The sequence below is a fragment of the Rattus norvegicus genome, chromosome 4 (genome assembly GCF_036323735.1).
Source record: "Rattus norvegicus strain BN/NHsdMcwi chromosome 4, GRCr8, whole genome shotgun sequence".
Taxonomy (NCBI): domain Eukaryota; kingdom Metazoa; phylum Chordata; class Mammalia; order Rodentia; family Muridae; genus Rattus; species Rattus norvegicus.
This window is the reverse complement of record NC_086022.1, coordinates 85,050,459-85,122,547: the sequence shown is the minus strand read 5'-3', so window position 1 is coordinate 85,122,547 and position 72,089 is coordinate 85,050,459. Positions and strand designations below refer to the sequence as shown.

Here is a 72,089-nt window from a genome sequence, read left to right as displayed (position 1 = left end):
ACAATCTTTCCACCCCTTTTTCCAAGTTCCCTGAGCCCTAGGTGCAGGCGTTCTGTTGTGGGTTTACCAAGTCGGGCTGGGCGCCCAAGGATCAGCTGTTCTCTGCATTTTGACCACTTGTGGTTTTCTGTAATGGGTTCAATCTTCTGTAAAGATAAGCTTCTTTGAAAGAATGAGAACAGGATTTATCTGTGGGTGTAAAGATGAGTATTTAGAATGCAGTTGGGAATTACTCTTCTAAAATCCATGACTTCTCTAGCCTCCAGGAGTGGGCTAGGCTTCCAGTACAAGGCATGGTTTCCCTCCTGTTGAGCAGGCCTAAGTCCAATTAGCCAGCTGTTGGTAACTGCCGAGATGTGAGAGCCACTACTGCACCGTTGGGATATCTGGTTATGGTTGTGGTTCAAAGTCCACTTTAAATCTCATTCATTCACTCTTATGCAAGAGAAAGAAAACTGTTGGTGATCATAAGAGATCCTATGGCCTTTCTTAGCAGTTACGGTCAAACACACCTAGCACGGTTTGATGGATGTTATGTGACACGCATCACTCTCTTCTACAGCATTTTAATTAGCTTAAGTGAAATATCCATTTCATTAGCCATCTCCCATACTACTCTCCTCACTCCCAAAAAGCCCCAATGTGCTTTCAGTTTCTATGGATTAACCTATAAATACCTCATAGAAATGGAATCATGCAACATGTGGCCTCTCACCTCTGGCCTCTTCCATGTACAATGTCTTAGCTCCATCAGTGGCATCAGCGTTCCATTGCTTCTTATGGCGGAATACTTTGTTGTCACACAGAAACACCACATTCTCTTTATCTGCTCATCGAGTGACAGGCTCTTGTGATGTTTTAGTCTTAGCAGTTGTCAATGTGTGTGTGTGTGTGTGTGTGTGTGTGTGTGGGAGAGAGAGAGAGAGAGAGAGAGAGAGAGAGAGAGAGAGAGAGAGAGAGAGAGAGCTTTCCTGTGACTGTTGTTTTCAGTTTTGGGGGGTCTACACCCAGGAGTGGAACCCCTGGACTGTATAGTGAGTCTATGTTTAACACATGGGGGAGTTGCCCAACCGCTTTACTCTAACTGCTGTGCAATTTACACTTTTACTAACACACACAAAGGTCCTGTTTCTCCATCAGTACCTTCGCTTACCATCACCTGGCCTTCCCCCTGTAATTACCGCCATCAAAGTGACTATGAAGAGCTATCTTATTGTGGTTTTAACTCCCACTTCCCTAATGACTAGGTTCTTGGCTTTCTGTGGTCACAGAAGACTAATCCCATAAGATGGATTTTATTTTAGAGACCTGCTACTCTCCAGAGACCAGTGGTTCTCAACCTTCCTAACACTGCCACCCTTTAATACAGTTCCTCATGTTGTGGTGATCCCTAACCATAAAATTATTCTCCTTGTTATCTCATAACTATTATTTATGAATTGTAATGTAAATATCTGCGTTTCCCCATGGTCTTAGGTGACCCCTGTGAAAGGGTCAATTAACCCCCCGAAAGAGTTGTGAATCACAGATTGAGACTTGCTGCAGCAGATGACTGGTCATTACCCATTGGCAGTCTCTCTACCAAGACAGCATGCACTTTGCATATCAGCTGAGGGCCCAAGTCAGTAATATTTGGCCTGGGAAGTCAGGAGATGAGTGTTCATGAACACATTCTAGAGGCTAAGACATTATGCTGGCAAGCTAGTAAACTTACAGTGGGACGCAGGGCTCCCTACTCCATTATCCTAAATGGTAGCTGAAGTTCAGTTATAGCTAACAGACACCAGCTACCGTTTTCATCTTCATTTTCACTCTTAATAAAGTGCGCCTTGGCAAAAAGCTCTCAAGGAAAATGGGTCCCCACTTCCTAAGAGGTTTTTGTTGGATTAATGTGAGCAAAGCACTCTGTGATGATAAGCCTGTTACTGTAATGGAAGGGTGAGACGCTCTTATTAATACGTCTTCCAGGGTGAGGATTCACTGTGTGGGATCCTGCCCCAAGCAAGTTATTAGTAGCTGAGAATGCACAGCTCACAGACATTATATCATTCTTAATAACACCCCTTTCCTCCGCAGGAAGCTGGTTCTGTCTAGGTTAAGACCCAAGCCCTGCCACTTGTGGCTAGCCTCTACCAACACCAACTTCCCCATCTATCAATATGGAAACTAAAGTGCCCACCCCTTAGGGTCGTTTTCAGGATGTGTAAAGATAACCCACCAGACTTCCTTCAGTGCCTGATCATGGACAAAAGACAATCCTTCTCTGTTACCTTTGCCTTCCCTCAAAACAGGGATCGATAGATACTATCTGTTGACTTTGTGGCTTGGGAAAAAAGACAGACACCATTCCCATAGAGGCCATCATTTTGGGGTCTGCCTTCCTAGCTCACAACATTTTCCAGTTCCTGATAACCATGTGCTGATCCAAAGTGGTGGCCAAAGCGGCCACATCAGGACCCTCAGGCCACTTTGGACTGAACACAGCCATTGTTGTCTGAGGCTTTGGGACTGAGATCCTAAAACTGATGATGGTTGGAGTTTATGTAGCCAGTACCACAGCACATGACTCACAACTGCTGCCCCTGGGTCCTAGCTTACGGTGGGACACTTGGACAGTGCACGCGCAGAAAGAGCAGAGGGAAGCAGACAAGCACCAGGAGTAACAGTGAGAGGAAAGCCCCGCATTCCCCCTCCCTGTTTCTGGAGCTGGCCCTTCCTGAGGCAGCCCTGTTCTTCTCTTACATCTTGAGGTACCACAGAGGTAGCCAGCCTCAGTGCCTATGGACTGCAACAATAACCAATATGGCGAACTATCCTATTGTGTATAGAATAAATCTTCAGAATCTCACGTGGACTGGGCGTGGTGGCGAAAACCTGCAGTCCCAGAACCCAGAACTTGAGACTCGGACACAGGATGATCAGGAGTTTAAGACCATCCTCAACGACATTCTAAGTTCAAGGCCAGCTTTGGGAATGAGAATGCACATATAATAATAACAGAAGACTCTCACTTGAGACTAAGTTTGAATGTCAGGAACCCAACTGTGGCTGCTGCTTCTTCCTCTTCCTCTTCCTCTTCCTCCTCTTCCTCTTCCTCTTCTTCCTCTCCCTCTTCTTTCTCCTTCCTTTCCTCCTCCTTCTCCTTGTCTTCAGTTATTTATAGAATAAACTGGTATTTCAGGGATATTAGCTTGGGTATTTCTATTTTAGATATGTTTATTTTGGTTTTTTTTGGTTGTTGTTGTTTTGTTTTTTGTTTTGTTTTGGAGCTGAGGACCGAACCCAGGGTCTTGCACTTGCTAGGCAAGCGCTCTACCACTGAGCTAAATTCCCAACCTTCTTTTTTAGATATGTAAGTGGTAGGTATAGAATAGTATATCTGCAGAATAGCCAAATACATGCTGGAAGCCCCCCATTTATCTTTTTCTCCTGTATGTCTATCTGTCTGTCTGTCTGTCTGTCTACCTTGTGTGTTTATGAGGGGTACATGAGAAAATTTCCTGAACAAAACACCAATGGCTCATGCTCTAAGATCAAGAATCAACAAATGGGACCTCATAAAGCTACAAAGCTTCTGTAAGGCAAAGGAGCTGGGGTTGGTTAAAAAGCGCTGTGATTTCTAAAGGGCTATACCCACACTGGAATATCAGAAAGCAACCGCTAACTAAGAGAGACAGGAAACAATGTATATGCCTCTTAGTGGAGAAGTGAGATCACATGAAAAACAAGTTCTTTTAGTTGGTTTTCTCCATGAATGAAACTTCAAGTCTTCAGGCAGCCCAGGACAAGGAAATGGGGGTTCCCTAGGTAAGGAACCAAAGAAGTGGTCCAGGAACCAAGACAATGAGTGCTCCCTGAGTGCTCCCTGAGATCATCAGCAGTCAAAGAAGTCGTCCAAGTGTAGAGATTTTTCTGTGGCAAATGCAGAAGAGCTCTTGAGGGACACATCTACTGTGCAAGCCACAGGAAGGTCTCATTGAAAAAACACGTTTGCTAAAGATGAGCTCACAAACGAAAACAATGAAATGCTGGAAGACTCCTTCAGAAGAGTTAACAGACATACAGCTCAGTGCTAGGAGATCCTGAGAATTTCATATGCTAAGGTTTGTAAGAGAGGCAACCACGTTTCAGTTTATTAGCCCCTAGAAGATAGAATTAAACACCAGCAAAGGACAAATTGGACGAAAGGTGCTTTCACATGGCAGCTATAAGCGAAGAACACAGACCAGTCGCTGTGTTTGAAAGCCAACACTACATCCTGTGTGCGCAGCTTCGGGACACTCGCCTCAGAGTTCTGTGCCTAGGTTCCTCATCTGTCAGGTGTGGCTACTAATGGCCCCCCACAGTGGTGGACTGTGAGGATTAAATACCTCCCCTCCCTAAACTGCTTAGAAAATTGCAAATACGCATGGAATGAGAGATTTCTGTAGTTTGAATGCTAAATGTTCAAAGTTTGGTCCTCAGAGCTGTGCTGCTGAGAAGTTCTGGGCCTGTGAAGAGGCAGGTCTTTATGGAGGTCTTCAGGTCTTTGGAACTATGTCTTTAAAAGAGATTGTGGGGTCCCAACCTCCCTGTTTATGTTTCTTTTGGACTTATGGACAGTTTTGCCTCACTATCTTTCCTCTGTGCTATAGAAGGCCGATTAATCATGGACTGGAACCTCCTGGGAGCTAAAATACTATTTGTCTTTATTGCTTTTAGATATTTTGTTATAGCGACAGAAACTTATTATTATAAAAATAATAATGTTGCTATTATTATGAAAAAAGGAGGTGAGATTCTGAAAAGAAACAATGTCTAGAAATGACACTAGATTCATTGAATTTTTTCATTTATCTCTTTATTCTGGTAATCAAACTCGGGGTCTCACACATGCTAGGTAAGCGCTCTACTACTGAATCATAGCCCAAGATACTGAAATTATAGGTGAGTGGATGGAAGAGAACTGAAAGAAAGAATTAATAAATTAGAAGGATCATTTGAAGAAATTGCACAATATGTAGCAAGAGGGTAAAGAGACAGAAAATGTAAAGAGTTTGAAAGACACAGAATAAGATGGTTCAGTCCATACCTCGGAGGCAATCACAGCTAGGGAGACGTGTGTGGGGAGTCAGACTACAGAGGGCTGGGAGTGAGACTTCCAGGACTGAAGGAAGAAAAGAATGCTTAGCATGAAGGCACACTGTGAAATAACTCTAGCCTAGACACTGTGTGGGAGAATCCCAGAACACACAACAGAGGTTGTAGGTATGACCAGAGCCAAAAGACTGCAACTATGTACCAATCGGAGCTGACAACCGGTTACTCTCAAGCTACAGCAAAGGCAGGGAGACAATGGAAACCCTTTAAAATGTAGAGGAAAATAATGCCACAATGTAGAATTTTGTAACTAGCTAAACCAAAAGCTAGTGAAGAAGAGAAAGATTTTATTTATTTATTTATTTATTTATTTATTTATTTTATGGTAAATTCAGTGGGAGCCAATCATTCATAGACTCTCATGGAAAATATTACTGTGGGTAAATTTCAGGGAAGCAGACACCAAAGCCAGAGGGAAATGGAAGAGAAAAATTTGATCTACAAGGATGCACAAGCAGGCAGGTAAAGCTGATCCAGGAGTGTCTGAGCCGCTACTCCTGGTGGGAACAATAACTAGCTTACAAAGTCTAGAACCAAGGAGGAGCACAGCTGTTATAGGAAAAGCAAGAGGTCTTCATGGAGAAAGACATAGATATTGATATACTTTCGACTGTTAGGTAATACATGCTAAAAATTTAAGGGAAACCAATGAAAGACAAGACATTTATTATCTCCAAACCAAAAATAAAAGGGGAAATGGACTTCAACCCAGTGCAGGGCAGAGGCAGAAAAGGAAGCGGAGGGGCACACGGTAAACAGAAGCTCTTGCTGGTGTTGTAAGTGAACCAAACTATATGAGTAATTCATATATACAGACATGTATGCACACACAGCACACACATGGTATATGTACATATGTTTAATATATCCACAAACATAAAAATAGATTTTAGATATGAGAAACAAAAAACCCAACAATAGCCTATTCATATTGGGTGCATTCAAAAATGCAACAATCTAAAAAGACTGAAAATACTGAAGTCCCACAATAATTACACCAGTGAGGGCATCACTGAGTGGCCACCACAGAAGCCATAAGATAGTGGAATTGTGTTGGTGTTAGACAAAGGAGACTTTTTAAACAGGGATAAAAACAGTCTATACCAAGGGGGACTCTTAAGGAATGAGAACATGCTTAGCCCTAAAGGTGGCAACAGCACCCACTAAAGCTTGAGGTATGTGGCTGCTGTAACACTGGAGTAACATGGCTTCAGTAACACAGGAGTCCTCTACGGCCTTTGGGCTGTGTGTCAGAAAAGAAAAGCCACAAAGATACTGAGAATAATGCCCGTTTTATAGTTGTGAGAATGAATACACAAACCCAGGAATCTAGGAGGTAGGAAATAGTTGAACAAGAATGAGAATTGATGGGGAATTAGAGAAAGTATTGAAAGAGTTGAAGAGCTCTCAGGGAACCCCATAGGAACAACAGTGTCAACCAACCAGAGCTTCCAGGGACTAAACCACTACCGAAAGCTATACATGGACTGACCCAGGGCTCCAACTGCATAGGTAGCAGACAATAGCCTTGTTGGGGCACCAGGGGAAGGGGAAGCCCTTGGTCTTGCCAAGGTTGGACCCCCAGTGCAGGGGAAAATGGGGGGCAGTAAGGGGAATGGATTGGGGGGATACCCGTATTGGGGAGGGAGAGGGAAGAGAATGGGGGCTTATGGACAGGAAACTGGGAAGGGGAATAACATTTGAAATGTAAGTAATGTATCTAATAAAAAATTAAAAAAAAAGAACGAGAATTGATGAAAGAGAAAACTGAGAAATAAGAAATGAAAATTACAAGCCTGTAACTTTAATTTTTTTCAAAGTCTATTTTTAACGGTGGTTCTTATATGCTTTAACCTCCCTGTAGTCCACCACCAACCAGAGGTAGTGAGAAAGAAAAGGTAACAGGGGAAGTGGACCTGAATAGAATTGGTTCTTTGGAGCAACCCCCTTCTGTGTTGTCTGGAAATCGGCAGTTCAGTTCCCAGGTCAGCAGCGGCAGCTCGATCACTCACAAACGCTTCAGGGATACACCAGCAGTCTAGTTCAGTAGGGTCAGGACAGCAAACACGAATTAGCAGAGGTAGCACTACCTAGCAGGACAGCCAGGCCTCAGCCTCTGTGCGGTCAGCAAGAGGGACCAAGACCAACAGAAACACCAGGAGAAGTTCTCAGCTGTGCCTCTCTCAGGGAATAGATCAGTGAGGACTCTCAGCCCACAAGTGTTGCACAGTCAGCCTAGCTCAGCCTCTGTCACTGTCTGTCGAGTCCTCCAAACATCACGTGTCCTCCATGGGTCTTGCCTCAGCACATGGGTCTGTCTCAGCTGACGTCACTCTGCCGATCAGCCCAAATCCGAGGAAGCCGCAAGAAACTGCAGCAGAACATGGGAAGTTCTGTGGTGTGTTTGTCTCTATGGAGTCCTGACTGATGCAGTGCAACTACACAACACATGCGTTAGCGAAGACTCCTTCATCACGTGACCTTTCACGTGTTTGCCTTAGCAGAACATCCTCTCTCCTGTGTGCACTTCAGGAAAACATTTCTGCATGTGTTTGCCCCAATAAAACAACAACCCTACACATCTTACTCTCCGAGAACCCTCACGTTTCCGCTTCAGGAGCCTAAGTAATTAATAAAGAAGTGAGCAAGATGGCGCGTACCATCAAAGCAGCGCAGAAAAACAACCAGGTTGGGGGGACTTAAACCTCCCCCCCTTTCAAAACTGACCACCTTGTCGCAGAGACCAAGGCAGTGTGACATATAAACCATTCTATTAAGGATCAATCAGACACACTGAGGCGGTCAATGGGGGAAAAGGACTTTTTTTTTTTTTTTTTTTTTTTTTTTGCAAATGGAACCAGAACTTTGCATCACATACAGAAGTGAGCCATAAATCTGAAACTGTAAAAGCTGTGAAGCAGACACGGGGAGAATCTTCATGACCTTGGCTAAAACAATGACTTCTTTTTAAACACAATACAAGCACACGGGTGAGAACACAGAATGGCCTTAATATTAGAACATGCTTTAAAGAGTGCATCAAAGAGCGCTGGCTGAGAATATGTTTAAAGTTCATATAAAATTCTTGCAACTCAAAAACAACACCAGAAACAGCTCAGAAGTTTGGGCAAAAGATTTGAATAAAACTTTCTCTAAGTAGATGTACAAAGAGCTAAGAAGCAGAAAAAGATATTCAAATGTCCTTAGTCACTGGAGAAACGTAAGTCAAAATCACGAGGGGATTCCACTCCATACTCACTAGAATGGTTGTAATTGGAAATACAACAAAAGATGCATAGTAACAAGTGTCGGATAACGGCGTGGGGAAGGCAGAACCATTGTGCATCGCCAATGGACCGTTAAGTGGTGCAGGAACATCCGGAGTTGACGGTTTCAGAAATGTTAAATACGAACTTATCATATATGACCAAGGAATTCTGTGTTTAGTATACACGACAGAAATAAAGACATACATCTACACAAAAGTACACAGATATCCAGAGCAGTATCATTAATAACCAAAACTCGGAAAAGGTCCAAGTTCTCATTAATTGGGAAAAGGTAAACAAGAATGGTATCCATACAATGAAATAATGCACAGCAGTAAAAGGAATCAAATATCAATTACAATAAGAATGAACTTTGAAAAAACATGCTAACTGAAGGAAATTAGTCATAAATCACCACATGCCGCACACCAGCATATTTACATTAAAGGCCTCGGAGAGTTAACACTATGGAGGAAGGACACAGATTATCAAGTCTCTGCGGCTCGAGAGGGAAGAGTGCATGAGGACTGTATATCAGTTACTGTTTTTGCTGTTGTGACAAAACACCAGGCAAAAGGCAACTTAGCAAGGGCTTATTTTGCTCCCTAGTTTAAACGGATACGGCCCATCACAGTGAGGGAGGCACAGGCGTCTAAACCAGGAGCATGGGGTGATCACAGAGCAAGCTCAAAGACTCACTGCTTACAGACATTCCCAGATGCCCTTGGCCACAGCAGGTAGATTATGGGCGTGGGGATTCCCTTAAGGTTAATGAAGGCAGTCCGAAATTACAGTACAGGGAGGGTGTGTGACCTTGGGAGTGTGATAAAAACCACCAAACCACACATTTCCAATGAGCAGGTTCACAGCATACAATTTCTTAAACGTGGGATTAGGGAAGCAAGGCGCAGGCTACACATGGATTCTGCAATATTTTTGCGACTCTTCAAAAAAATCTCAAAGCACTCTAAACTAAAAGTAACCAGTAACCACCACAAGCCCTTGGTGCACTTTGTTAAGAGCGTGACCACACACTTGGATGTGACAAAGGTAAACTATAAACAAGGTAGTGAAGTCATGTGGAACCACAGTGCCACGGGCAATTCTGTGCCAGGCTGTACAGGCCTGACATTACTACCGCCTGTCAGGTTTCTGGCTCAAGATGAATCCCACAGTGTTTCACGGGTCGAGATAACAAACTGGCTGTGTTGGAGAAAAATCTACAACCCAGGGGAGGTGTGTCAGGGCAGGGAGACAAGGTGTGTGCTCTGAGCTCCTCCAAGCAAGGGGGCTCAAGGGTACACGTGAGACTTGCATTCATGGAGCCACTTTTAGCTGTTGTCATATTTTTTCCGTCTAATTTTTAAATAAATTTTGACAGGTGTGTATGTATAAATGATAAAAATGTTGCATATATTGGGCTGGAGAGGTGGCTCAGCGGTTAAGAACACCGACTGCTCTTCTAGAGGTCCTGAGTTCAATTCCCAGCAACCACATGGTGGCTCACAACCATCTGAAATTGGATCTGATGCCCTCTTCTGGTGCATCTGAGGACAGCTACAGTGTACTCATATACATTAAATAAATCTTTAAAAAAAAATGTTGCATATAGAGGATTTGGTGATATGTACAATCTTGGGTCTCTGTTGGGGGGCTTTATTTTATATTTACATATCCCTAAAACTACTGAATTGCGTTATTAATTTCATAAATTATGGTAAAGCATACACACACTGGCAGTTGGCCATTGCAGGCGAGCAGATCAGGGAATCAAGTGCATCAGTGATACCACAGGAGCATTGCCAATGCCGAGTTCTAGAACATTCTTACCATTCCAAACAGAAGCTCTGCAACTTTACATAATTAACTCCCTGGTCCTCCCCCCTCCAGTCCCTGCCTAACTCTGGCTTCTTACTTTCTGTCCTTTTGAACTTGGCTACTCGAGCTCTTTCATGTAAGGCGATTCGTTTCATATAAATGTCCTCTGCATTTGAGACAGTTTTAAGGCTTACATTATCGTACGCAGTACAACATTATTCTGCTCATGATAAAGTAACACCCCATTGCTTTAGGGCCTATTTTCTTCGTGTCTATCTGCTGAGTCACAACTTCTCTGCCCAGTGATTTCACTCGAGCAGGGGAAGAGTCGGCATCACACTTCCCGAGTCACAGCAGCACAAAGCAAATGTGCTTTCTGTTCTGTGGACAGACTGTAGTGATCAGGTGCGAAGCCTGCACTTGCAGGCTCCCTGCACCAGGATGGGTTCCAGATGGCTTCTCCAGACTATGGCATTCGTTCAGGTGGACTGGGAAACTCTGTTTCACTGTGAGTTCAGTTTTTCCCTTAAGACTGGAAAAAAGTTACAACACTCCTGAGTTACATAAAACAGGCTATTTGGATGACTAATATCTCCTTGTGGGCAAAGGAATAGCAAGGTAGGAAAGAAACTTGGAGAGGAAATGAAGTGGTTGACAGTAACATGGTAATTTTTACAGCGTCAGTTTTCAGGCACTGTGACTTATCTGAGATTTATGTTAGTTTCAGATTTAGTTTTAGCTCATGGTTTCAAGAGGCTCCCATCTGTGGTAATATGGTCTATGGAACACAGCGGAAGGGAGCAGTGCTGCTCATTTCCTGGTGACTGGGAAGAAGGTCAGGAAGGAACAGTGACCTAACTTCCTTCATCCAAGCCCTCCCACCCCCAGGAACATGAGGCCAGTGACCAAGTTGCCAACACAGGCTATGGAGGACATTTAGGACGTAAGTGATACTGGAAAGCCATCGTCATTATGAGGAACAGCTGGCATGACACCATCCATGCTTTCAAACCTTATTTTTAGAGCAATAGCTCCCATCTTCTTTTCTTTTTGCATGTTGGGGAGGTACTGGGGGAGCCTTGTGCACCCCCTGAGCTGTACCCCAGCCCTCCAGTTAAAAGTAAACATCATGGTTTTCAAACAAAAGCAAAGAAACATACAAAGTAAAAAGAAGCGTATAAAACCAAATCAAAACCACCTTCTCTACCTCATAGGAATATTGGCTCTAATTTATCTCTCCTCAGACACGGAGAGATGGGTACTGTTTTTATAAACATCAATTTCTCACATTGGTTTCTAATTATATTTACCTTTGAGTAGAAAAGATCCAGTCCGCTTGCAAGGAAATATTTACAGATGAGAAAGTGAACTGAAGCAGCCATGGAACTTTAAATATCCCTCTGAGATGGGCATTATCTCTCTGTAGGGATGAGGGCCCAGATAGATTATAAACTAGTCACATAGTCCAAGGCCAAGAGAGGAAAGAAACTTCATCTATGCTTACAGATGAACTAAGATGGGTTGGTGAGTGGACGAGGGTGACCATGACTTCTTGAGACCACTTTCCCAACTACAATGCATGTTTATGACTCTGGTTGGACCCAGAGAGCAGGCCAAAGAAAAGGAGACCCTTACTTCCTTCCCACAGTACCGTTTTCCTATTCATCCCTACCCCCAAGACAACTGTCCTCCATGTAGTCCCTCCTCCATCTTGCCGCCTGTTTTCCTGACACATACATTCTACTTCTCTCTCTTGCTTTACCTCTCCCTTCTTTCTCACGAGCCCTTTTCAGTCTGGTTTATTTTACCTAATACTATGAGCTCCACGTTCATCTTGTAAATGTCATAATTGCATTCTTTACAGCTGAGCACATTTTCTCCCTCTATTGGTCTACTGATGGGCACGTGGGCTGGTTCTGTATCTTCCCATTGTGACCAGTGCAGTGCTAAGCACGGATGTGCAGCTAGCTCTGTGATGTGCTCACGTAGAATTCCTTGGTATCATGATCCCAGGAAGGATATAGCTGGATCATGTGGTAGGTCTGGCTTCAGTTTTTTGACGAGGCGCCATACTGATTTCCACAGTAGCTGCATCAGTTTTCACTCCCACTAGCAGTGTATAAGAAGAGAGTGCTTTAACATGAAGATTCATGCCTTAATTGCAGGGAAAATTGTCTGTATTATGCCTCTAAATTAAGTTTTTTTCCCCTTGGCCAACTGTGAGGCAGGAAAGCTATGTGACTGGAGGAGGCAGTCTGAAGCAAGGGTAAGGTCAAGACATGTCCAAACCCCCCAAATCTCATCTTGAGGCTGGCAGGAGTTAGGACTGTTGCCTCCTTGCTCTGGGTATGCATGTCCCAGCGCACTTAGCCTGTATGATCCCCCACCTTTGCCACCCTTGAGGTAGTCATGTAGTCTGGTGGCCACATAGCAGGTTTAACTTCCTCTTTCCGTATGAGGTCATATCCGGCCAGCATCTGGACTTCCTCTTCATGCAAATGAGGAGTACCTAGTACCTCAGCTCCAGCCAATAGTATGTACTCACCTTGAAAATCCCTACCCACTCCCCAAGGTTTAGACAGCTCTAATTCACCCCCGAAAAGGGAGAGCCGTTTTACTCAAAACCATCTCAGAGAAGCCGTTTCTCCCCGCACTCGCCGCACAAGGACCAAGGTCCTGTGGAGCCCACCCAGCTGGCTGAGGTTCAGTCCTTCAAGTCCTGCCTTAGGAGCAACAGTGCCTGGACACCTGAGGCCAGAAGCAGACCCAGGCCAGCGGTCAATTCCTTTTGAAAAACTCTTTACTTTTGCTAACCTAAGTGCCTTCTCCTGAGTTACCAATTTAACCTTCAAATATGTTAATATGCTTATCTTCTTGTTTTGGACAGGATTTCACTATGTGGCTATCTTAGGGTTTCTATGGCTGTGATGAAACACCATGTCCAAAGGAACTTGGGGAGGGAGAGGTTTATTTGGTTTGTGTTTTCACATTATAGTTCATCATCAAAAGAAATCAGGATGGGAGCTCGTGGGAGGGACCTGATGCAGGAGCAGGAACTGATGCAGAGGCCATGGAGGAATGTTGTCTACTGGCTTGCTCCTCTTGGTTCGTTCAATCTGTTTTTTGTTTTTTGTTTTTTGTTTTGGTTCTTTTTTCAGAGCTGGGGATAGAACCCAGGGCCTTGCGCTTCCTAGGCAAGCGCTCTACTCAATCTGCTTTTTAATAGCACCCAGAACCCTAGCCCAGCTGTTGCCTCACCCACAATGGGCTGGTCCCTCAACCATCAATCAGTAGTTAAGAAAATGCCCTCCTGGTTTGCCTACAACTCAATCTTATGGGGGCATTTTCTTAATTGAGGCTCCGTCCTCTCTGATTACTGCAGCTTATGTCAAGTTGTCATAAAACAAGCTAGTACAGCCTCATACTGGCTTCAAATGTAGGATCCTCTGCCTCTATCTGCGAGGTACAAGGTTCATCAGAGGTGTGTGCCACCATATCCAGGTCCTGCTAGGCCACTTCTTTCTTTTTATGATATTCTCTGGTCACACAGTTTATTTCTGCAGCCAGTCTTCCTCTCTCCTGTTACTCCGTCTGGACATGTCTGAATGCATTGCTAAGTTCCTTGAGAGCACGGTATAGCTGCAGGGACTTCTGTCTTTTGCATGAGCTTTTCCTCTAAGTTGGTTCTACTTGTTCCCTGCATAGTCCCCTCTTCTGACCATAGAGCACTTAGAGAGTTGCCAGATCATTTTATTGAAGATTGCTTACATCTGTGGGGGGCACTCCGTTTAGGCTGCTTGTTGGTTTTGTACAGTGTTGGTGCATTTGCCTTGATATATTTCCTATCTTGCCCAGCAACCATTTCTCTTCCCTTATTATGCTCTATGTGTTTTCCTGAACAGGTTAAAATCACACATACTGACCAATCAGAACAGATGCTGGCCATAGCTCTTGCTAGGTCAGAGGCTCCCTGCAAGGTCTGATGTTACTCCTGAAAGATGCTGGTCTGTGGGATAGCCAGACAGTATGAGATGTTCAGTTTACTTACCTGAAAATATTTTGATGCCATAATGACCAACACAACCTATACTGTGGTTTCAGCCAAACACAAGCCGTTCCTGGCAGGGTCTTCTGTCTATACAGAAAGGATGGAGGAGTGTGATGTATATAGGTGTACTAATGAGCTGTCACTGTAATGAAATACCCACGTGTCTTTGTTACTGTTCTATTGCTGGGAAGAGACACAATGACTAAGGCAACTCTTAAAGAAAGCATTTAATTTGGGCTTGCCTACAGTTTGAGAGGCTTGGTCCATGATCATCATGTCAGGAAGCAGGCAGGCATGGTACTGGCACAATAGCTCAGAGCTTTACATTCTGACCCTCAGGCAGCAGGCAGAGAGAGACTGGGCCTAGTGTGGGTGTTTGAAACCTCAACGCCCATCTCCAGTGACACACCTCTTTCAACAAGCCACGCCTCCTAATCCTTCCTAAACAGTTCCAGCAACTGGGGGCCAAGCATTCAAACACATGAGCCTATGGGGGCTATGCTCATTCAAACTACCACACAGAACTCAGTGATGCAGTTATTTCCGGACACTCATGCTCCTCTAGGTACTCCTTACCTACAATCCACACTACTGTAAGGAACCCCTCACACATGCTACCTTAAGTAACTCTCACCCATGCTCCTGAAAGGCAAGCCCAATAAATTAACTCATTAATTCACCAAGCTGAACTTATGTAAAACCCTTTCTTTGGCCTGTTGTTAATCTACCTGGTGACAGACATTTCATCATATTTTCCCAGGAAAAGTAATGCATTGAGAGAAGACACACTGGCTGCATGCCTTGTGGCTTTTTCTCTCAGCTGAGGGATGGGCTACCTCCGATTCTTTGTCTCACTCCTACAACTACATTGCCATCCCCCTGCCCCCACAATCACTCTGCTCAGAGTAGGACATAAGGATGCCATTGCACCAAAAGAATTTTGTCAACTCTTTGTTCCATAGAGAATAAGACCAAGTGTAACATATACCAGATTGGAGTGACTGTGGCCTGGGAACACAGATTTTAGTTTCCCTGAATGACACATTCCGCTGTGGAAGCAGTAACAATAGACAAATCGAGTATTTTCCAAATGTATTATTAGTGGGGATACTGGATAGGTGGCTGACAATTAAGTGGAGAAATCCCTGTTTTGTGTTTCCAATGCTGTTGGATGACATCCTTAGCTTTGGGAAGATTGGTGGAAATTAGGGGTTAGCTTATAATTTATGATACATTATGACTTATGATTCATTCTAAAGGTTTTCCCTGATGGAAGCATGTCCAGTCAGGTACATAGCTGGGTAAGAACCGGTGAGGGGACCAAGGGCAGCACAAGATCATTTTGGCTCTTCATCTGCAATATTCCAACTCTCCCAGGCCACGTAAGTCCTAACCAGTCTGTAGAACTGATGTGGGTAAGGCTTTCCCAGGGGACTTCAGTTAACAGTGCTAATCAGCTCCTTTCTAAGTGAGACTTAAATAAGACTCTGGACACATTGCCTCAGTGGCAATGTATTAGAAGCTATTCTTCCTGACAGGAAATCTAGGCATTTTCTTCAGCTATCTCTGAAGTTCAAGGCACACAGGAAAATCTCAGTTCCCCCTACTGCTTGATGGCTGGCAACTTTAAAGTTTAGTTTTTAAAAATTTATTTATTTTCATAGCCACTTTGTTAGATCCTAAGAAGGAACTTCTAGTCTAGACTTATCCTGAAAGGCCACAGCTTGGAGAAATTCAATCAGTGCTGTATGTCAGAATCTCTGGGAAGAGTTCAACAGTATCAGAAAAGGGCCACATTCCCCAGACTGATGCATGTGGAGTGGCCCAGACAACAGTGTTTTAAAAAACTGCTTGTGTTTAGACTTTTTCCACCAAGTGTATAGATCTGAGAACCCAGAACTGGATTTAATCCTACTGATTCATAACTTGACACATAAAAATACCATTGATATCAACATTTTAGGAGTATTAACAAAGACATACACACACACACACACAACCAGTCACACTCAGGGACACAGAGAAACAGCCATGCATAGCAACACAGAGAAACACAAAGTCAGCCCTCCCCTCCATATTTCTCCTCTCCCTCCCTCCTGCCCCCTCTTTCCCTTCCACCCCACAGCAGCCAGCCTCTCTAAGTACTGGTATATAACCAGGGCAGCCGAGGGGAGCTGGACTGTGTGGCACTGACTCTCATGTACTTTCATCTAGCTGGGTAACAGAAAGAATTCATCTGAAAGAATCAGGGAGCACCATTTGAGGTGGCATCTATTTTGTAAAATGGTTTTAAAATCCTTGCAAAGCCAGAGAGATCACCATCAGGGGCAGAGTACACCACTCTCAGAGTCAGTGACAGCCACACCAAATAACTAGACAGGACATCAACGAATTAACCCAGTCACCTTGGAGTCATGCCTCCTGCACCCAAGTCCTACTTGATCATTTAGACATGCAGGAGCAATGGAAGGGAACTGATGGCTATGATCTGAGAGATTTGGAAGCATCTTGCTGGAATGGAAAAGGGATGTGGCTTTCCAAGTTCGTGAAAGGGCTTAAGTCATGACATGGAGTTAAGGGAACATCTGCAGGTGTGGAAGACACGTCAGCCAGGGTGAAAGGGCAGAGGACTGAGAGATAGAGAACATTGCAGGTTAGGGAGTGTGGAGGACAAGGGAGACCTTGAAGACAAAGCAGAGGGAGAAAGGAGTAGAGGCTATGTCTTTCTCCAGAGACCAGAGTAATGGTGACACCACTGACTTGGCTGAAAAAGTTGAAGCAGCAGCCAGACTTGGCCTGGGGTCTCAGGTATAGGAAGGACTACTAAAAGATGATCAGGAGATAGGCGGGTCTGGGACAGGGGTTCCACAGCCCGGATGAAAGGACTGCACTTCGAGTGTAATTTAAAGACTGTCTGCAGGGTGTCTGGTCTCTAGGACTGTGAAGTTTACAAGGTGGATAGGTGAGAACAGGTCTAGAGCAAAAGCTGGGTGGAGGGATTATCATTCTATTTTCCCCAGTGACTGAGGAAACCTGGGGCACATGCTGGGGGTGGGCAATGAAGCTCAATGGTCAGAGGATGGAGAGGGTTGAGGGCCCCGCATCTAAGATAATTGATCTACAAAGGACTTTGAACATTAACAAAATTAAAACGACAAACAGTACCCTACAACTGGCCACACAGCAAAGACTCAGGCAGCATCTTGGCTCTGTTCTCTAAGACAGTTTCACACAGCAGCCTCAGCCATCCAAGCCAATGTGAACATTATGGCTCCACATGCTCCCTTTCTGCACCTCTGGAATGAGGACAGTGGCAGACCTTGGTTAAACACACAGCTGTGTGTGTGGTTCTACCCTCAGTCTAAGGGTATGTCTTCCACTGTGCTCGAATGAACTCTCAACCCCTCTCCCTTACATCTGAAGTGTGTACTATCTCCTCTCTCTGCTTGAACAACACTAAATTTGCCTGCCATGAATTCTAAGACTCTTCGGAGGCAGGGAAGGACGTGGCTTTGCTGGAGTAGAGGTAGACTGTCACTGCTGCTCCCACCTTGGAAAACAAAGGAGAGAATACTTCTGAAAAGGGCTGGTCTGTCTAGAGTGCCCAGATCATCACAGATGTCACTACACTGGCTGATGCTGGAAGCCTTGAGAGCTTTGTGAAGCTCCTAGAGCTGGGAGAGCCGGTGGTAGCCTGTCTCCAGTCCTCACCAGCTGTGCCTCAGTTCTCCTCACTGTAACTGGAGGGTAACTATAGCACCTGCCTTATAGTTGGCAGGAGGATCCGTGTCAACACTCTGTGTCAAGGACTTAGAATGATCACTGGCACAGTGCGGACATTCCATAAATAATACATATTATTGGCACATACAATTAAGCAAAACCCAAACAAAACCCTTTGAAGAACATTTAATAAAATACTCTAAAAATATGTTTATTGTAACTAATGAATATAAAAATCTGACAGATGTTTTCAAACATTCTCCAAAGAAAGTAAAACCCTTACCCCTGCCCCACTGTTCATGAAATACAGGAATAACAACTTGGACAGAAAAGCAGACACGTTTGCACACAAGATTTTCACTCAACAATTGGTCCTAAAAGGCTCCAATACATTTCTAAGTAAAGGTCCATTAAATTAAGAAGCCACAAGTTGTTTGACACTTTCGTAGTTTAACTTAGTTCCTATCAGCATTATGATGTTCATTCAAAATACTGAGGGACAAGAGGTGATTCTGTGACAGATACCCAAAGCACATGGCTCTACAAAGCTACAAATGTTCATGAGGATACAGACTGAGGAATTAAACATTAACATAGAAATGGATCTGAGAGAATTTATGTATAGTTTAGCCTTTGGCATCTGGTATAACATGTTTCTTCTTCATAGAGACACTGCACTATTCAACTTATTAACCAGAATAAGTTTCTCCAAACACATTTCTCATCAAACACAGATTGTCCACAGCCAATTTCACTTGAGGTAGTTGGGCTGTTTAATGACATTCTAGTGAAGTTCTCATGCACACAGGAATCATCCGGTACCCCATGCCATGAGGCTGGCTCATCAGCCATCTAGATCACCCTTCTCTTCACCAACTCCACCTACACATCTGAATGGACACTTGGGGCTCTCTGGGAATGAGACCAGTTGTGTAATGAAGCCACCCGTCCTAAGGCTGATGGAACCACCCACCTCAGGGTGAGGGGACCACCTTGCCCAAGGCTATGTGTAAAGGGAAGATACTGACCATACTGTAAATATATAAGACATTTAAAACAAGCAGGATGTCCCCACACAGCTTGACTAGAAACACTTTGTACCCTGAAGAAGTGACTCAAGGGTTCACAATTTACAAGAATTCTGAAAACTGCAATGCAGGGTAGTGGCATTTTTTCCTTTCCATTAAAGGCCATATATAGACAATGGAGAAGAGGATCAATGCATGCGACCTCTGTACCAGAGGCATTACCAGTGACTGGGTGGTCATGCCCTAGAGTTCCCAAATGCAGCTGTACAGCAAGAAATCATGCAAATGGTCTGCAGCAGAGTCTAGACAGGGTTGGACTGGGAGAATTCACAGGGAAGGACCAGTGTGCAGTGAAGGACCCTCAACTAATGTAATGCCACTATAACCTTGTCATGGATAAAGTCTTCAAATGCCACTCGACAGCTGGCGGATATTTATGTCATTGTGTAACTCCTGAGTAAGCTACTGCAGGCTACAAAGGGACACATGGAAGTAGAACACATATGTCATATCACTTCATGTGCACATCACAGGATGGGTCTGATGCACATGACCATGTAGTCTGCACAGTGTCACAAAGCATCCCATGTCTGGCTTTCTCTGCCCAAATGCATTAGATGTCAGAGTAATGGCCCAACACGTATTCCAGTTACTCAGAACTCTTCTATCCAGACACCTTAGAATTTAAAAATGATTGGTAGTGAAATGAAACATGAGGGTAGGGATTTGAACCGTTGTAAACCTGTGACTAAAATCAGAAGCAGTGGTTTGAATTGATGATTCAGAAACACAACATGACATAGCTCCATGCCTGAAGGACATAGTGGTCTAGTAGGAAACACATTTAAAAAATTCTTTTAAATGTCCCCAAAATGCCTTATATCTTGTATTGCTCACAACCCTCTGACTTCTGTTGCTTTGTCTGAAATCTCTCCCTGTAAAATGACTGTTACAGTCGGACTAGTTAAGAGTTCTTCAGCTCTTCTCACTTCAAGTTTAACCAAGTGTCCCGTGTTTGTGGACCGCATCAGACGCTTCCTGCACCTGGAAATACTCCACAGACAGAAGCGGACTGCACTAACTGTCCATGGAGCAATCAAAGCCGAGGGTGCGTTTTCCTGTGGCACTCAGCTCTCCCATGCTGACTTTCCCTTACCTTACAGCTAAATGTGAACATGGCGTCTGCCCTAAGCGCTGGCATTTTGGCTAGGTGTATAACAGATCCTGGACCAGGTGGGCTGCTGCTGCCGCTGAAGAAGGGGAAACAAGAGCTGGGAGAGCAAACCACTGTGGCAAGCTGATGGGGGGTGGTACAGGGGGTCCACTGCTAGCAATGCTCAGTAGCAGAGAAAAGCTGCAAGGCTGAGAAGAGGAGCTCAGATGTTACCCACTGTGGTAAGTGACTCTACGGGTGCGTTCATGCTTATAATGACTTGGACATAGCAACAAGCCATTATGTGCTTACGGTACCCTTCCAGCCTGGGTCAAGAGCTGTCAACTCTGCCTCAATTATAAGATGGTTTCTACCCTTAAAGATATTCCTCCAAGGCAGCATCTGTCAGTAGGTTTTAGTTATAATCAGATCTATTTTTAAAAGACTAAGGCTTATCACAATTAAAAAGCCTTTGTTCAGTTCAACACATACTGATGTCAGCCCACGTGGAGCCAAGCGTCATGGGGTGAGGGTGAAGGGCAAACCATGGGATGGTGTTGGGGCTGAGCTCCGTAAGCCCTCAGCCAGTGCCGCTCATTCAATTCTGCTGCTCTCTAGGAAGACATTTCCCTAGTCTCAAGATTATGCTAGGAAAACATCCAAAAACTTTTAGCAATGAAGATAAGGTAAACATTCTGTCAACAAACCAACCAGTCCTTCATCTGTCAGGGTGAGGGTGGCTCAGGGATACTGGGGCTCTTGTGGGGGAGGCAGCTCCAGGGAGCACTTTCAGGTTCTTCTTTTCATTTCTTAGAAAGTAACTGAATCAGATGAAATAAATTAGCTTTAACTAAAATGAGAAACCAAGAACTGCTAATTCAGGTGGGATGAACTTACAAACCCAGACTGCCCTGCAAGTCAGCTCTCCTTACACGTGCACTCAGGGCCTTAGTGAGGACCTGGACTAAAATGCTCTCAGAGTGCCAGTCCCAGACTAGAGATCCAGAGGAACCTACGGCTCTGCTCACAGCCATTCTTAATGCCGACTTCCTGGTAGCAGAGACAAGCAGGTTGGCTACTTTTCCTTTCCTGTCCTAGGCTGTGTGGAGGACAGGAGGTCTAAGCTATGCCCTGGCCCTGTCCCCCATTTCCATTAGCCAGAGAAGAGGATCCATATGAAACTCCTGCAAGAGCAAAGTAGCACACTGTTAAGTCCAGCCCAGTCCTCCCTTTCCTAGGTTTAATTTCTAGAACTTCTCATGTCAGCAAAATGCTTGCTTGGCTTAAAATTTTATTAAAAGTATTTTTAAGAGGCAAGGTCTTGCTATGTTGTTTTGGTTAACCTCCAAATCCTGGGCTCAAATAATACTTCGCCCTCATACTTCTGAGTAGCTGGCACTGCAGGGGCCTCTGTGGCCCACTCTACTGCTGCATTAATTCGAGTGAATACCCACTTGTTTAAAGACAGACAAAAGACAAATTAGTACCTTTCCCTGAAAAGTTCTCTGCAGTGCCCTAGTCTATACAGCAACAAAAGCAGCGTGCACAGCCACTCCCTTTACCTGTGCTTGGCAAAGAGCTCACTTTCTTCAGGGGACTGCTTATGCTAGAGTGACTCTTCTTGTTGCTAGGGGGAAGTAGCCTCTACTGGGGAAGGCATTCATGGCTTCTTCCCTGTGCACACTCTAGGCAGCTTGGTCCATTTCTGGGAGATGGGGCATCCTGTCACTCTTTATAGAAGAATGCCACAAGCTGTTACACCAGCTGCTGGTCTATTCACTCTCCATTTAATTATGTTACTTGAATGATGGCCCCTTCCTCTGGAAGGAGGGTGTTTTATTTGGTTTCTGCAGAAGCCTGGGAATTCTGTAAACTAGAGTTCAAATGGGAATTTGGCTCTTCAGCCTTGTTTACAAGAGTGTGTCACCTAGAAAGGTTATCCCCAGGGACATTCCACTCTGGACTCTCTTCTTTGAAATAGCACGTCATGTGATCACCTATTACAGAGGTGATCTAGATCACATTTGGAAGCTACCTGGCTCTTTTGCTGAAGAGAGTTAATAAAGCAGGCAAAATAAATAAATAAATAAATAAAAATAAAGTCCTCAGAAACAAGATCCTCCATGACTGTGAGCAGGCCCTACTGTAAGCCCTACTTGGGAAGCAGGATGAATACTCTTTTACAGTTGCTGTTTTGCTATGATGTCCAACTCAGATAACACACGGGAAATGTATTGTATTGGCAAAGAGTGGCATGTGTCACCCAAATGACTTACTGCACCTTTCTATTCTGTTCTCCAGCATGGGCTGAGATCATCCTCTTGAGCCACCGTTCCACCTGACAATAGGCATGGCAGTCCTTGTCAGTGTTTACCCACAACTGCCCACATGTCTGCACTACACAGCCCTTCCCATCTGCAGAGCAACGGAGAAGGGATCCACTCAAGAAAGTCTAGGAATAACAAACTCTTACACAGCAAGTCCTTCAATGAAGGGGCTTACACTCCCTCTGATGCCCAGTCAGCCTCTAAGCTATTCTCATCACTGACTTTGTATTATAGCCCTGCATACTGAGTGGGTTTAGGTGCCCATTAAAACTAGTAACTGAAACAGAACAATACAGGTGTGATCCCAACAAATTCATCTGTCAGTTTGCTCTTACTGCCTACCACTCAGGTCTGGAACAGCGATGCTCTGGTTTCCAGTTGGCCTGTTGAAATATTTAGCACCTTGATTTTTAAACACATGGAACACATATGCATTAAAACAATTCTAAATAAAAGCATTAGGTCTTCCTCATGTCCACCTCCCTACAGAAAGGTGCTGGAGGGTATCAAAGCTGTTGCTGAAAATCAACTAGGGCAACACAACACTTTACAGACTTTATTCCCTGATGTTAGGAGGTGCTGTCCTGTGGCTGTCACACCACCTCGTCAGATTCCAGCCCGTGGATCTCATATAACGTGTCCAGTATGGCCAGCTGCTTTTCCATAGCAGGGAGGTAAAGGCTGAGGTCCCTCTGCATCCCAGCACTGAAAGCTTCTTTCTGATGGTCGCCTTCTTTTATGGTTAGTGCAGCCACAAAGTCCTCATAGGATGGTGCTGCCCTCAGTGCTAACTGCAAAAGAGTTACTTGTGAGGATCAGCAACACAATTGTCTCTTGTATACTTACCCTTACAGACAGACAGACAGACAGACAGACAGACAGACAGACACACACACACACACACAGAGAGAGAGAGAGAGAGAGAGAGAGAGAGAGAGAGAGAGAGAGAATGAATATGCTTGATTGCCCTGAGGAACACAGGGGCATACAAATATGAATGCCCTTCTAATTCTAGTTCACAGATCGCTTAAAATTATGTTCTAAGCACCAAAACACATAACTTCAAGACTAGAAAAGGCAGGGCCCCTTCTACTTGGGCCAATTTAACAATGAACAATGCCACCAAGTCAGGGACTAATAAGAAGCAAGGCTTTAGAGAAAAGCTCCCTTCTCATCCATCTCATCATCTCTCCTTGATTCCTCGGTCAATCAGCATGCATGCCTGTTTGTCAGCACGTGTTTGTCCAGCTTTCCAGCACCTCTGTTCATACCTCACTTGCAAACAACATCCCATGTGCCTTCATGTCTTCTGTTATTTCTCACATGGATAGTAGTGTCTCTAATGCCGTGTATGTGTTTAACAAGGAAGAGGACAGTAATGGTAATGATAATAACCTGACAGGAGGCCGACTTAGAGGAGATAAACTTCTTGCATGTCCGTGAGAGAATCTCTAGCCTGGCTGACTGGGACAGGAGAACTACCTACATGTGAATGGCATTATTCCATGGCCTGGCCTAGAGTCCTGTTCTGATGAAAAGGAAGAAAACGTGCCCAGCAGCAAAGTCTCTTAGTTACTGACTGGGTGCACTGTGACCAGCTGTCTCGAGCTCCAGCTGGTAGAGGGCCTGCACACTCAACATCTAAGCCAAAACAAATTGCTGTTGTTGGACATGTTATTGTAGCCCTGATAACAGTAACAAATACAGAAAACTCACACCAGGAATGTCATTGTTCCTTGATGAAACAGGCCTCTTGTTTATTGGATCTTTGGAACTGGTTTCCAGAAGATTTGGAACTTCAGGCTAGAAAGCCTTAGGATGTTGCAAGCAGAACTAAGTGGACTGTTCTAGTGGGTATTTGGAAAATTAGAATGTCAAGAGAAGTGTTGGCAGTGGAGGTCCAGGTAATGCAGTTTCAGAGGGAAACCAACTCTACTGGGAACTGGACTACAGGCCATTCACTTTATATTCTGGCAAATCATCTGGCTGCATTCTGCTAGTGCTGAGACTCCCAGTGAGGCTGAACTCAATGGCAATGGGCTAATTTCATTGGCAGAGGAAATCTCCCATTGAATAGCATCCAGGCTGTGGCATGCTCTGATCCAGTTCTACAGTCAGGGAACAAAAGGGAGCAGAAATGCACTGTTTGTCATGGAGAAGAAACTCCATGTTGTAGAGAAGGCCAGTACTGAGAAAGCAGCTAGAATTTTTTACAGAGATTAATACCATTAAAAAGAAATTTGAGGCAACAGGAAAGGTGCCCGAGGGACACCATATCCAACAAAAGTTCTATGTTGTATAAATAAAGATTCATTGGGAAGGAGACCCTGAATTGAGACTATCACTAAAGAAGTTCCCTGATGAACAACTACCCCCTAGGGCAGGGTTTCCCCATGGTCAGCCCACTGCAGTTGGGTACTGGGAGACCAGGCTACACCTTGTTGCTTACAGCAGAAGTTGGGAACCCTGTCCATGTGTTATTGGCTTTACAGCCATGATGAACACAAGAGTAAGGGAGTCATGTAGGCTTGATTGAGATTCCAGACAGCGTCTGAGCCAAGCTATGTGAGACTAGATTCCTTGCAAGGAGGCCCAAGAGACTGCTGCATAAAGCTGCAAGCGGGAAGCCAAGTTGCAACGGAGAGCTCGGGATATTAGAGACGCCAGGACTGTGAGGTCGCTACTGAAAGCTGGGCGTATGGCTCCATGTGCTTTAGGAGCAGAGCTGCAGGGCGGGCTGCCCACGCACGTTGGAATGCATGCTTCCATCATGAACTCTAGATGCTCCATGTGAGCTACAGATTTGGTGTTCTGCTGGGCTTTGGTCTTACTTTGGTCTGATATTCCCTTGTTGTGTTCCAACTCTTCTGACTGCAATGTTGACTCTGTGCCCTACTTTTTATGTTGGAAGAATGCGACTCGATTTTTTATTTTACTGTCTCAGAGTTACAGAGATTTTTCTGAGTCTCAGAAGAGACTCTCAACTTCTACTCTTGAACAGTTTTGGAACTGTTAAAGATAACAAAATGAGAACTTTTGAAGTTGGACCAAATGCATTTTGCATGATAAGATGGCCAGGAGCCTATGGTGAAAAGGGTAGACTTATGATGGTAATATTGTTAACCTGTCAGGATCCAGAATCACAACCTTGTGGGCACATCTGTGAGTGCGTTTCAAACTTGGGTGAGAGACCCACGGTCAACACCACTTGCTTCTGTATGGGCGGGGCCTCAGTCTGAATGAAGGAGAAAGCATCAGACCCCATGGCTCTGCTTCTGATGGTGGATGTAATGTGGACAGCTGCCCAAGCTCCTGCTACCTAGTCCTTGCCATGACAGATCACGGGAACCCAGATAAGCTTGCCTTCCTTAACCTGCCTTTTGCCAGACATTTTGCTGTAGCGACAGGTAACTAATAGAGACATGATGTTTCGTGTTTGCTTCTCTATTAACATTTTGATCTTAATTTTTAAGAACCACGCAGTTTCGGGGTTGGGGATTTAGCTCAGCAGTAGAGCGCTTGCCTAGCGAGCGGAAGGCCCTGGGTTCGGTCCCCAGCTCCGGAAAAAAAAAAAAAAAAAAAAGAACCATGCAGTTTCTATCTCTATTCTTGTACGAACATTGTTCGTCTCAGGAACATGAGGGCCAGGACTGAAACCTGAGATCCCTCTGTGCTTCTTAACTACCTCTTCTGGGTGGAAGACTTCCTATGCACCTTCTTTGTTTCCCATTGCAGTCTGGCTAGTTTGGCTTACAAGACTGTCAAAATCTCTCTTCCAAATATCACTAGGCTAGCTCTCCTGAGAAAGCAGAGAACCTGCATAGTTCTCCTTATTTTGAAAGCCTTCGAGAATCCATCCTCATTTGTAAAGTAAGGGAGGCTTGTATCTTTGCATCTCAGATTTTTCACATACTCATTTGAAGACCTGAAGCAAAGTGCTTAAGTTCTTAGAACCTCACACTCTCTTCAAGCATAGAAGGTAGATAAACATTTTTTATTTTAAAGATGAAGATCATCTAAATGTTTTACTCAAAGTCTGGCACATAATTAACATTCAGAAGATAGTGTAAGTATAAAGGAAAGAGAGAAATAAAAATGAAAATAAGGCAGTTATTCAAAACACAATGTAGAAAATCTTCCAGAACTGAAGGACTTATAAGATCTGTAATTCAAATGGGGAAAAAAAAATAAAACAGGGAAAAGCTCATCATGAACTTTTTCAGTGTAAAGAGAAAGGAAGAGTAAAGCTGTCTTGAAGGGAAGTACAGCTGAAGCTTGGTGGGGAGAGTAACTGACCTTTCTGGTAGTGAGAATGGACGCTGGAGGACAACAGTCAACACCTTGAAGAGCACCAAGGAAGCAAATGCCAGTCTAGAATTCTTTACCCAATCAGATCAGCACTCCAGGAAAAGAGGCAAGGCTAGCTAAGAGTGAGCTCAACTCTGCAATCTGGCTGAAGCGGAAGGCAGGAAGGCCAAGTGACAGCTGAATCTTGGCTGGCCTTTATTCAAATGGGATGTGTTTGAGAATAGAAGTTCACTACTCGCTGTCAAATGAGTCAAATTCCAGGGTTTTCTCTGAGCCACTGAGACTGGCTAGTTGGCACATTAGAAATTGCAATAAGCCTTCCAAAGTATGGATCACTTGGGGAGTAACCACGAGGCCACAAGGCCAGTGAGACTCCACACTTAACTCATTTATCCACAGAGCTGGGCCAAAATACTTGAAATCACTGGTTTCCTAAATACATAAACGTCAAACACTGGACACCGTCTAAGACCATCAACAGCTAAAGATGGGTTATCTTGTGTTATGGTCCATAACAGGGAAAATAAGCGTAATCTTAGTGTTTAGAAAGCAGTAACTCTCTGTCTCTCAGGAGGTATGGTGTGTGGTAAATACTGCAAACTATAATCTGTAAATGCAGTGTGTGGTGTGTGACAGGCAATTCTTCCAGCAATCTATTTTAGGGAAATAAGAATTTCAGAAAAACAGTGCTGTGCCACTGCTAAGAACCAACTCACAGGGGCTGCACCTGCTCAGAGGATTTAGCAAACTGGGGGGTGTATTATGCAGCCACTAATAATACCATTTTTCCTCAGACTCTCACTATAGTGAAATGGTCATAAAAGGGACTGGAGCAATAGTGCTTGTCTGGCAACTGAGGCCGAGGGCTTGATCCTCAGCACCACCACAGAAGTCATCACGGAACCTATAACAAACTACAGAATCACACTACAGACTAAATGTAAAAATATGAATTTACATAATAACTAATTACATACATACCACAAATATGTGGGTATATAAAGTAAACATGTATAAATAGAACTATATATTTAAGGAAATATATAAACTGGGTCAGTATTTGAAAGATTTAATAAAATGTATTTTTAAAAGCTAAGAAGGTAAAGCAAAATGCCAGGAAGGAAGAAATGCCAGATACCAGGCAAACACACACACACCAAGGTCTAATATCTTCATTGTTATAACAACTATCTAAGAAGAGATTACAGCCCTGCCTGGTGGCACATACCCACACAGTTAATATTTGAAGACAAAATTCAACTGAAAACAAAACAAAATAAACAAAAATAGAAAAAATGAAAAACCTGAACTAAGAGCTAAGAATCAACTTAATGAGTGCAGAGGAGCTGTGAGCTGGGACGCATCACTGGGCCTAACCTCTCCTTGGGTATCTGAGACCACAGCCTACCCAGCTCTCTGCTGTTCTCTCTGCAGACAACCACTTGAGGCACAACTCCAGTGTCACTGAAACACTCCCATTCTTAAGTTTGCCAGCTGGTCTCTGTGAGAGATTGTCTATTGCTGACATTTTCACATTTCAAAGCCTATAAACAAACATAAATGAGCTGATTTTTTTGGTTTTGTTTACAAAAATAAAACAAGTAGAAAGACCATGTAAACCAGTCATTCTCAACCTTCCTAATACCGTGATACTTTAATACAGTTCTACACGCTATGGTGATCCACAACCACAAAATTATTTTGCTACTTCATAACTGTAATTTTGCCATTGTTACGAATTGCAATGTAAATATCTCATATGCAGGATATGCAACCCCTGTGAAAGGGTGGTTCGATGCTCCCCAATGGGGCTTGACTCACAGGTTGAGAACCACTGATGTTAACAAAACACAGCACCTTGCTGATCATGCAAACTTTAGGGGATAGGAATGACTTACCGCAAAAACCCCTCGAACTACCCAGCCATGGTGTTGCCGTAATGTTTTGCCATATGCATTATCTTGAAAAGAAAGAGATTTTGTGCATGGTAAGATGCTGATGTGATTTTTATAATACACTGCTTAATATATGTTTACTACTGGCTTCTATTCTTTGAAGAAAAACAGGAATTTTTACCTATATTGGGGTCACTGTATCTGAATTTCAGTTTATTATCAAAGTGGGAAAAATTTCATATTTCACAATAAGAGAGAAAAAATATAAAAAATTATCACTATATACAACTGCAATTATGCAATTAATTTAAAACATTGTTCTTTGAAATGTAGGTACATTTCTGGGCCAGGCTTAGACCCATCTTCCAGTTAGTAAAATAATCTCTAAGCTCTTGACATTCTAATGTTCACTCCTGAGATAACAAAATTTGTCTTAATTCTCTTAGTAACCCTGGATATACAGTATGGAAGCCCGAATCCCTTAAAAATGTTATAGAAAAGCAATGTGTAGCATACATATCTACAGTAGGCTGAGGCAGGAGAGGTCAGTCTAAGTCTCAAAACAAAACAGAGCATCCTTCAAACAAATAAAATGTCTGGGCAGGATGGCCTGGAGTTATTTATAAAGTAATTGTGGAAACTGTTAATAAAGTCATTCACATGTATTGCTAAAGACAAACTGCCTATTATTTTTGATCCAAGATATTTTAAGTGAGATTTTAAAACTTGTATATAATAATTTTAATGCAAACCTTCTAAGATCAAAGAATGGCATTTTATGCAAGGAATCCAACTTTTTGAAATACTGGGCAACAATATATAAAAAACTTTAAAACTGACTTTCTACTATTCCCATAGACTAGATATACTTTTGGAAGCTATACATCTGTAGCTCGCCATGTAATTTCCTTTGTATGTGTCGTCCATGCCTACAGGTTGTCTCCAGGAGTTTATGGCATTTTTGGATTTTTTCACATTGCATCACAGGGGTGGCCTGAGCACATCTAAGTTTTCTGTTGTAAACCTACTTACTTTCCTGGGCTAATGGTGCTAGTGCAGGAACTGAACCATCGGGTGAAGACTCAGGTGGTGCTGTGAGAGGCTGCACAGTCATGCTCAGCTCTGACAGGAACAGGCACAGCAGAGGACAGACAGCAGGACCACAGTGTGAGTTCCTGTGTGGGGAAGGCAATGCAGAGCCCAGGACACTGACCTCTGCTGGGAAGTAAGCCACTGGCGTGGAGCTGCAGCTCAGAGGGCAGAGAGCCTTCTCCAGCTTTGATATAGAACTTTAGGCAACTTTTATTTCAAATTTTTGGATAAGGCTTTATTAAAAAATGTCAGTGTTTTTCGGAGTTACCATTTCCATTTTGCATGATCTGAATTTGCACAAAATGTCTTTCTATGAAAGAACATTTCAATCCATGTCTTGTGTCAACAAGAATCTTGTTCCCTCCAAATACTCCAAGACTTATGCTAGGCCTGGTGTGGTGGCATAGGCCTGCCATTCCAGTACTTACGAGACTGAGGCATGGGATTATGTGTTGGAGGTCAACCTGTGCTACACATACAGTGAGCCCCTATCTCAGTAACACCAAACTAAACAAGGCAAGCGAACAAAGGAAAGGGCTCATGTAACATCATCTCCATAGGTCCAGAGTGAGGATTCAGTCATGTTATTATTAGTACATTGTAAGGATGCTATATGAAGTCTAGCTTTTCTGATAGATGCATCTATCTATTCATAACCCACATGCCAGTATTTATTAGTAAGCACTGCATGCTGTAGTTCCAGCACTGTGATGGAGGTGCAGGTCAATCTCCTCTTACAAAGGCCTTTCTTGCAGTCTTGGCTCTGTCACTACAAAATGGACATGTGGAGGAATGCAGGGTGGCAGCTGGGCCCTGATCCCATGCCACGGCAAGTCCCACGATTCCCCCGTCTACTTCTTTCATGTACTCCTAACCTAAAGCTTCTCTTTAAATATGGATGGACTCCTGTAGACTAATTTAGGAAACCAACCTCATGGTGGTTTAGGATGATACGCAGGCCCTTGCTTCCCTCCCTCTACTTTCTTCTTATGAAAAGGTATTGAATCCAGGGCCTCACATATGCTAGATAAATGCTTTCTCATGAAGCCACGTAACATCATCAGCCCTTATAGATTCCTTTTAAGAAGGCATATAAGAAGCAATGAATAAAAGTAAAATTAAAAAAGGAAAATAAAAACAAGCTCAAAGTAGAAATGTCCCCTTATGCTCCGCCCATTTCCAGGGTGGCTTCCCCAAGTCTAACTGCAGACCTGTCAGAATACGAGGCACACTTACTCAGTGCTGTCTGGATGTCCTTTTCCCCATTCTTCACTTCTGTCAAAAATCCCTTTAGAAATTTGAGACCTCTAAAATTAAAGAGAAGAAGAAATACTATTTTCCAAGTTCATCTCAGTATCTCAGGCAAAGCTGGGGGAGGGCAGGGCAGACAGACATCTTTTCTTTTCTTTCTTTCTTTTTTTTAGTGTTTTCCTAAATATATTCAACAAGTAGAAACCATTACATATTTAAGTAGAGAGCTGTACATGCCACCCTAAACATCAACCTTCAGTGAACTAACAGACATCTTTTCTGAACAGCTTCCTGCCGTGTCTGTTACAAAGTCCTGTCACAGTCCCTCGCCCTCTCTGCCATCCCTGAAACAGTTTTTCAAATCATGGTGGCTTTAGCATCATCTAGGATTCATTAACTATGAAAATTCTAGAACGCTGTACCAGATTTAGTGGTCCAGAAACTCTGGTTCCGAGTTCAGTGTTTTCCCAGGTTTTGCCATTGAAGCAGAAAGCTGTTCACTTAAGAAAAACTCATTGGCTCTCCAGTCTAAGGTTCCGATCTTACAAACACTACCAATGTGAATAACATGCATTACTACGGAGCGGACGTTTGGTTGGTTCAGCAGATGTTCTACAGGAGGTCACACCTTTTGGTTACACCCTCTCTGAAAGGCAACAGTGAGCTGTGATATTTCAACGGAGCGAGCTTTAGCCTGTACCAGCTCCACTGACTGCCTTACCTCTTCAGCCACAAGAGGGCTTCAGTTGCCGAGTTCCTAACCCGAGCCACATCGGCTTCCACCTCGTGCAGCACTATCTTCTGGAGGGTGGTAAACTCTTCCTTGTTGGTTATGTACTTCTGATTTACCTTCTGGAAAACAAAGCACAACAGGGCCCCCGTGGAAGCTGGGAACTGTGACACTGCCAGTACTATCAGCACAGCATTCAAACTTACAAGCAACAAAACTTCTAAGAGACCAAAGTCTACTTGTTTTGAGGTAATGTATTTTAAAAATTCCAAAAATTCTAGAGGCTTTAACTAATTCCCAGAGTCCCAATCTTGAAGCATTGTTCTTGCGGTACCACTGCCTCCCTCAGAAACTGTTTCAAATTTCTTCTCATCCTGAGTGTGTGCGTACTTGCGCGCGCGCGCGCGCACACACACACACACACACACACTCACTTGTATGAGTGAGACCCCATGTACCTTTCTACCTCCCCAAATGTGCCAGGAAAGATATGCACTCAACTTCCTCAACATGTCCTACCTAGTGCTGGGTACTGTATTTTATTTTATTTTATAGACAGGGTCTCTCTACACAGCCCCTGTTGCCCTGGAAACCCAATCTGTAGATGAAATTGTCTTTGAATGCTCAGAGATCTTCCTGCTTCTGCCTCCCAAGTACTGAAATTTTCATGTGCCACCATGTCTGGCTTAAAAAGAGATTTAATCTACAAGTTTGGATGTAACATACATTACTCTCACTTTTCTGGGAAGGAGGCTCAGACTTCCTGTTGTTGATGGCCCCACAGCTGCACCAGGAAGTTGGCCTTTTGTGTCCCATACAAATGATAGCTATTGCCAGCCAACATATTTTTGGAAAAAGTGTTGTCCAAAATGCATACACTCACTGCTAACATGATTCCCCACTGAGCCAGTGGCCAGCCTACAAAGACTTGCCTCTACCACACATCAGTCATCCCTCTACTCTACTATTTTCCTCCACTGAAAATTCCTAGTGTGAGTGATTCCCTCCGCTTTTGATTTATTCTTTTCACACACAAAAGGGGTAAATAACCATTCATTTACAGATAAGTTTCTAGCTTACAAGCGAGTACATTCACCTTAATATTTCCAACAAGATCCATCTTAACAGGAGCAAACACGGTGGGACCAAGTTTATCTGAAAAAAAAGGAGCAAAAAATAAATTGGAAAAAGATTTTTTTTTAAAGATTTATTTATTTATTATATATGAGTACACTGTTGCTGTCTTCTGACACACACCAGAAGAGGGTATCAGATCTCATTACTGATGGTTGTGAGCCACTATGTGGTTGCTGGGAATTGAACTCAGGACCTCTGGAAGAGCAGTCAGTGCTCTTAACCACTGAGCCATCTCTCCAGGCCTGAAAAAGATTTTTTAATGTGGGAAACATATATATCATTATACTAGAAAACATTTTCATCATAATAATACATCGATAAGATCTTTTCCCCAGCATTACTCTGCCTTTTGGACTTGGTCATCAGCTTTCTAGTCTACTACTTTGAGGTGTGCCACTGTGACGAGGTCTTATGTGGCAGATCTGATGAAAGCGCCTCTCAGAAATTTAGAGTGCCCATTTGAAAGTCCTTTGGCTGGTACACTGCCCAATGTGGCAGCTACAGATACATGACTATTTGCTACTTTTAATGTTGCAAAGTCCACATTAAAGTGAATTGTAAACCTAAAATACCTAACAGTTTTTAAAGACTTAGCACCAAAGAAAAAAAGGAGAAAACCTCATCAATGGCTCTCTAACCTGACTCTGTGTTTATGACATTTTAGATATGCTGTTACGTAAGATATATTAATTTTTATTTTGCTATATTAATGTGTCTTCTATAAACTTATATTACATGTGGTTTGATTATACTACTAACTCTAATTTAGTTAAATCTAGCTTTATAATTTTAATTATTTACTAAACATAAATTTTACTTTTAAAGCATAGCATAAAAGCAGAAGAGAAAAAATAAATTCTAAAAATTATCTGATTGATCTTTTATAAAAAACATAGAAATGATACAGCTAAAAAGAATCCCAAATATGAAATAAAACAGCGTGCCAAAGAACAATGGTTTCACTGGCTCTAAGTTAGGAAATGAGAATAAAAAAAAGGAAAAAGAAAACACAAAATAAGTAATGAATGGAGAAACACAGCAGAACAGGAGTGAACAAATGTAAAGAACATAGTTCATTATGTAAGTAATTACCAGAAAAACATAAATTTCAACAGCTGAAGAAAAAGCATTTAATAAAATTAACTGATTCATGACCATAAGAACTACCAGCATATAATAATAATGTATCTATATATATTCATACTACATATGTACATAGCATCAAACCCATAAAGTCCAAAATTTATTCCTAATAAAACAGTTATACATTGCACTAGTTAGAGACAATAAATGTTGAGAAAATGACTAAAATAAGTGTATATTCATATCCATTTATATATGTTATATACCCATATATATAAATATATGTATCAAATAGAACACACACACTCTCTCTCTCTCTCTCACAGATGGACTAGGAGATAGAATCTTGTGAAAGACATCAACTTTCCCCAGATTGGTTTACAAATTCAATGTATGCAGCTTTAATCAAAATCCCAATGGTCCTTTAATAGGAAATTTAAAACTAAAATTATACAAATCTGCAAAAGGATCTAGAATTTCTAAAACAATTATGATATGGAACAAAATTGGGAGACTTTAAGACATTAAAAAAATACAGGGTTGGGGATTTAGCTCAGTGGTAGAGCACTTGCCTAGGAAGCGCAAGGCCCTGGGTTCAGTCCCCAGCTCCGAAAAAAAAGAACCAAAAAAAAAAAAAAAAAAAAAAAAAAAAAAAAGAAAGACATTAAAAAAATACAAAAAAAAAAAAAAAAAAATCATGGGGCCAGAAAAAAGAGACCTATTTATAGGCCTAAAAGTTCTGGGGCAGATGGCCGGAGCAATGTAAGAGGAGAAATATTGGTGGTTGTTTTTCTTGACTAATGGTCCTTAAATAACTAGATTGTGATTAAGACAAAATGACCCTCAATCCCAACATCCCAATGCATACAAGAAGTAATTCCAGCATGGACTATGGCTGAGAAGATAGGTCTGTAAATTCCTTGCCTTGCAAGCATGAGCACCTGAACTCAATCCCTAGCACCCATGGACGGAGGAGGGGCCTCAGGCATGGTGACACAGGCTGACAGTCTCAACAAATGGGAGGGACACTGGAAGGAAGACACAGGAAGATCGTTGAGGCCCTCTAGCCAACCAGCCTAGCCTACATGGTTAGCTACAGGCCAATAAGAGACTTTGTCTAAAAAAAAAAAAAGTGGGTGTCATAAGGAAGACTACCTCTCACCTGCGCACACATGCACTTAACACACATGTGTGCATGCACACACACAGCTGCACATACACAATAAATGTAAAATTAAAAATCTAGAAAAAACAGATTATCTTTATGACTCTTGATTAAAAGTCACTTTAGGATAACAAAACATTAACACAAAAGTCAAGTTTGTCAAAATGTGAAACTTACTTTTCAAAAAGCAGATTTATAAAAGGAGAAAATATAAATTGGAAGCAAGAGTCTGAGGGAAAATATCTGTGATGCATGTCTATAATGGAATTTACTTGGAATATTTAAAGAATTTCCAAAATTCAGTACCAGAAGCATTCTAAATAATAATAGCACCCTAAGTAATGAAAAGAAAAATAATCAACTTTAAACCTGGGCTGGATTTGGAGAGATGTATCACAACAAAAAATATTGCAGGGCCAAGAGCTGTATGACAATGTACTCAACAACATGGTAGCTGGTAAATGCAAATTACAGCTATAATGAGGGCCACTGAATGTGAGAACGGCCTAAACCCCAAGTACCTCCACCAGCAAATGAGAAGAGTAAAGCAACGCGAACCCAGCATACAGATGGTATGAGTGTGCAACTGCACACGTGTGGGAGAGACTGCTCCTGCAGGCTGTCACAAAGTCAAGTTGCTCAGTTACACTAGTTCTTCTCCCAGATACATGAGCGGATAAGAAATACACACCACAAAGATAAATCTTTAAATATGCTTAGTGAGAAATGCTAGGTACAAGAGTAGACAACAGGATTCCATTTTCATGGACAAGGAACCCTAAGCTGGAGACAAGAGTTAGGTTTCACAGTGGATGGTGAACCAACTGACACTGGGAATGCTCTAGGGTGATGAAAATGTTCTCCATTTTGACAGGGATGTAGAATACATAGGTAGGTACATTTATCAAAATTGACAATCATAATATTTAAGTTCTAGATGCGGGTTATACTTTAATTTAGAGGACATGAATAGGGCTTGGGAGATGGCTCAGTGTATGGAGCACTTGCTACACAAGTGTGAAGACCAGAGTTCAAGTCCCCAGAACCCATGTCAAAGCTAGGGCATTGTGGAATCCCCCTATCATCACAGCACAGGGAGGGAGAGAATCAGACAGAGGATCCCTGTAAGTAAAGTAGAGAGTAATGGAGGAAGATACCTGAGGCCAACCTCTGGCCTGTACACATATGTGCACAGTACACCCACTCAGACACATAACCACACATACTCATACACATGAGAAACAAGGACATGCATTAGTAGATCATAAAGTAAATTATCAATACATTAACAATATTACTGACTTTATACTAAGCAAATTTTAATATATGTGTATGTATTTATCTTCCCTTAATAAGGTATTTTCCCACAGTACTGACAGATTTGAAGGCCTGTTCCTGAGCTACCTCCACTCTTGCTTGTATATGTACTTCCTAGACAGCAGAATTCCCTATTTTCATTATACCACTCTATAGTCAATAGCTCAATCAACTAGAAATGGAATGGGAAAATGCAAGAGTTTTTAAGTTGGTCAGCTTTCACTACATGGCATTTGATGTCAAGAGGAAGCTAAGAAGAGTCAACGTACTGTACACAATACAGAATATTTATCAAGTGAAAAATTATGTCCGGAAACTAATGGATATAAGGCAACTGTAGCAATCTTACCTAGTACTGGAACCACTGCATAACAAGATGCCAAGAATGCTTCTGTGGGAATGCCACTGTCTTCCAGAAGCTCAATGTCACTAAAGCTGAACAAGTTGGTGATATTTAGAATGGAAGATTAAAACCACACCAGCACTCTGCAGTTCAGAGTTGTCACAGAAACACTTGGCCTGATTTCATGAGTAGCCCAGGCATTATTTGTCTATTATGAAACAGTCTATTAACATAATTCTCCAGAGATAATCCACCCCCATAATCCAAGCCATTCTCATTCCCTCCACCCAGTAAATACGAAGTACTTGGTATACCATCATCTCTATGTCCTAGAGTACGCCATCACAACTGACTTCTAAGAAGGGAAACTAGTGTCAAATTGCCAGGGAGTTTAAAGGGCCCAAAATACCTGGTATTCATAGTACTGAAGAAAGTTGGAATAACTTCTTCACTGTCTTCCCAGGGAGATTCTGGCGAGCAAACTGAGTCTGATCCCGGCTGTGCCAGATCCCTGTCATGACTCTCCAGGTTTTCCTCTCCATCTTCCTTCATTCTCTCACCCTGGACTAGAAAGGAAGTGTTGTCTATCACTAAGCTCCATATAGTTAGTGTTAACATGAACACATAATCGTTAGTGAGGATTTCTAAAACACAGAACAGGAAGTGTTGTACACACACCCATACCCCTGAAGAGCACATGTGCACCTTGTTTTCACTCATCAGTGCACATCAATTACTCCACTATCACGCAGTACTCTTCAGAACCACGCATTCTTTTGATATTTACTTGTATATTTTGTATTTGTGTATAATGAGAGAACAACTTGCAGGAGCTGGTTCTCTCCTTCCACCATGTGCATTCTAGGGATCCAACTCGGATCATCAGGCTTAGTAAGTGCTTTTACCCAGTGAGCCATCTTGCTGGTCCTGGAAACCTGATATTAATGATCTTAAGGTATCAGTTATAGCAATGTAAGGGGCATTTAGTGATTTCTAAGTTCCTTTTCCTATGAATGGTGAGTCCTGGTTGTAAGCATATTCTGTCTTTATGGATTAGCCCACTTGCTAAACTTTACTTGCTCCTCCTTAGTCAAGACTTGTAGTGCTTTTCTAGCGGTTCCTGGTCGTACAGGGTAGTACAGATGTGCTACCCAGCATGCATGGCTTAGGTGTTTGTCTTGCTTTAAGGCTCACACCAGAAACAAATGCTTGTATTTCCTGTCATGGTTTTCACTTATATGTGGCTTTTGTTGCCAATTCTGCAGTTGAAGAAGGCTCTAGACAGTTACTCTGTCTGGAGAGCATAAACACAAGAGTGAGATACACCTTCATGGAAAGAGTATGTGTGTGGACAGGCTTCATTTAGACATAAATTACAGTGATGCTTCTGAGCTCAGTGCTTATCTAGATCACATAGACATTTTTAAATAGAAAAGAACATTAAAACAATGTTATTTACTGATTAGCTGATCAAAACCACATGGTTGTAGAAAGCAGACTATTCCCTTAGAGCAACCATACTATTTACTAATTAATGTTTGGTGTGAATTTGGCAATTTGACACCAACTTAGTATAAATACAACACATGAGAACTGACAGCTACATCATAAAGAACCCCGTTCAAAGGCTTTCACCTTAAATCTGACTGCTTTGTGACCACAGATTTCTATAGGGAATCTTTACTCAAGAAATCAGACTTTAAAGGGGTGTGTGTTGCTTTTTCTTAGATCAATATCTAACAGCTTCTAGGACTCACATATTAAAAAAACAAAACAAAACAAAAATGACTTGGCTAGAAAAAAAATCATAGAATCTTTTAAGACACCTGATGAAGAGAGAAATTTTCTTATTTCAGTTATGTACTCTGATTTAAAATCATTTAGTAAGCAGTTATAATACAACTATAAATTCTATTATAGTTAATTTGGCCAAAATGAAGACAGAACTTTGTGATTAGTGCCAGTGCAATTAGTAAATTTGAAAGGACAGAATTCCCAACTACACAGGTATTACCTGAAGTTTGGCTTGATAAACACACAGAAGTTTGGTGGTTGGTAAACTGTGACATCCTCAGGCCCCACTAGAAACCAGGAGATTGGAAAATTAAGCTGCTCTAATGTTACACACTAAGCCTGACATTGTGATCTGGGTTCAAAAGATACTAAGGTATTATGGGAGTCGGTGAACCACTTACACCCACCAAAATGCAGCCATGCGCACCAGCACTAGAATCCTTTACTTTATTTACATGCAGTATTAGATGGGTAACAGAGGCTGGGCAATGTCATGACCTGCAGTGGCTCCTGCAGCAGATCCGGAGCATGCTGCTTGCAGGCTAAGTTGTGTGTCCACCAGACCCTAAATCTACTTCACCACAGCAAGGCAGGCTTTCTTCTGACATTACCTGTCGTATTTCCATCTGTGTTTTCTTCACTGGAGATGTTGCAATCTGCCTTTGTGGATTTCAAATATAAGGAACTCTTCTTGGTTTTCATTAGGAGTTCTTCATCACCATTTACTTCTACACTTAGCGATCCATTTTCACAACTGTTTAACTCTATCGGCCTAAAACAAATTGTTTAAAAGAAAATGTGATTGCCACAGGCTGCCTAGAAGGTGGTTCTCAACCTTCTTCCAATGTTGCAACCCTTTAATACAATTTCTCATGTTGTGGTGACACCAACAATAAAATTATCTTGTTGCTAATTCATGACTACAATTTTGCTACGTTAGGAATTCTAATGTGGATACTGATGTGTGACCCCATGGGGGCTATGACCCACAGGTTGAGAAATATTGCTCTAAGGGACAGGAGAATCCACAACCACCAAACACTGATTAAAGGCAATTAAAAAACAAAACAAAACAAAGAAAACAAAAACAAAAAAAACCCCCATCTAAGCCAAACCTTTCCTTTTCCCACAGACACCAAGGCAAACACAGTAAGCAAACTACTAGAGTTGATGTGGTGGGTCATTCCTGCATTCCCTGCAATCCCTTTACTTGGCTGGGGGGGAGGGGTACAAGGTCTGCCATCCTCCTAGGCTAACCTGGGCATAGATTAAGATCCTCTTAAAAATAATACAGGAATGTTAGTGGCTTTTCCTGTACCCTGAGGTGAAGGAATCTCCTGGCTTCCCACCAGCATCAGGAAATGCTCGGGACAGCTCTTTAGTTTGCAATAGGCTTTCTCCAGGTGCCACATTTAACACTTACTTGACTTTCTTCAAGTTCTCCCTGGGAGGCTTTTCCTTATGACACTTAAAAATGTTTGCTTAGCAGATAATTGTCTGAAGTGACATACTGTGGCCAGCAGAGAGTTCTCCTATCAGCAGGAGTCTCAGAGAAAGGCACACAGGATCACAGCATATCCCAAGAGTCTGAGTACACATCAGGGCAGCAGAAAAAGGTGTTTAACATTTAAATGAAACAGCTAACTCTGGTAAAAGAATGTAATGTCTTATTATACCCAGTCAACTTAACAGTAACAGTGTGGTATCAAGTTACATAATGATTCCAGCTAAAGAAAATATACATTTTAAACCCACAACTCAAAATATAAACATAGATAGAGCCAGTCTTAAAAGAGACAGAAATTTATAAAAATGTTTCTAGTAAAAAAAGTAAAAGTAGCAATGACAAATTGATAATTGAGGGCAATCCTTGTAATAAGCAATCAAAATACATGTACATACACATAAACAGCACATAAAGGGATGGGCTGTTAATAATTTAAAAGGATAACCTGCACTGTGTCAACTCATGGGCATACCTACACAATCTTATTTTATTTTTTCCGAGTGAAGCCCTGACCACAGTGAGCCAGGAAGCTTTTTCTTTCTTGCTGGCACTCAGGTCAGACTCAAGGGCACACACGTGCTAGGCAAGCACGGACCTCTCCTCCGAGCTACATGCGCTGTAGTCGTGTATACATTTTTAGATCAAAGAATCATTTAGACGAATGGTACTGGTTTATATTTTGCTAGCAAGTTATCTTTTGACTTATGAGCTACCAAGACTCCATCTCTAAGTAAGACAGAGAAACAACACTACTTTTCCTGGGTTTGAAAAGCACATTGAAATCAACATTCAGCTCTTCTTCAAGAGAAGTTCTAAGCTTCAGCAACTCTAGACAGACCAAGTTAGTAGATATGATGGCAAGACTCATTTCCTAGGGAAGTGGCCACATCTGCCCATTTCTGTCAAATCCACTTGTGGTTTAGCTGCTCACAAAGGTAAGTCAGGCCATTCGCCTCTGAGACCATCTCAAACCACCACCACTATACCATTCCCTTTTTAAAAACAAGGAACACAATGTATAGATTTCTAACCTTTAGAAAGAAGAAAAACAAGAGTTACTATACCTTTCCAATGAATTATGAATTGGTATGATAGGATGTTTCATCTTTAAAAAGAAAAAACAAAGAAATGAAAGTTTATGTGTTAAGCTTGCAACAAGTTATTTAGAATATCATCACATAAGAAAATGGTCAATACAGACAGAATGTATCGCCCTCCTCATGGAAAGCATCCTAGGTCCCCTCCAATAGAAGCACACCCAATTTTTTAGGAAAGGAAGATGGGGTTTTGAAAGATCTCATTACCATAGCCAAATTCCTGATGACTAGCTTTCTTTGTAATCTGCTAGCCATATTCAGCACTGACAGATAGCAAATTATGGTGCAGTACTGTGTCTAACACTGAAGATTAGAAGGTAAGCATTATAGACAGAAGGCTGCCCTTAAGCCAACGTCAATAGAAGTTAGGGCTGAAACAGGGAGTGGGCACTGGGAAATGCCATAAGCAATGGTGTGTTCAGTCTAGGCATGGTCAGGGGAGGAAGCAGCTGACACAAGAAGAGGTTATGAAGGTTTGGTCTTAGCTTATAGGCCATGAGGAAATGACCAATTTGTACTCATTGCTCTTGGCTAATGGAAGGGTCAGGCTGACTGTGACTAGGTAGGACAGCACTAATCTAGGAAAGACTCTTTGAGGTTAGAGAGACGAGATTATAGTAGAAAACTGTGTGGGGTCAAACTGCTAAAAATATCCAACTAAACACAGAGGATCAAAGGCAGATACAAAATGGACAGAAAGCAAACGACTCTCAAACAGTAAGTAGTAGGCATGACAGCATGTATCCTTAAACTTTGCCACTAGACTACTGGAGAGAAAGGGAGCTGGGCTTTTACCTTGCTGGACTTGAGCACCGCTAGTTGAGGGGACCCTGGGGGTGTATGGTAGAGCAGTTCAGAGGTAAAGGCTGCATTTGCAATCTGCATGCACTCCTCCAAGGTCTTCAGGAAAGTGTTGCAGGTTGATCTCAGCAGAGTTCCCACATCGATTCCCTCCTATATAACAACCAGAAAAAGGATCTTTGGTTTTGCTACAGAATGAAAAACCCAATGGTATATCATAAACAGTGCTAATGTACCCAACCTGCATGTTGCCGGATAAGGCATATTGGTGATAAACAACAAGAACCAATTAGCCCACGTCATCATCTGCATACACACCTTGCTGTTCTGGCCCACAGTTCCCACTAATGGCAATTTCTTCTGCTAGGTGTTGAGCACAGGTGCAGGCAGTGCACATCATTTGCTCTCAGTGTGGATGACAGGAGGGCTTGAGGTGACCAGAATTCATCCAAGTACCTAGTGGGTACTTTTGTCTTTTCTGGTTGTTTTGCTTCTGGATACTGATATTAATAAGTTGTTCATGAAATTTCTGAAGCCACACTCTTGACTAGGGATCAAGAAGATGACATGTATTTCTAATAAAGGTCCCAGGTGATGCGGTGACTGTAATCTGTATTTGTTATCAAGTTCCCAAGGCTCTCACTGTGAGCATTTTCTTCAATTACAGACTGGTGTGTCCAGGATTGTCCATCTGTCTAGATTAGGCTTCTACCTTGGCACCACTGAGACTTGGGCTGTTATGAGAGTGAGTGAGTGAGTGAGTGAGAGAGAGAGAGAGAGAGAGGGAGGGAGGGAGAGAGAGAGAGAGAGAGAGAGAGAGAGAGAGAGAGAGAGAGAGAGAGAGAGAGAGAGAGAGTGTGGTGTTTTGAGTAAGAATGGCCCCCCATAGGCTCACATTTGAATGCTTAGTCATCAGAGAGTGACACTACTTGAGAGGGATTAGGAAGTGTGGCCTTCTTGGAGTAGGTGTGCCACTGGGGGTGGACTTTGAACTTTCAAAAGCCCAACTCAGTGTCTCTCCCTTCCTAATATCTGTGGATCCAGATATAGAACTTTCAGCTACTTCTGCAATATCCTATCAGCCTACATGTCTCTGTGCTCCCTATCATGATGTTATAATGAGCTAATAAACCTCTGAAACTACAAGCAAGGTCCCAATTAAAAGCTTAATTTAACTTAGCATTTACAAGCTTACAAGCATTGCCCTGGTCATGGTGTCTCTTCACAGTAGTAGACTAGTGACTAAGACAGTCAGTTGGTTGATTGGTCAGTCAGTTTGTCAGTATGTGGGAGCAAAGCACAGTTCTCTTGCTCATTATAAGATGCTTAGCAGTACCTATGGCTTCTAAACACTATACAACAATGATACTTCCTCAATCCTGACATTCGAACTGTCCCCAGATACTAGGGGCACAGAGGTATTGTGGATTGGTGGTCCTTGCTCTAGACTACAGACTCTGCAAGAAAAGAAATGAGATGGTTTTTGTTCTTCTGTTTCTCCCTCCTCCACACAGTGTCCTACACATAAAAGACAGCTGATGAAGCCAAAGGAAGTAAATGAAAGTGAGTTAAACCAGTTTTAGCAACAAGACTTCAAGACAGTATTAGTAACATGGTGTTCTAATGCTTAAGAGAATGAGTTAACACTCTCACGTACACCATCTGGAGTCCTCAAGCTTTAGGTCACAGCTGCTCTGAGAGCACTGCAGATAGATACCCTCTCTTAGTCCACGCAAGTCATTTCATACACAGCCTAACGTCTTTTTGTGATGCTGTCGGATGAGCAAGTGGCAACCTTACTAAAGAATAACTGCTAAAGGTGTCACCCTTAGCTGGGCGTGGTGGCACGGGTGCACAATAGGCCCAGCACTCGGGAAGCTTACGCAGAATTCAGAGTTTCAAACCAGTCTGGACTACATAGTGAGCTCCTACCTCAAAGAAAAAAGGAAGGAAGGAAGAACAGATGGATGGACAGACAAGACAAAAATCACAATCCTTGCTGGTGATGGTAAACATCCCTGAAAGCAAGATGTAGTCCTGTCCCCACCTCTGAAAGCACGGGGCTGTTTCAGAGCAACAGACAGACAGCAGGCTGACACTGTAGTTCAGTTCAGTTAGGCAGGCAAGACTGTCTGTTTAAAGACTGATGCTGACTGGGAAGAAACAAAGGTTTTAGTAAGGTCTTTTTTCCTTTTTTCTTAGCTAAAAATCCCAAATGTTATAGATTAATCCTAAATTCCTTCAAGGGTAAGAAAGTGTGTGCTTCCAAGCACAGCAATGCATGTAATTCTGTGTTGAACTTTGCCATGTTCTTCTGAAGAACAGCTGATTCCAAGATGGCAATTCCTGGAGAATAAATGCCCATGGACAATCAGATACTACCTTTGTGTATAATATCAGTAACAGCACTAAAACAAGACTTTACCTCAGAGTCAGCAACACCGGCTGTGGCCACTTCTTTTGTTTTATCTACTTGTTGAACAAGGAGGTCACAGTATAGCCTTAGTTCCGACATTTTGGTTTTCAGGTTTTCAGTGTTTTCTGCAAATTCTAAGTTAACAACAACAGAGGTAAAGTAGTTAACAGAAGGGACAGCCATTTCCTAGTCAGTAAGCTGCACAGAAGTGGAGTAACTGATGGCTCAAGTGAGGTTTACAGCATCTGTTTCAGAGGCGATAGGAAAGGTGTCAGAGGAATGGAAATGCAAAGAGGGTGTATCCCAGCTATTTCTTTAGAGAACATACTGAACAGCCCCAGGTTCAGAAAGAGAAGACTCTGTGGGAGCTCCTCTCCTGAGGACTAAGTCTGCCCCTCTGTATTATGGAGTCCTAGCGATGTGCTCCTGGGAACACTGTTCTGTCTGAGCACTAGCTCGCATGTGTCTGTCCGGGTTAATGTACACAGCCATTACTGGAAAGGCTCTGTAGCCACCGTGGTGCTAAGGGATCAGTAACAATTGCTGTCACTTCTATTTCCTTTTCATGAGAATGTTATACATCACCTGCTCTAAGTCAAGCCAACAGCTTCAAGAATTTGTTTCTGATTTAGCACCAGCACAACCAAGGAAGAGGCCATTTTATTGGGTCTCCTTCAAGAGTTAGGAACGTCTGTCACATGAAAGGCTCCCTCAGTGCAGATATCTCTTCAGATGTACATACAGGCTTGTGCAGCTGTGACTGGAGCAGTTATGGGCCAAGAAGTAAGCCTCGACACTCTTACCCCACGGCAAAGAAGAAGATCACATGATGTCCCTGAGCTCTGAGCAGTAGCAACCTGCAATTAAGTATCCACTCACCTGAGAGGGGACAGTGGGAAGCAGGTACACATTGCAGAGGACACCCCATCCCTAGGCTTCTCTGGATTACCTCTCTTTTTTTTTTTTTTTTTTTTTTTTTTTTGTTGTTGTTGTTTTTCCTTTTTTTCCAGAGCTGAGGATCGAACCCAGGACCTTGCCCTTACTAGGCAAGCGCTCTACCACTGAGCTAAATCCCCAGCCCCTGGATTACCTCTCTTTAACAAACTTGATGATACTGTTTCATATTATCACCAGACCTCACAGTCAAATGCTACCACTTTTGCAAAGATAAGGTGAACAAAGTTCAGAAAAATCAGGTGACTTGTGGCAAAAGTGTATAGCCAGTGAAGTACCGATACATCATTTAACCTAGGTGTATCTGGCTCCAAAGTTACCATGTTTTCTATCACACCGAGAAAGCAGAATTGTAATTAGTTAGGAACCCTGGCCAATTCTGCTTATATACACAGCATTTCAGTGATACAAAAAGCTGGGTGAGGGAGCCCAGACATAGTGTGGGTCATTTCCAAGGTTCTCATACATGGGACCATCAGTACTTACCTTTTTCCTTTTGAGTCCTACTATCAGTCAGGCAGGCCTTGGCAGATCCCAGAGCCACCAGCCATCGCTGTCTCTCTGCCACACTTCTGGCTTTTAAGTAGAAATACTGTTCCCCAGGGATGATGAGGTCCATACGAGTGTTATCCACGGAATGAACTTGGAGCAAGGAAGAAGGTCAGACTTATTAACAACCATCTGGGCAGCTCCACCCCACCTTCTTGTTTAGTTGCGTTATAATTTACTACTTATGTACCTATGTGTTTATATGTACACATGAGGGTACATGTGTCTGTGTGAGTACTGAGGCCAGAAGAGGTCAGCTCCTCTCTTCCATTACTCTCCAGCTATTCCTTCTGAGCCCGAGAGTGTGTTCTCAATGCTTAGGTAAAAGCCACCAAGTCCAGAGATCTTCCTGTCTTGTCCTTCTCAGACCTGGAGTTACAGGAGTGTGCAAAATGCCTGGCTTATGAATTACATGGGTACTGACATCTAAATTTCAGTCCCCAACATTGGGTAGCAAAGTGCTTTTAACCACTGAACTATCTCTCCTATCCTTTCAGAGAGAAAGGCCAGTCCTCACCAACTCTTCTAATGACAGAGTTCTGTTTATTTATCTGTTCTTGACAGCTTTACTGATTAAGAAGGGAAACCTTGCAGGGTGTAGTGGTATGCACCTTTAACCCTAACACTTGGGAGGTAGAAGCCAGTTGGTCTACAAAGTGAGTTCCAGGCCAATCAGAACCACACAATGAAGAAATCTTGTCTTTATAAAAAAAAAAAAAAAAGAAAGAAAGAAAGAAAGAGTAATTGGTTTCAAGGCACCAATTAAAACCTTGCAGCCACTGTCTACCCCTGGCTCACCCAACACACACACACGCACGCACGCACGTACGCACACCAATCATCCAATTGAACCTTATTATCTGGATGGAGCAGGAGTCTCTCTTTAGCCTCATGAATATATAAAGTATGCCCAAAAGACTAGCGTGCTCACAAACGAAAGTTGAAATCCCCAGGCTGGTGTGTGGGGATGGTTCCAGTGTAGGCTTGCCATTAGGTGGCATAGAACATTTAAGAGGGCAGTTTAGTAGGAAGTCATTGGAGGCCACAGTTTGGAGGTAACTATGCAGTTCTCACAGATTCTGATTAGTACTTGTGGGGGGTCATTACACAGGAACAAAGGCTCCCCCCAGGTTTCTCTGGTTTTCTATGTGATACCTCCCTTCCCTACAATCTATCATCATAATACCATGTACCACGGTATGATTCACCCAGTGTGCCCTCACCAGAGTTAGCCCTCTTTTATTTACACTTTCATATTCTAATATGGTTAGCTAAATAAAATGATTTTCTTTATACATTACCCAGCCTCAAGTATTTTACTGTGGCAACAGAATCCAGACTAACATACCTTCTAATAAGCAAGGATACAATCTTTATTTCCTTGGAGTTATTGGGAAACAATCAAGAACACATTTGCCCCTTTCTGCTTCTCTTAAGCACTCAGTGTAGGTGTGCTGGTATTTTCTTAGAACTCTTTCAGAGAAGAAACTAGTAAAACACATTCTTCCTCAACCGCCCCCCTCCCCCAAATTTCCATCTCTTCATCCACACATCTCACCATCTCAAGATTTTAAAGCCAAGAAGTAAAGACTATTTGCTGTCCCTGTAGGTATTTTATTTTGATTAGAAGGTGGGGTGGGCAGGTGGGTATGTATGCCTGTCCTGATTTAAACACAATGGCACTTGATGTTCTAGCAAAATCACTGAAGGCTCACATACAGTCGCTGGCCCAGACAAGCAGGTAAGAAGTGAGCATAGTCTAAGTGTGAAAATGTTGCTCTCCTTATTCTGACCAGTTCTTAACCCACTCTGAAAAAGCCGGCTGCAGTTCTAGGTTTTATCCAAAGGTTTTCTTTCAAGAAAAACGGTCTTTGTATCTTTCCACTTTTAGAACAACTGGCGTGTCCTGCAGGAGCAGCAGAGCAGGGCAGGCAGGGCCAGTACGTTTTCATTCTTCTAGGGAGGTAAAAAGAAAACTAAAGGTCCCAAGTTGGCTGGTCACTCACCTTGAATCTCACAGACTGCCATCTGGATGCTCCCTTTGCAACCCTTCCAGGCATCTTCAGGAGAATCGTAATAGGACAGTATTCCCCCACAGAGAAGGAACCATCGAGGCTGCCAACCTAAGAGCAGAGGAAAAGCCAGGCACAGTTATTGCTAGTGTGCAAGGTGCCAACGCAGGCACAGAAATAAGACCTAATAATGTAGGTTACCAAGTCCCAGATGCAAAGACCTTTTCATTGCTTCTATGAAGGAAGCAGGTTAGAAAAGACATGTACATTTGACCCTAGTTTTGTAAAATTAGAAACAAACAGTCCTAGAGGCATATATTTTAGTCACAAGATAGAAGTTGGGAAGGATCAAAAGTAAGGAAGTGATGGTGATACGCAATAGAACTTAACACAGATTTTTATTTTAATTTTCCCCCTTTAAACACAGTTCTAGTGGCCAAATCAACACCGATACCTGCCCACATGTTACAGTCTGATTGCCCTCCAAGAAGTCCGTAGTAACCAAAGACACAGGTGAGAATCTCACCCAAATAACCTCGCCAGCTGGGACACCCACAAAGCCCAGGACACCTACCTGTCTTGCCAAGCTCCACCTTCCTTCTGGTTCACTTCTCTATCCAGGCTAGATCAGTATGCAGATACCCTCCCACACCACACCTGTCCACAGTAACCAAGGACACAGGAGGTCTGCAATAACCAGGGGCACAGTCTGTCTGCCTTCCAGGAGGTGCACAGTAACCAGGAACACTGGAGGTCTGGTCTAACCAGAGACACAGGAGTACCACCCTAACCAGAAACAGCACTGTCTCCAAGGAGGCCCAGCTACAGTCAAAGACACTAAGCCAGTTAACACCAGACAGAACCAGATGGCCAGAGGCAAGGGGACGGTCATAATCGACAGAACATAATGCAATTCAACATCAGAACCCAGTTTTCCCACCACAGCAAGCTCTGGATAACCTAACTTGCCTGAAAAGCACGATAATGACCTAAAATTCCATCTTATAAAGATGATAGCAGCCTTTAAGGAAGATATAAAGAACTCCCTAAGGAATTTGGGGAAGCTGAAGGGGCTCACAACCCCATAAGAACAACAATGCCAACCAACCAGAGCTTCCAGGGACTAAACCACTACCGAAAGACTATACATGGACTGACCCGGGGCTCCAACTGCATATGTAGCAGAGAATAGCCTTGTTGGGCACCAGTGGAAGAAGAAGCCCTTGGTCCTGCCAAGGTTGGACCCCAGTGCAGGGGAATGTTGGGAGGGTTTAATGGGGGTGGATGGGGGGAACATCCTTATGGGGAAGAGGAAGGGGGTAGGAGGCTTATGGACAGGAAACCTGGAAAGAGAATAACATTTGAATTGTAAATAAAGAAATATATCCAATTAAAAAAAAAGAATTCCCTAAATGAAAACACAAGCAAACAGGTAGAAGCCCTTAAAGAAGAAACAAATAAATCTCTTAAAGAAATACAGGAAAATACAATCAAACAGGTGAAGAAATTGAACAAAACGGTTCAAGAACTAAAAATGGAAATAGAAACAACAAAGAAAACACAATGTGAGGCAACCGTGGAGATGGACAACTTAGGAAAGAGATCAGGAGCTACAGATGCAAGTATTGCCAACAGAATACAAGAGATAGAAGAGAGAATCTCAGGTGTAGAAGATACCACAGAAAATATAGACACGTTGGTCAAAGAAAATACAAAGTGTAAAAAGCTCCTAACCCAAAATATCCAGGAAATTCAGGACACAATGAGAAGATCAAATCCAAGAACACGTCAAAACCATCATTTGCCACATTCAAGAAGGCTTCATCCCAGAGATGTAGGGATGGTTCAACATATGGTTCAATATAAGAATAATAGGGATAGAAGAAAGTAAAGAATACCAGGTCAAAGGGCCTGAAAAATTCCAACAAAATCATAAAACATCCCTAACCTAAAGAGATGCTCATAAATATATAAGAAGTCTACAGAACACCAAATAAATTGAACCAGAAAAGAAAATCTTCTTGTCACATAATAATCAAAACACTAAATGCACAGAAGAAAGAAAGAATATTAGAAGCTGTAAGGGAAAAAAAAGCCAAGTGACATATAAAGGCAAACCTATCAGAATCACACCAGACTTCTCAACAGAGACTCTAAAAGCCAGAAGATCCTGGACAGATGCCATCCAGACTCTAAGAGAACACAAATGCCAGTCCAGGATACTATACCCAGCAAAAATCTCAATTATCATAGGAGAAACCAAGATTTTCCATGACAAAACCAAATTTAAACAATCTATTAAGCCAGTCAATACAGAGGATACTGGAAGAAAATCTCCAACACAAGGAGGTTAACTACACCCAAGAATACACAAGACATTAAATGGTTCACAACAAACCTAAAGGAAGAGAATCACGCACACACATAGTACCACCTCCAGAAACAAAAATAACAGGAACTAACAATCACCTGTCTTTTATATCTCTCAACATCAATGGACTCAATTCCCCAATAAAAAGACACAGGCTAACAGAATGGATACATAAATAGGATCCAGCATTTTGCTACATACAAGAAACACACTTCAGTGACAAAGATAGATACTACCTCAGAGTAAAAGATAGAAAAAAGTGTTACAAGCAAATGGTCCCAAGAAACAAGCAGGAGTTTGCCACTCTAATATCCAAAAAGATAGACTTTCAATAGAAAGTTATCAAACAAGATGGAAAAGGACACTTTCATATTTATCAAAGGAAAACTCCACCAAGAGGAAGTCTCAATTCTGAACATCTATGCTCCAAATGCAAGGGCACCCACATTCATAAAAGAAACTTTACTAAAGCTCAAAGCACACACTGAGCCTCACATAATAATAGTGGGTGACTTCAGCACCCCACTCTCACCAAAGGACAGGTCACTGAAACAGAAACTAAACAGAGACAAGTGAAACTAGCAGAAGTAATGAACCAAATGGATTTAACAGACATCTACAGAACAGTTTACCCCAAAACAAGAAAATATACCTTCTTCTTAGCACCTCATGGAACTTCCTCCAAAACTGACCAAATGATCAGACATGAAATAAGCCTCAAGAGATACAAGAAGATTGAAATAATCCCATGCATTCTATCAGGTCACCACAGACTAAGATTAGACAAAAACAACTAAAACAACAGAAAGCTCACATATTCATGGAACTGAACAACTCTTTACTCAATGATAATTTGGTTAGGGAAGAAATAAAGAAAGAAATCAAAGACGCCATAGAATTCAATGAAAATGAGGCCACATCATATCCAAACTTATGGGACACAGTGAAAGGTGTGTTAAAAGGAAAAGTCACAGCACTAATTGCCTTCATAAAGAAATCAGAGAGATTCCATGCAAGCATACCTGAAAACTCTAGAACAGAAAGAAGCAAACACACCCAAGAAGAGTAGATGGCAGGAAATAGTCAAACTCAGGGCTAAAATTGACCAGTTAGAAACAAAGAGAACTACATAAAGAATCAACAAAACCAAGAGCTGGTTCTTTGAGAAAATCAACAAGATAAATAAACCCTAAACTAAACTAACTAAAGATCATAGAGAAAGTATCCAAATTAACAAAATCAGAGATGAAATGGGAGACATAACAACAGAAACTGAGGAAATTCAAAAAATCATCAAAACCTACTACAAAAGCCTATACTCTACAAAACTGGAAAATTTAGATGCAATGGATGATTTTCTAGACAGATACCATGTATTAAAGTTAAATCAAGATTAGGTAAACTATCTAAACAGTCCCATAACCCCTAAGAAAATAAAAATAGTCATTAAAAACCTCCCAACCTAAAAAAGCCCAGGACCAGATGGGTTTTGTGCAGAATTCTACCAGACCTTCAAAGAAGAGCTAATACTAATGCTCCTCAAAATACTTCCACAAAATAGAAACAGAAGAAACACTACCTAATTCATTTTATGAAGCCACTGTTACTCTGATGCCTAAACCACACAAAAACCCAACAAAGAAAGAGAACTTCAGACCAATTTCACTTAAGAATATCAGTGCAAAAATACTCAATAAAATTCTCACAAACCAAATCCAAGAACACATCAAAACCATCATTCACCACGCTCAAGAAGGCTTCATTCCAGGGATGTAGGGATGGTTCAATATATGAAAATCAATCACCATAATACACTATATAAACAAACTCAAAGGAAAAAAAAAAAGCACATGATCATTTCATTAGATGCCGAGAAAGCATTTGACAAAATTCAACACCCCTTAATGTTAAAGTCTTGGGAGAGATCAGGAATTCATGGCACATACCTAAACATAATAAAAGCCAAATACAGCAAACCAACAGTCCACATCAAATGAAATGAACAGGATCTAGAAGCAATCACACTAAAATCTGAGATAAGCCCACTCTCTCCCTACTTATTCAATATAGTACTTGACGTTTTAGCTAGAGCAATTATAGACAAGAAAAGGAGATCAAGGGAATACAAATTGGAAAGAAAAAGTCAAAGTATCACTATTTGCAGGTGATATGATAGTGTACATAACTGACACCCCAAATTCCACCAGATAACTCCTACAGCTGATAAACAACTTCAGCAAAGTGACAGAATATAAAATTAATTCAAACAAATCAGTAGCCTTCCTTTATACAAATAATCAACAGGCTGAGAAAGAAATTAGGGAAACAACACCCTTCACAATAGTCACAAATAATATAAAGTATCTTGGTGTAACTCTTACCAAGCAAGTGAAAGATCTCTATGACAAGAACTCAAATCCCTGAGAAATTGAAGGCGGCCTCAGAAGATGGAAAGATCTCCCATGCTTATGGATTGGTAGGATTAATATAGTGAAAATGGCCATCTTACCAAAAGCAATCTACAGATTCAATGCAATCCCCATCAAAATCCCAACACAATTCTTCACAGACACGAAAAGAGCAATTCTCAACTTCATCTGGAAAAACAAAAAAGCCCAATGTTTTGTATATGCTCAGCTCAGGGAATGGCACTATTAGAAGATGTGGCCCTGTTGGAGTAGGTGTGTCACTGTGGGTGTGGGCTTTAAGACCCTCATCCTAGCTGCCTGGAAGTCAGTATTCTGTTAGTAGCCTTCAGATGAAGATGTAGAACTCTCAGCTCCTCCTGCACCATGCCTGCCTGGATGCTGCTATGTTTCTCACTTGATAATGGGCTGAACCTCTGAACCTGTAAGCCAATCCTAATTAAATGTTGTCTTTATAAGAGTTGCTTTGGCTCTTCCTTCCAGATCCGGACATGGTCATGGTTGTAGAGGCTGGTCCACTGGTCTGTTGCCATAGTGAAGCTGAGCAAAGAAGCCAAACAGAGGCTACAGCAGCTCTTCTAGGGCAGCCAGTTTGCCATCCACTGGGGCTTTATTCCTTTTGTGATTTACCTGGAATTTATGAGGAGTGCAGATCCTGGAATGCCTGGACCATCAGTTTTAAGTTTACCTTGGGGATAAAGGACTGTTTAGTCATCTAGATTTGGATGCAATGGAAGGTGTGTACTTCAGCTAGATAAGAAAGGAGACATCATTTCAGCACATCTCTGGTAGAGTGGAGTATATACTGTCTCATGATAGACTATCAAAATAAATATTTTTAACAATGTTAAAAAAAAAGTTGCTTTGGTCATGGTATCTGTTCACAGCAGTAAAACCCTAATTAAGACAATAGCCAAAATAAATATCAACAATAAAAGAACTTCCCAGGGAAATCACCATCTCAAGCTATACTACAAGACAACAGTGATAAAAACCACATGGTATTATTGGTACAAAGACAGGTCGATCAATGGAATAGAACCAAAGACCCAGAAGTAAACCCACACATATGGACCCTTGATCTTTGAGAAAGAAGCCAAAAACATACAGTGGGGGAAAAGTGCTGATCTAACAGGAGGTCTATATGTAGGAGAGTGAAAATAGATCCATATTTATCACCTTGCACGAAGCTCAAGTCCAAGTGGATCAAGGACCGCAACATAAAACCAGATACACCGAATCTAATAGAAGAGAAAGTGGGAAAGAGCCTTGAACTCATTGGCACAGGGTTAACCCGATGAAAGTACTCCCCTCTAAAAACACACCTTAAAAAGCCCAATTCCCATTAGATGAGCTCAGTGCTGTGGTAGGGAGTCTGATTAGTGCTGGACACATTGTTCTTCTTTTTAGTGCCCGATGCTGACAACTGAACTACAGCTCAGCAAAGACAAGAAAAGATGCATAGATGACGAAGAGAGGATTGAATTATTTCATGGTTCAAGATATTCTGCAGACAGCCTGGAAATGAGAGATACTCAAGGGTAATAAAAAATGTGGAAACTACAGTCTATACCATTCCCTGCTCCTTAGCCTGACAACTGACTCTTCTTGTCCAACTCAAGCCCCATTTTGCTCCTCTGTTGAAGGGAGATGTTTTTAAACTCTACACATGGAAGGATGACCAAGAAACTCTGAAAAAAGAAAAAGAAAGAAATAAACTCTGGAGTTTTAGCTCATACCCTCTGTTATTACCAGAGATGGCATTTAGGGGGAACTCGTTATGTAAATGGCAATTTTATGTGCTTTGTGTAATTCTGGAACTTCATCCACATAATTTTGATGGAGCTGACCAGCTTCAGGGCAGGTATGTGTATGTGATACAGACCTAACTGGAATTTCACATGCTCCATCCTCATTGAGTTCCATAATGAACAACTAGCACAATGACCGATCTGGGAATTTACTCTAGGACCAGAGAAAAATGGAAAGTACTAGAGACTGTCTTGCTTTCTTTGACCTGTTTTGCTTGGAGCTGCTGGCAGCCATCTTGCTACCACATAACCGGAAGAAGAGGTAGAAGATTTAAGGGGAAGAGGGAGAAGGGGGCAAATCTAGTGCTGTTTAATCAGAGCATGCCACGCCTGAAGAGAAGATACTCTTGGATTTTCAGGTATGTGAGCTAATCAATGTCCTGGTTTTTATTATTATTGTTGTTGTTGCTAATTTTTTATTGTTGTGTTTTGCCAAGGTCGCTGAATAGGTTTTTCTTCAAATGAGAGTTCTTAAGGATCAACTCCACAAACATACAAAAACAAAAATAAAAACCTTGAAAAACTCTAAAATCCTTTCATGGTAAAAAAAAGAAAAAACAAAAACAAAAACAAAAAACAAAACAAAAAAAACCCCAAAGTCTTAACTAGGACTAGAAAGGGCTTTCCCACAACTAACACACCCAACAGTGAGAGACAGGGAACGTTCTTCCTAAGATCAGGACTAGATAGGGTACCTGCCCTCACCATTTCTACTGAACTGGTAGGACAGTGGGTGAGAAAATGAAATAAAAGTATCTATATGTGACAGGATAAAGTAAATACAGTCTACTTAGACATTTACTTGAATTAATCAGTTCAGCAAGAATCAATGTATAAACAACTGTACTTTTGAGTAGAAGCAATGAGAAGTTTGAAAATGCAATTCTAGAATTAATTTACTGTAACAAAGAAGCTACTTAGAGAAAGAGTTAAACAGAGTATAAAACATGTGCTCTGAATGAGACAAGATAACATGAAAATTCTGTTAAAGTTGCTGGGCACAGTGCCACACACCTCTGATCCCAGCATTTGGAGGCTGAGGCAGGCAGCTTTTAGTTCAAGGCTAGCCTTGTCTACATCATGAGTTCCAGGCCAGCTAGGGCTACATAATGAAACCCTGTCTCAAAAAACAAAAGAAAACAAAAACCTAAACAATAGGTTGTTAAAGTCCTAGATATCATCAGGTCCAAACTACAGCTCACTGCCCCTTCCTCACACAGCAGATGCTCTTCCGCATATAACCATCAGTAACCATTTGCAACATTCCCTCTTTCTATGACACAGGGGCTTGTTGTACTGGTCAGACTAGCCTTAAAATCCCTTCTGCCTTGTCTTCCTTAGTAGCCACCAAATCTGGCTAAAATAAGCTTTATCTTTAGCCCAAAAGCTTTTCAACTCAATTAATATTGAACAATATATGTATTTCTAATGACTATAATGTTCTTCAAAATGTGCACTTATTTTAGATACAAATTTATACTGCTCATCTTAATTTTGCACTAAAATTTCTTTTTAAATATTCTAACAAAAACACCACTTTAAAATAATTTCTAAAAATGTTTCTTACTTCTTTAAAGAATCAAATTTAGAAAAACAAAAACCATGTGAGTCATGTCCATTGGATGTGTGGAGACAAGCATACTGCACAGCATGTGACAAGAAGTTCACCCAGACCACGTGGAGGAAGGCAGCGCCTCATTAAACAAGCACCTGAAATACTTTAAAACTTATATCAGGTAAAATGTATCCTTTGGGATATAAGTTTCAACCAATGCGCAACAGTCAAGGGGCAAACACTTTGCCCTTTTCCCAGGTTTGTAGTCAATTCTTCCCCAGGTTATTGCTGTGAAAAGACTGTCACGAAGGGAACTCAAAGGAAAGCATTTAACTGGGAGCTTGCTTACAGTTTCAGAGGTTTAGAATATTATCATCATGGCAGGGGGTAAGGTGGCAGGTAGGCATGGGGCTGAGAGCTTACATCGAATCCACGGCAGGTTGGCAGAGAGGAGACCCTAGATCTGGCATGGGCTTTTGAAACCCCAAGCCTCCTCCAACAAGGCAAACCTTCTACTCCTACCTAAGTGGTACACAAACTGGGGACTAAGCATGAAGGTATATGAGCCCAGGGACCATTCTCATTTCAAATCATCACCCCTGTTCACCAATGCAGTGTTTGCATTTTAACTTGAAAGTAGCTTCCAGTTTAACTGGGGAGTTCCTTTAGATTTATGTTATTTTGAAGTATAAGATTTAATTTTCTCATATTTGAGGATCTCCACACCTTTCTAGTTAGTGATTTCTAGAGTGATTTCTGTTAAAAGCATACAACATTCTTTTGACATCACTTGACAAGGCAGAGTACTATGGCTGTGGTGAGAGTTCATGGGAACTTGAATAGCTGCTGTATTTTTGTTGTCATTTCTATTTTAGACATTGTTGAAAATTCTGCTTTTCCGGAGGTCCTGAGTTTAATTCTTGGCACTCACATGGAGGCTCATAGCCATCTGTAACTCCAGCCCTATGGGATCTGATACCCTCTTCTGACCCCAACTCCAGGCATGAAGCATGTACAGGTGCACAGACATATATTCAGGCAAATACCCACACCCATACAGTAAACATAAAAGTAAAAAAATTAACATAACACAAAGATAATACTAATTGGATATGTACAGGCTGAGGAATGGCAGTAGGAAATGACTCAAGTCACTGTACATTTCTAATGTTTTATTTACTCTTTGAAATTCTCATCTATTTATAAACTGTATTCACCATCATCCATCCACCATCATCCCATTCTATTCTCCTTAGTGTTCCCACCACATCTCCTTCCCAACGGCGTGTCCTCTGTGTTTTGTTGTTATTGATAATCCCAGAGTCCAAATAGTACTTCCCACATGTGCATAGGTGTGGGGCCAGCCAGTAAGGCTTGGGGAACCTCATAGCAGCCATGTTTCCAAGGAGTGTGATTTTTGCCTCCCTCAGCAACCATCCACTATATTCTTAAAGAGCAGAAAACTTGGTATGCCTAGGAAAACCACTCCAATTCCCAGAATGCAGTAGTTTTAAATGTAGTCAAGGTGTTTTAAGCAGCAATTTGCAGGCTGCATGTAGCATGGCAACGTGCACAGTGCAGAGTGCACATGTATGTTCAGAAATGAAGCTGGAATTAAGTTCTGCCATACAACATGGGTAAGCACATTTGATTCTGAGTTGCTTTCTGGTCACTGTGGATAAAAACCCTACTACTTTTATTGCATCCCTTGACATTCAATTATACAACTCTGTACAAAGTTGGGACCCACATGCAGTTTTAGAATCTGGATGCTTGAGCACATCAGTCTCTCTGCCTATCAACTCATCAGAGGTCCTAAAAAACATCTGACAATTAATGTATTACTGGGAACCAAGTATTTATAACATCCTGTTAACAGGAAGAACCAGAAACAGGAAACAATTCATTGGGTTTTTTTAAATTCACAAGAAATGTGGAGCTGGCGGTTGGGGAAAGCAGAATAGTACATTATTTAAATCCATTATTTGAAAATTAGGCTGAAAGTAGGAAAAAAGTAAAGGAAATATACTTTTTGATCAATAACAGGAAAGTTCAATGACAATGAATGGGCCAGAATAGGAGGAGAAAAGGCAACTTAACTAACCTACTGAGCCCCTTAACTAACCTTCTGAGCCTTTAACTAACTCCCTGAACCCCTTAACTAATCTCCTGAGTCCTTAACTAACTTCAGCTCTAGCTGTCCCCACACATCTTTTTTGTCACTTTGATGTTTCCCAGCAGTGGTGGCATGTTTTCAAAACTGACATGTAAATTTCTGTCCTCAGGGAGAGCAACAGAAAATTCAGCTTTTCCCCACATTATGTAAGACTAAGTGACCAATGTTAAGAAAATAAAATTAAATTAAAATTTATATAGAATTGACAAACTTTCTGAAGTAGTATAACAAAAATACTTTTACCATAAGAACTATAGTTTCTATGTTTTTAATCCATATACAGCATTGTAGTGGTTTGAATAAGACTGGCTCCCATAGGTGCGTATATTTGACTGCTTAGTCACCAGAGAGTGGAACTATTTGAGAAGGATTAAGAGGTGTGGCCTAGTTGGAGGAAGTGTGTCACAAGGAATGGTGGGATTGGAGATTTCAAAAAGCTCACACTAGGCCCGGTGTTTCTTTCTGTCTTCTGCCTAGAGATCAGGATGTAGCTCTCAAGCAATGTGCTAATGCCATGCTTCCACTGTGCTCATCTACCATAACAGACTAACCCTCTAAAACCTCCCAATTAAATACTTTGTTTCATAAGAGATTCTTTGGTCATGGTGTATCTTCATAGCAATAGAACAATGATTAAGACATGCATATTTTGTTTCTGTTATATAAATAAATTAAGAATGAATCATTTTAGCCTGGAGCAAAGTATTTACTGATCTCAAATAATCCTGATCTTTACAACCTTGAAGGACTACCACATCTAGCCTGGTGCTCAGTCATACCAGACCTCCCCAGAGCCCATCTATACCTCAACATCTCTAGCAGAGTCCCACACAGAAAGTGGTTAGCAAAGCCTTGGGCTCTTGTATCAGGTCAGTCAGTAACTGAGGAGGAGGAAGAAAGGTAAGAAACAGCCCTCATCATAATAGGTAAGTTATAATTGGCTAAATTACAGGCGCCTTAGTTAACATTAATTAATCCACAGAGCATGTTTTTCGCAGTTATAATTGTCAGGCTTAGAGATCTAGAGAAAAGATCCCAGACCTCAAGAAGACACAGGCTGGCAGAGAGTGGGAGCGCAGGTAGCAAGGACCTAAGTATAATCACAGCTATACAAAACTCTTTGGAGCCTCCTGTTACAGTCTATTCTCAGTTATCTCTCTTGTGTACACGGGGAAGCAGACTATGTGTTATTTATCATGTATTACATGTTTTCTACATGGACCACCAGAATACTGGGGGAACACTGGCACGAGTTCAGAGTTCTGACATCCAGAGGGTCACTGCTGTATGCCACTCATTTGCTCTGAGCCTTCTTTTCCAATTAGTTAGCAGAGGTTTCCAAACTTCATGTTCCCTCTCACTTGGTGTCTTTCTGAACAGACCATCCAAGCTGCAAGTCAAAAAGCCAATTCTGTCTCATCCTCTAGGCCAGTCACTGGGTCCCTCCAATCTTGCTATTTCTCCATGGGTTTACAGCATTCCACTGTGCCACACTGGAAGTGTGAGGTCCAGACAGGATGGTAATGTAGAATGGGCTGATTATGTCTCTAAGTTACTTATCACGTGAGCCTTGGCTTACTCATCAGTGACAGGGGAATATGCCCTTCTCTTCTCCCTTGTCTTCCTTGAAGACTGTTTTTACCCATTCTTTCTTCCTATTAGTAAGTCCTCAGTGACTGCCTACCACACAAACTCCATACTTTCTTGCTTGGTTTAATAATCTCTCTTCTCACACCATTCTAATATTTCCTCCTTCTGGAAAAGAACACGTTTTTTTGTTTGTTTTATTTTTTTAATTTATTTATTATATATAAGTACAATGTAGCTGTTCAGACACACCAGAAGAGGGCATCGGATCCCATTACAGATGGTTGTGAGCCACCATGTGGTTGCTGGGAATTGAACTCAGGACCTCTGGAAGAGCAGTCAGTGCTCTTAGCCGCTGAGCCATCTCTCCAGCCCAAGAACACAGTTTTGGTCCTGTTTTCTCCTTTGAAGGTGACTGTTGCTCCAGACCTTTCCTGTGTCCACACCAATTTACCCACCCTTTCATCTTACCTCTTCCAAGAAGCTTTTCTTTCAACACTGCTAAAAGGGGGTTCTTAACATGTTTCTTGACAAAAAAAAAAACAAGGTACTTGTCTCTTTTAGCAAAATTTATACTTTCCTGTATGCCTACACAGGTCTCATAGGTAGAAGGGCTGATCTCTATATATAATAAGTGAACATAGACCAACAGAGGAAAGGACCAGGCCACAAATGCCAACAGTCCAGCCTGTAAGAGGTAACCCAGCACTGTTGTTAAAGTCTCAGTAAGGACACCAGAGTAAAGGTAACACCTAGCCTCCTCTAGAGACAGCTATATACGATGTGATGATCCTCCACACCTTTTGAAGTCATAGCCTCAGGGTAGCCACTTGAAAACCGGTCTGTTCAAACCCAAACTCAAATGGAAGTAAACTGTCATGATTGAGAAGATCCTTCGTCAGACTACAGTCTCTTAAGCACAGAGATCCTGCTCTCTTCAAACAGTGGCCCCAGTACTTTCAAAAGGTCTGATGGATAAGAAGTTCAATCTCAATAAGGCTTTCTTAGATGAATAAATGAAAGGGGAGTAATGGCATTGAAAGATTTATGAAATCTTTTCTCTGATATTTAAAAATAAAGACAGCTTCTTGTTTTAGAACATTTCTAGTTGGAGCAAATAGAGTGTATTTTCAAGCAAATATTCTGCTTCCTGTGATATGATAGACTACTGAGGAAGGTTAGCTCTCTGTAGCAGTATTCTCCATATAGTTTGCATTTCTCCATCTTTTTGGGTGCTGTCACACACTCCACAAGCCTGACACAGGATCCAAAAAAACACTCAGGCATTGTGGCATTTGGATGCACCTTGCTTGTTTTATTCTTCTATCTTGTACACCACATAACATCAAAGTTTTAAATCTGGTTCTAATGAAACTTGGCTGACTTTTGCCCAGTCTAAAAAAAGCAAAAGCGATGGTAACAGGAAGTGGCAATGATTAAGCACCAAGAATGCAGTCTGAGAACAATGATCCCCCAGGCTTCTTCTGTTCACTGATCTAAGACTCTAGATCACTTCCAATATACCCAACCACAACTTACAGCAGGATGAAAAAGCTGTAGCACTCTGATGAAGACCACACCAAATATCTACTAGCCACACTCTTCTGCTTATTTTGTTGTCCCAATCATACGGCTGGAGGAAGCAGCCAGACACTAAGGCACTACTGGGGAACTATGCAAACCTTTGGAGGTATGGTCTGCTGGGAAGTCTCTAGGACAGAGGGATGTTCTAGAGGTTAATTATCACATGGATTTCACTACAGTAGCAACACACCCTGTCACTGAATCCAAAATTGTGCATATAAAAGTTAATCATTAGATATCAACATGGGAAAGAGATGAAATTGCACTACACCTCACTTCAGACATGAAAGTCAACTCAAAATGAACCAGAGATCTAAGTGAAGAACAAAAGGAATATATAAAAAAATACAACTGTATCTTTATGGCCTGGGGTTAAGGCAACAGTTGATATCAATGGTTATGGTATTAGAAGTATACAGAAAAAATACCTGATAAATTAAGCTATATGAAAATTTAAAACTTTTGTGCTATCAATGACACCCTTAAGAGAATGAAAAGACAACCCACAGAATAAATTCTTAAAGTGATACATCTGATAAGAAATTGGCATCCACAATAAAGAACTATTATGACTCCATAAGGAAAGCAGGGCAGTGATAGAACACACCTTTAATCCCAGCACTTGGGAGGGAGACAGGGGCAGGAGGATCTTTGAGTTCAAGGCTAGCCTGGTCGATACAGTGAGTTCCAAGACAGCCAAGGCTCCACACAAAAGCCCTTTCTTCAAAAACAAAACAAAAACAACAAACACAGAAAACCATCTCCATAAGAAACCCAATTAAATGTAAAAAGACATTCCTCAATGGCTTATGAGCAAATAAGAAGATGATCAACTGCTACAGTTAGGTAAGTATAAGTCAGAACCACATGTCCACTCCCGTGAAGTAGGGTTAGCTGTAAAATGAAATAATGTAATGAGTAACAGCTAGGATGTAAAGAAACTGAACTTTGATTGCTAGTGAGAATGTAAAGGGTGTGGACACAGGAAAACAATCTGGCAGCTTCACAAATTGTTATAAGAATTTCTGTACAAATCCACTTCTAGACATATACATCCAAGAGAAATAAGACATCTATACAGAAAAACTTGCATACAAATGTTCACTACAATATAATAGTCCCTAGATGCAACAATCCCAATGTCCAGCGATTGAAGAACAGACATGCAAAACACAGTATGTAGTGAAGTATTATTTAGCAGTAAGAAAAGAAACAATACATGCCACAACATGAATAAACCAAAACAAAGATATGCTAAAAACATGTGATTTGTTTGAACAGTAAGAGTCCAGCTGTTAGCACTGTTCCTGGAGGCTGTGGAACTTTCTGTAGGGGACCTAGGTGGCAGAAGTGAGGTTTGAGGATCAGAGGCCACCTCCACTTTTGATCCAAGCTTTCTGATTTATACTTCTGATGCCACAGCCAGGCTGCTCACACTGCCATGCTTTCCTGAGCATGATGGACTGTGCTCCCTGAGCTATGACCCGGAATAAATCCGTCTTCCTTTAAGTTCTTTGCATCAGCTATTCTGTCAATAACAAAGAAAACAGCTGACATAGAAAATAGACTAGGCAAATCTACACAAATGGAATGTAGATTGCTAAGGGAGGAGGAGATACGATTGTAAAAATGCTCTAAAATTGCTGGTAGTAATGGCTGCACTGTGTGTATATACACATACAAGTTACTAACCTACATATTTTACAAGGAAGAATATTAAGGTATCCAATAGGATGTTATAATTGCAACAATAGAAAACATGAACAAGGAGTTGTAAGACCATGACTCCCCCTCTGGGCCATCATGTTCCAGAAAACTTCTAGGCAATTACACAGCATGAAAGTCCAGAGTAAGAGACATTTCTAGCACCTGGGGGAATGTCACAGTGCCTCTTCCCTGGCAGTCACCTGGCCAGCATGATGAGATTTTGTTGTTTCTGGAGTGCAGTACCATGATTGTGCTCCTGCCTAACCTGCTGCAAAAGCTTACAACTGCAGGACTTGAGGCAATGGTCCTCCTGTCTGCTGGGTGGGCAGGAAAAACTGAAAAGTGTAAAGCATAGCTGGAGAACTTTCTGTAGCTCAACTTACACAGAGTATTCTGTACTCAAAGCTCCCCTCACCCCTCAACTTCTCCCTGGCTCCTCCTCTCAAATAGACCTGTATTCTAGGTCAAACATGCTTCAAATATAGGTACATTATGAATCAGCTAGCATTATATAATGACCTTTGACAGTGTTATGTAATGGAGCTGTGACTCTGGAGCCACCTATTAACTGTGTGACCTTAAGCCCAGTCCAATGCTGTGATTCAATGTCGTCATCTCAAAAATGGAGGTGACAAAGGCTTCTCAATGTTACTATTGGGTCCAAAGGAAAACCGTTTACAATAGCAGTAACGCATCATAAAGTATGATGTGTTTTTAGGTAGTATTCTTAGAATTAAACTGGTAAATCACATTCTTTTTATTGGGGGAAGATACTAAACTTACAAAGTAGCCAAGAGACTGGCACTGGCTGTGATAAACCTGCTGCCCAAGTCCGGCTCCCGCTGACCCTATCCAACAGCCCTGCATAGAGGACACTGACTACCTGTTAGCTTTTGAAGGGCATGAACGGTGAGAAAACAATCCCTATCACCTGTATACTGTGCGTGTCACAAGACATATTGTTCAACTCCTTTTAAACATCCTGAATTTATCTAACATCTGAAAAGAAATTTCAACAACAAATCCCTGAGTGTTCACTATTCTGTACTTCAAAGAGCAAGATGGCCCCAAAGGTTTTCATTTTCCTTTCATTTTCCATTGAAGAAGCACAAGAAATATTGAAGAAGCCTGGTAACTGAGTGAAAGGGGCCTTTCTTCTCTTCCTCCTGCCTCCTTGAATCACACTCAGGCTATAAATATAGATACTTTTCTCAGGATTCGAGAAACTTTCAGTAATAGATACCCATAAAATAACCACAATGTTTGTCAAAATACAGTAAGTGCAGGAGACTTGTAAAGAGAGAGGGTCTTACTGGGCAGTCCAGGCTGGCCTATAATGTCTCAGCAACCTCAGTGCTAGGATTGTAGGCACATGCTTGGCAAAAACAAAACACCGGGATCTGTTCTGCATAGTAGGCAAGCTCTTCCACTGAGCTATGATCGCAGACCTAGAGAACGTTGTATGCTGAAAGCAGAGTAGCTCATTTAAATTACACACACCCACATGTACACACACACACACACACACACACACACACACACACACACACACATACACACACACAACACTCCACTACATACCACTTACACAGGCCCTGGTAAGGCTTCCCAAACACCCTAACATATTTGTTGCCTCTAGTCAGATGGCTCCTTCTCTTTAAGGACTCCAGGTCTCTATCCTGTTCAAAGCCCTCACAGAAACATTCCTGTCACTAATTCTTCCACGCTGCCTCCTACTGTGCCACTGTCTTGGCCCTCATGACTCAACCTCCTGGCTCTATTTACTAAAGTAGCTTTTCCCAACAACCCAGGTTAACCTCCTGGGTCTCCAAGCTGTCACCCAGCCTACTACACACATTTGGAACCTGCTTCTATCTACTTATCCAATCTTTTTTACTGGCTAGACCACAGGCACAATCAGGCAGGAGAGCTGTCTGCCTGCTCAGTATTATTTGCCCTCTTCCTAGCATGGTGCCTAAGAACAAGCAGTTGGCAAATTAGGTGGTAAGAGCATGTACCCAGCAACACTAGGCCTGGGTTGTACCACAAATGATAAATTAATACATTCTCCGAAGATTCAAAGGGTGAACGGATATACTTAAGTTTTCCACTCAAATTTGAAACCACATTTTTGTTTGCTTGTTTGTGACACAGTTTCACTATGTAGTTCTGTCTGTCCTAGAACTCATTAAGTAAACTGAGCTTGGCTTCAAAACTCTAAAAGATTACCTGCTTCTGTCTCCTGAGTGCTGGGATTAAAGGTGTGCAACACTGCATCGTGTACAAGACACCTAGAATTTCTTATTAAGCTTTTCATAAGCATAAATACACAAGCTACATAAAAGGAATAGGTTATGAGCTTGTTTTAGAGAAAAACTCAGAAGGAAAGAAACCTTGGATAGGGATATGTATTTTAAATATTTTAAGGTAACTATATGTAAACTATAAGCAAAAAAAATGTTTCTAAAATAAGCTTCATGCAGCACACATTTGAGTCATAGAACACAGAATCAAACTGATCCTCACCTCAAACTTACTGGTAGCTTCCCTAGCACTGGACGTGCCTAAGCACACCAGCAGGGGAAAAGCAATCACCAGTATCACTCAGTTCTGATTTCTACAATAACAACTGGCTTGATAATGTACCCTCACTGGTACAACAGTGGCATGAATGTTATGGACACAACCGACCACTTTCTGACTGGATCTAAAGCTTGCTCAATGACATGGAACCCTTTCCAGGTACTGTTAACAGGGCCAAGAGTCTGTGGTTACATAGGTGATAGGTCCAAAAGGAGAACCTAATACTGTTATTCAGCTAAATTGAATGCTATAGCATTAAATCAACTTCCAATGACTTACCTCCATACCCACAAGTCAGTGCACTGCTTAATACTTATCAGAGATGATGCTCATCACTTTAGATAGCAATTAACACAGAGACCCTCAACTAGCGAAATGTGTGAATAAGACACTCAGTCCAAAATGGAACAAACATTACTCCCTACTCCTAAGGCTCTGGGATCTTAGTGGAAGAGTAGGTGAAAACACTGTAAGACCCAGAGATGGTAGAAAACATCAAGGAAACAAGTGGGTTTGTTTTGTTTTTGGATATAACAGCACGGTTGCAAATATGCAATCGGTGATTGTGACAACCTGCATAAGACTTGTGCAAGCTCAAGTCAGACACAAACCCGGCATCTGAGTGCTAGCACTGGCTGAGGAGCTACTGGCATTTGATAGTTAGTGGGAGAGGGAGTGTCAATTTTCTTTAATGGTGTGGTCTTTAACAGGCCCCACTCAAGAGTATCTGAGCAACATTAGCTGGAGGAGAAAGAGGAAGAGCAGCAGGAGGACTTCCAGTTGGGTGCGAAGTGAGGGTGGAGAGGGTGGATATGGGAAGAGGGATGAAAATGAGCAAAATCTGCTGTGTGACAGTTTCAAAGAACTAATAAAATATTATTTTAAAAGCAGAAGCTTCAGAAGAAGTAGTGTTTTCATCTAAGTTCACCATTCTTTCTCCAACAGCTCTTGGTGGGAGACCAATGAGCAAAGGAGAGTGGAAGGAACAGGGACCCATGGGATCTCCTAAGCTAGTGCCATTCTCTTCCAAAGTAAGACCATGTCTAAAGAAAGGCTATGTGCCAGCCATATCTAGAACAGTAGTCAGGGGGCTGGAGAGATGGCTCAGCAGTTAAGAGCACTGACTGCTCTTCCTGAGGTCCTGAGTTCAATTCCCAGCAACCACCTGGTGGCTCACAACCATCTGTAATGGGATCTGGTGTCTGAAGACAGCTACAGTATACTCGTATACATAAAATAGATAAATCTTTAAAAAAAAAAAAAGAAGAGTAGTCAGGTGTGACAGCCTTCAGCCTTCACTGAACAGTGAGTGGCATGAAAGCCAAAGGAAGAGCACGGCAAAGGCTCCAATGCCCATCTTTGGGGCTTCACGCAGAAGCCACTCAACAGTACTATCGGTTCTTACTTAGGGAAGAAAAGAGTAAACTCTTACCATCAAAACAGATAACACAGGCATCAGAGAACAAAGAACCCCAAAGACAGCTAGAAAAACTCTGGTGCAATGAAGGATACAGAAGATGGGGAGAGAGCATTTTGCTACCAAAACATTCCATACAGAAAGGGGAGGGAAAGGAAGAAAGAAATTAAAGTGGGGCGGGAGAAGAAAGTGTTCTGTGTGTGTGGTGGGTAGGGGTGAAGAGATGACAGCAAGGGGTAACGTTGACTCAAGGGTTTACAATTAAGATACCTACCTACCTCTCAGCATTTAGGACAACAGCAGGAGAATGGCCTGGCCAAGTCTTCTCTTAAACATGCTAATCAGCTTCCAGCATTCACGGAACTGCAGCTCAGCTTCGAGATCTTCCTTTCTAACCTAATCTCTCTGCTGACATCACTGAAGATCCTTGAGGTGAAAGCCAGGTCTTAAGGAAAACCCTTCCCCCTCACGCCCTCCCGTAGAGATTAAAGGAAAAAGAAGTAACTGTGCTAATTACTCCATTATCCGGAGAGATTGTAGGCGCATGCTGACAGGTGTACTTCTTTCTGCCTGTTCTGTGTGCTGTGACTTCCTCAAAGTTACTCTGCCAGCTCTTCACAAGCCACACCTGTCCTTACTACAGCACTGCCCCATCAAAGGATGGTTTTTAGTTTTTGCATTCCCACCGACACGTTAAATGCTAACCCATTTTCCAAAATAAAAAGTTTAACTTTCAAACGCACCCAGCACCGTTCATATAGCATAGAATTTATTAAATACTGGCTGCTCGGATGAAAATAATGTTCATTGAGAGTCATCTTCACAGCTGAAGAATAGTTCTAACTTCTAGATACTTGGAAAGTTCTTCCAAAGGGGATAGGGTGCTATTTTAAGTCATTGTGTTGGGCAAGACAAGGACACGTTTGCTAATATCTGCATTCATTTTATGACAGAGTTCTGAAACAAAAGAAATGTTCGGAGAGAAAAGCCAATCGCCAGCGTACACTTCAGGGCTTAGGGCTGCGGAGCTAGACAGAGTTCCACTACCTCGGTCTGCAGGGGGATGACCCTGAAGGTGCCTAGGGACAGTGTCTGAGTGGAGACTCTGGAATCCCAAAGACTGCTGGCACTCGGCACCCTGCAGTTGGGCTGCGGCCCAAGCGAGGCCGCCCCCCGCCCAATTCGGGAGATTGGGGTCGACCCCCGCGGTGGACCCGGGCTGCGGGCTTCACCCGGTACCCCAATCTCCGTCCGGGCCACGAGCCGGCGGAGGGCGCCGTCTGGCGCACTGCACACACGGAGGCCGGCACTCACCGCTCAGGTAGTTGGTCCACTTGTACAGCACGCCCTCCATGGCGCCTGCGGGCCCCTCACCGCCCCGGCCCGCCGCGGGGACACCGGGCCTGCCTCACATCCTGGGCCCGGGGGCGGGGTCACCGCGACAGCCTAGGAGCACCAGCTTAGGGTCCCGGGGCTGCGCCTGCGCTTGGCGCGGTCGGTGTGGACGCGGCAGAGCGGCCGCTAGAGAGAGGCGAGGGAGGCGCGGCCCCTGAGGCGGCGGTCGCGGGCGCCTTCCTGCGGCCACTGAGCCCACAGCGCCCGCCCCGGCGCGCTCGCGCATGCCCACTGCGCCGCGCGCACGCTCCCAAATCCACGCCGGGGTTTGGCCGCGGCGCAGAGGGGCTGGCTGGGGGGCGGGGCTCGGGTGCGCACGGGGGTGGCAGGTCACCCTTGGGGTCTAGGCTCCAGGGGTCCAGCTTTTAATTTTAAGCTTGTCTGTGGAGAAAGTTCCCGGCTGAGACCCGGAATCCTCGGATGAGGCCAGTCTGTATTCGTTTCCGGATGCACCAGTTTAAGGCGCTCTTCAAACCGTGGGGCCTCTAAACTGGAAGCTTGGTCCTTGGACCGCCGGCATTGACTGCACCGTACAGTCTTGCCTGGGTTCCAGACCTTTTGAATCAAAAATCGACACTTTCACAAGCTCCCCAAGGGGAATTTCTGTGTACACCAAAGTATGAAAATGCACTGTTATCAGTATTTTTATTTAAGAAAAATGTCAGGTTAATGGAAGGTGAATGTTGAGAAGCCCAATACAACCCAAATGTTAGTGTTGTAGAAATAGGCTCTGAAGGGCTTAAGTGTGGGCATTTTCCCCTTAATGTAAAGTTGACAGGTTTAGTAAATAATATATAACTTAATTGGTTATTTGCCTGGACCGCACACCTTGCTTAATGCCGTTTTTTTGTTTGTGTTTTGTTGCTGTTGTTTTAATTTAGAGTTCCTTTTTTTGATGATTTCTAGTTTCTTAGTCTGCTGCAATGGACTACATCTGAAATAAGGGCAGCTGTTTAGAACTAGGAACTCTAAGCTGTATAATTATTAAACACAAATGCCATTTCTTTCTCATCTCTCTCTCCTTTCCTCCTCCTCCTCCTCCTCCTCCTCCTCCTCCTCCTCCTCCTCCTCCTCCTCCTCCTCCTTTTTCTGTTTTTTAAAGAAAGACGTCCTTAGCCATTCTTTACTCTCCACATAACTGATGAATTATTAGCAGTCAGTCATTGACAGCGATGTTTGTAGAATGAAATCAGGCCAAGTCTTTAGGTGGAGTGCAAATTCTTTTCGGCCAAGTAAACTTAAGCAGGACACTAACTTCTAACCTAAGAAAACTTTCTGTGTGGGCTAGTTTTTCGCAACTTAACACAATCTAGAGTAATTTGGGAAGAGGAGCTGTGAACCATAAGATTTGCCTGTAGGCAAGTCCCTAGTGCATTTTCTTACCTACTGATCGATGTGAAAAGGTCCAGCCCACTGAGAGTGGTACCATTCATTCTTAGGTGTTATGAAAAGCAGGCGGAGCAAGCCAGTAAGCAGCATTCTTCTATGGCCTCTCTATCTCTATCAGTTCTTGATTTCTAATTGCTGCTTTGAGTTCCTGCCCTGAACTTCCCTGGATAATGGACTATAATATAGAAGTGTAATAGGTAAAAGTCCTTTCCTCCCCAAGTTGCTATTAGTCATGATGTTTGAACCCAAGAATGAAAAGCCTAAGATACTGTCCAAATTGGGGGGGGGGGGGAGGGGATAGCCACGTTAAGTTAGTGAAGATCTTGCACCAGAATGTGCTTTGTGAACCCTAAAGCATCCTATTAGGTCCTTAGAGTTTATGTTCTAAATTAGTAACCATAGTTCTGAGTCTTTATTTGTGGCATCTTCGGGCAGAGTGCTTCCCAGCGTCTGGTCTTTCCAAAATCCCGAGTGTTACCTGGCCCCAAACTCCCTAGCTGGAATATTTCACAGAAACAAAGCTCCTCCACCCCACATGCCCCAAGGATGTTAGCCTGCATCCAGCTGCCTTCCCTCGGTGGGAGGTGGGAGAATTTCCAAGCGTGCAGGCTCTAGGACTATTCCGAAGGGGCACAACCGGAGCAGAACAACCATTACATTTTTGCTGCGCCATTGGCTGGAGAAGCGCCTGAGGGACAGCACCGCTAGCCAGTGGAAGGACGCCCTTCCCAAGCAGCGGCCTTATCAGAGCCAATCACCTTGGGATGGGGCTTTAACTCTTTAATGTGAGTTCCTGGTATGTGTGAAAGTTCGTAGTAAAGTGCCACGTCTTCCTCGGAGGGTGTCTGTTGGGGGAGTCCTGAACTTGTCCTAAGCTGTCGTCTGCTTTCGGCACATTTTTAACTCTATGAAGTCGGAGGCCTTTCCTCTGCTTTGGTAACATGAGGTTTTTCTTGTGGAATGCGAACTTGACACTGTGGGTCACGGTTTTGAGTGGAGCTCTGATCCCCGAGCCAGAAGTGAAGATCGAAGTTCTTCAGAAACCATTCATCTGCCATCGCAAGACCAAGGGAGGGGATCTGATGTTGGTCCACTACGAAGGCTATTTAGAAAAGGATGGCTCCCTGTTTCATTCCACGTAAGTAATTTTGCCTCGCAGGCAGAATGATAAAGGACCCACCCATTCGCACCAGCCCTCCTACTGTGAAGCTGACAGTTCTTTACTTCTACAAACTGAAACAAAAAACTGAAATACTTGCTTCCCTTTGGAGAAAAAACATTGTCGAAAGACAGTTCTATAGGTCAAAACCTTGAAAGGACTTCCTGGAAACATGTAGTCTTGATAAATTAATTTCCTTATCATTTTATTTTTTAAAATTATATCTAGAGTAGTTGAGGTTTTACAGAGATACTTACTTAGGTTAAGCAGTAAGTAGAAAAGGCTTAATAGAATTTTCTGTCTTAAACTCCATTCTGTAGGTAAAATATCTGATTCCCCTTTTAATTGCACATAAAAGATATTAAAATGTGTCATTTTTCTTCAAAAGCAAAATGCACAATCTATTTGCCTGCTTCTAAAAGATATACAAATACTGTTTCAAGCGACCAGTTGAACTTTCTGGAAGGTGGCATTTTGGTCAAAGCACATGATGACAGAAAGTCATTGCTTCTAGAAAGTCAGGCTTCATCCATGGCATAGATGTGGTTATAGAAGAGTAGAAGGATTTCCGGGTGGTTTACACTAGCATTTCTTTTTTTTATAAACAAAGAAATTAAGCAGATAATATTAACAAGTATAATGATTTTCATTCAGAAAGTATTTAAGCAGCTCTTCCTCAGGGTTGGTCAGAAAGTTCACTTTCTAGTATCTGCATCCATCCATTCATTCATTCAGCTGTGAAATCCCACCCCAGGGCCTGGAGATGCAAAGTTTACTAAAAACAAGTTCTGGGCCTCCAGCAGCTCACCTCGTGCAGAGAGGAGGTGCACAAGAAAGGGCTCAGTTTATGGGGAGTACAGAATGTTCAGAGCACTGGGTAAGTGTGGGAGCTCGTGGTCAATTGTGCTGATCAGGGAGAATAAAGGAGTTCATAGCACAACAGCCTTGAGAGTCACAGAGTCACGAGGGGAAA

At 42.3% G+C, this 72,089-nt stretch overlaps 2 protein-coding genes, 1 long non-coding RNA gene and 1 pseudogene across 7 annotated transcripts in view; 3 read left to right on the top strand and 1 right to left on the bottom strand.

Annotated features, from left to right (window-relative positions):
- Positions 1-12,213: 12,213 nt before the first annotated feature.
- On the top strand, positions 12,214-22,793 carry LOC134486771 (uncharacterized). 2 transcript variants are annotated; one of them, XR_010066162.1, is made up of 3 exons: positions 12,214-12,262; positions 15,534-20,133; positions 22,480-22,793. It is a non-coding gene; the product is annotated as an uncharacterized LOC134486771 (long non-coding RNA). The 2 variants fall into 2 exon arrangements; XR_010066161.1 differs by lacking the exon at positions 12,214-12,262 and adding an exon at positions 12,698-12,759.
- Plekha8 (pleckstrin homology domain containing A8) lies at positions 18,172-68,783 on the bottom strand. Of its 2 annotated transcripts, NM_001109235.2 has the most exons (14): positions 68,488-68,694; positions 47,951-48,067; positions 45,882-46,037; positions 44,451-44,575; positions 42,020-42,178; positions 41,192-41,232; positions 39,232-39,392; positions 37,236-37,392; positions 36,833-36,918; positions 32,878-32,936; positions 31,773-31,903; positions 31,037-31,107; positions 28,712-28,773; positions 18,172-23,296 (listed from the first exon to the last, which is right to left on the bottom strand). In NM_001109235.2, the coding sequence occupies exons 1-14, from the start codon at positions 68,525-68,527 to the stop codon at positions 23,099-23,101; spliced, it is 1,563 nt and encodes a 520-aa protein (NP_001102705.1). In that variant the 5' UTR covers positions 68,528-68,694; the 3' UTR covers positions 18,172-23,098. The 2 variants fall into 2 exon arrangements, with proteins under 2 accessions (NP_001102705.1, XP_038964066.1); XM_039108138.2 differs by lacking the exons at positions 18,172-23,296; positions 28,712-28,773; positions 31,037-31,107; ... (2 more) ...; positions 36,833-36,918; positions 37,236-37,392 and adding an exon at positions 37,401-38,907 and having other exon boundaries at positions 68,488-68,783.
- Tomm7-ps3 (translocase of outer mitochondrial membrane 7, pseudogene 3) lies at positions 48,589-53,452 on the top strand (annotated as a pseudogene).
- A 1,847-nt stretch (positions 68,784-70,630) lies between the features above and the next one.
- Fkbp14 (FKBP prolyl isomerase 14) overlaps positions 70,631-72,089 on the top strand; it is a 16,078-nt gene continuing 14,619 nt past the window's right edge. For 2 of the 3 annotated variants that reach the window (XM_017592687.3, XM_063286270.1), the window contains exon 1: positions 70,631-71,095. In XM_017592687.3, the coding sequence (XP_017448176.1) occupies positions 70,899-71,095 (197 nt within the window). In that variant the 5' untranslated portion in view covers positions 70,631-70,898. The remainder of the gene's footprint in view (positions 71,096-72,089) is intronic. The other variant, NM_001013210.1, reaches the window with a different exon arrangement.

Coding starts and splice junctions, on each gene's coding strand:
- Plekha8 (NM_001109235.2), bottom strand. CDS start 68,527: ATGGAGGGCGTGCTGTACAAGTGGACCAACTACCTGAGCG. Junction 42,179..44,450: donor CCGGTGTTGCTGACTCTGAG/GTAAAGTCTTGT, acceptor GTTGTTATATAG/GAGGGAATCGATGTGGGAAC. Junction 32,937..36,832: donor TGCAGTGGTTCCAGTACTAG/GTAAGATTGCTA, acceptor CTTTTTTTTCAG/ATAAACTTGGTCCCACCGTG.